The sequence below is a fragment of the Azolla caroliniana genome, unplaced genomic scaffold, assembly GCF_043228905.1.
Source record: "Azolla caroliniana isolate FFs.n. ecotype wild unplaced genomic scaffold, voAzoCaro1.0.p SCAF_10, whole genome shotgun sequence".
NCBI classification, from domain to species: domain Eukaryota; kingdom Viridiplantae; phylum Streptophyta; class Polypodiopsida; order Salviniales; family Salviniaceae; genus Azolla; species Azolla caroliniana.
In genome coordinates, this window is record NW_028230445.1 from 4,487,270 (window position 1) to 4,559,358 (window position 72,089).

Below are 72,089 nucleotides of genomic sequence, written 5' to 3' on the forward strand. Positions count from 1 at the left end.
TGAAGGAAAGAGCTATATAAATCGTGAAGTGGCGAAAACAGACAGAGACCTTTCTTAAGGGGATACAAAAGATATATCTACTTCGAGCTAGAGTGACTAAGCTTATAAATCTAGATCTGTATTGAGAGAGGGAGCGATATCGATTTACTCGGTTTGTACTACCAATGCATTATCTATTCAGTAATCAATTACGTATACTTTTTGGGTCCATCTTTGTGCATGTCTCGTTTCCAATTCCATTTCCAATTGTGCTATCTATTCTGTAAGTCGTGAGTACGAATCAGTTGTAGCCGATTCTTAGAGTGTCCAACCATAAAGGTGTAACGTTTAGCCCTACTCGGCCCTACCTTAGTCTCTTACGTGACCACGATTCCTTGACCCGATTACTCATGAGGAGTAATCGAAGGTGTTCCCCAAGAAAGGAGTAACACATGAGGGGCAACATTGTTGAAATTGTATACCTAACATAGAACTATCAAATTTCTTCTCTAAAGTACGAGATATAGCTAATGTAAATGCATCTATTTGCGATAGGATAAGAACACTACTATAAGTTTGTGGTTGTCTTGTGTTATTAATATTATGTTTATCTAATAAATGTTTGGAAATAGAACATGTAGATGTTGAGCTTGATAATAACATGCGACAATAACACATCAATGTTTAAATGCATTCTAATTGTACCTTGTTTATGCTTTCCCAAATCTGCATCTACCGGAGACATTGCAATTTTTTTTAAAGAAAACAACAAGAAGTAGTTTCTTCTACTAAAATATGCATATTCCATCTTATCTTTTTTAGCTTAACAAGTACATCTCTTGTTATGTCTTGTGGGAAGATTTCTTGCTTTAGGGACCAAACATTTCCATCTTTCTAAGCACTTATTGGTGCATTTATACCTACATAATAAGTGTGCATCTTCTTGTTAAATGCACCATCAAGAATACATTGAGTTGGTTGTGTATTCAAGCTTCTGGCCAATTTGGACTCACTCTTATTGTTAGTCTAATTTCTATCACATTGAAGCCAGCAATGAGCACATTTTCAACTAGTTGGTCATATTTTTTTGACACTTCAGGCACTTCTACAGCCCATAAAAAATGATGAAATATAGGTAGAATGATTCTATGTTTTTATGGTGGTGATGATGAATTTATGCAAATTCTTTTTATGGTATTTCACTATCTATTCCCTTGTATTTCCTTTGTTGTTTGTGACTTTGATGTGTTGCGACTCACAATGCTTGGTCTCTTTGAATAGTGTATTGTATACTTTCCTTCCTCACAATTATGTACACCCATCATGTTGTTGGTATTAACTCGATTATCACAAGGTTTTGCATGCATTTTCCAAAGTTTTTTTTTGTTTCAAGCATTCTCTCAACATTTTCTAAGATTTGGTATTGAAAGAGGCATTGTGTAATGGTTTCATCAATTGGCACCCCTTGATTCTTGTTCATTTGCTTATTTATCTAGAGCATGTACGAAGTTATCCTCATGGTTCCATACTCTTATTCATCAATTGTGTAATGGTTTCATTTTCTTATTTATCTAGAGCATGTATGAAGTTATCCTCATGGTTCCATACTCTTCTTTCTTATGGATTCAACTATGAACCATGACACAAAAGGATTTAGGAGTCAACAAAAGGAGGTGTACTTACTACTCAAGAGTTGACAACAAGTGCTAATGCTCCCAGCTCAAGAATTGACAAAAGGAGATGCTGAATCCTAATTGAGGAAGTGAACTAAGTAAGATGGGTGGATATGTCATTCTCTTGTTAGTGTTGGAATATTAATGTTATTCTACTCCAAATGCTGAGGTAAGAACTGAGTAAACTGTGTTGATCATGTGATAGAAGCTCAATTAAACCAACACCAACAATAATACTATATTGAAGATTTTACTTTGATAGGTAGGACAACCACTTGGGTGTGAATGATTGTACAATTGGCAATGACCTACTTGACCTAACCAATATTGTAGCTTCTTGCAATCCTCATTATCCACAAGAATGATATGGAAGGTAAAGTTGTAGATGTAGAGATTGTTGTCTTGGTGGCACTAGCAAAGACAAGGATTTATGTCATAGTGGGTGTTAACCGTTGATCGTATCGGTCCTCCCGATTGTCGTCATACCGATCGTACTCATCATTCGCTCTATATTGTTCATTGTGGTACTGTTCATGGTCGTCCGATCTTCTGCGATTGTCGTGGCAGTACCGGTCGTCGTGGCGACGGTAGTCGTTGTTGTGGCGGTAGTCGTCATCACGGCACTGGCGATCCGGGGTTCGTGGTTGCTCGTTTGCCCAATGTCGGTATGACTGTCGTTCATCCTGCCAGGAGTACGTATTGCGCAGCTCGATCTGGCGAACCGGAGCCGTCATTGTGCGGTTGAGCATGTTGTATTCACATTGTGCGATCATGTGAGCTCGGGACTGACATATGGGGCAGTGTGGCCGGTGAGGGCACTCAAGAGCCAGATGGCCTAAGCCTGAGCAAGTAGTGCATTGAAGGGCTTGTTGGAAACAAGTGTCCTCCTGAGGAAGGGAGTTTTGCAAAGAGCCCGTGGAGAAAACTGTGGTATGCTGTGTCCGATCGATTGCAAGGACGCGTGCGATGACTTCCTCGATAGTCTGGTTGGAGAAATCTGTAAGTGTGAGAATCGTTCGTAGAGGCTCCCGTAGGCTGGACAGGAAGGTATTCGGAATATGATGAGCGGAGACATCGTCGGTCAGTTGTCGGTAGAGATCCTGAAACCGGATCGTGAACTGGGCGACCGTCTCGTGATATTCTTGGCTCATGGAAAAGAATTGTCGGAGTAGTTCCCGCTTCGGAACTTGGTGGTGAAATAATTGTAGGAACTTTGTCCGAACGTCCTGGAACGTTGTGACCTCTCCCATGTCGAGGCGAGAGTACCATCGAGCAGTCGGGCCATCAAGGGAGAAAGCAAATTCTGCGAGTTTGGAGGCCTCGATTTCGGCAATCGATAACCGCTGTGTCGAGTGGTTGACCTGCCATGTGGACACGAACGCTCGAGTGTGTAATTCTACGTCCGGGCTGTCGGTATACCGTGGGTAAGGGTAAGGCATGGTATCGAGATTCGGGTCCTCGAGTAAAGCCAGAAAAGGGTTAGGGTCAGGTTGGGTGACCGCTAGAGGGCTCGGCGGGGAGGTTGGTGCGGAATCAACTCGTGACTCGGTATCGGGTGGCGAGGATTGCAACCGGTGAGCTGCCGATAGTTCTTGGAACGATTGGTCAGTAACCGCCGAGTCGAAAGTTCCTTCGACTAGCTCAGGGTGTCGGGTAGGTGGCCGAGACCGCGTGATGCGATTGGGCGCCGTAATGGCGCCTGGAGTTTGCTTCCAAACTAGTTCGCTGTGACCTTACAGCTATAATCGGGCGTGCCAAATTGTGTTAACCGTTTCTGGGAAAACACCTTCAATGAACCCACAGGCTATCGGTGTCAAGGGATTGTGTTACATGGAAGTCTCTTCTACACGGGGAGAAGAAAGGAGAACGAGGAGCATAAACGGCTACAACCCATTAGGCATACACGAAGCTTGATTTACGAGTACGGGGAGAATACACAGATAGAAGAATAAAAACGAAAATTATATTAAATGATGAAGCTCGCAGTGATTACAGTACTCGGCCTCAACCAGAAACAGTTCGTACAGAACTTGTTGTTGTGATATTACTCTTGCTAAGAACGATCTAGCTAATCCCCCCTTGAGGTATGCATAACTTGGGTTATATAGTTTTCCCCTTCAGACAGAGCCGAGCCATCGGTTGATTGTGAGGGCTAAAACACGGCTATTTTTAGTCTTACCTATTTCCTCAACTACTCTTCTACCTAACGACGAGTTTACATAATATATTTATATTTTTGGCCTATGGACAATAGTGGGTGAGAGTAAAGAGGAGGTCATAGAGCTCGGTGGCCAAGGAGGAATTGTCATTTAACTACCCAAACATGTCCACACTTAGCTACTCCCTCTTTCTCAATTTTAATCCCCCCTTCACATATGACCCCATAACTCACCTCACTTATTCCAACATCTTCAACGCACCTCACTATTTTCTACCATTTTGTTTCCCAACATTTCCAACCTTGTCTCAACCTGAAATTGGTTGGTCGTCTCAAGTAGACCTTGACCAAATGAGTGCAAGTATTGGTAATGCTCAAACCTACACTAAACGACCCACTCAAACATGTCTCCTCAAGCATTGGCACTCTTCTTAGGCCCCATGTTTTGATCGACACTTTCATCTTTGCCCAATTCAATGAGAACTCGAAGCTTGAGCCGACTTCTGAGCGTAACTATGGTCTCTTCAATCCTAATATGGCACCTATTTATGTCAGCATCTTTGTTAAGGACATTCAATAACAGGTTTTTGCTATTGGTAAGAGTTGCCCATATGCCTATCCAAACAACAGCCATAGTATGAATAACAAGAATGGATGTAGATACTAGACATCAAAATGGATTTTGAAATGTATTAACATTCTCAATGAGGGGTACCGTTAACAAACAAACCCGCGGGTACGACGACCATATCTTCTCTTCATTTTTCTTCCGTTGTTTCTCCTTCTCATAATTCATTCACCATTTAACATTCCCACACTTCCCTCCCAATTTTATTCATCCTCCTAAACACACACACACACATATATATGACTTTTATTTTGTTCCACTTCTTACATACTTTTACATGACTCATGGTTAGTTCTTTAAAGTATGTACATTTGGAATTTCTTCCTGCTCCTTCTCTTCTACTTCTTCTGAAGGATCCTCTGTTCCCAAGTAAGTCCTTTTTCTTTTTTCATTTCTGTTTGCCTCTCTGGAATGAAACCATTTCATCGTCTTTATGTCTGTAGGGTTTTTAGTTGTATATAATTTACACTGTAAGGACATGATTATGGTGTCACTGCTCTGTAGTTGTGGATGAGGGGCTTATATTTCATGTGTTACAGAGAGAAAAGACTTTGTATGTTTATTTTCTGTCATTAAGAAAACCCCTCTGGGTGTTAGGCTGGCACTCGGATCAAATAGTACATCAAATTAAATAGATGACAATAATATGATAATATAGGAGCGGAGAAATAAATGACACGAGTATTTGCGTGGTTCGGCCAAATTAGCCTATGTCCACGGACAGGAGAGTGATTCCACTATAAGAAAATATAACAGAGAGTTTACAACAATTAGAGAAAATATTCTCTAATTAAACCCAACACCCAAGAGAATAACCTCACAATTCTCTCACAAGAATTTTCTCTCAAATAGTGTTTCCCAAACTCTCTAATTCTCTCAAATCTCACAAGCCTACAACTCTTGGTAGTCTTCAATTTTCGGATGCCCCATCAAATGACTAAGGCTGCCTTTATTTATAGCCCTCACTTCACCGACTTTTACATTGTAATGATGCACGTGGCCTTCATATATTCACCAAGAGTGATGACTTTGCAATATAATCAACAAAGCATATAGCTTACTCATTAAGTCTTTCAATTAGTCATCATGCTTTGTGTAGATCATGCAGATGAGAGACGTGGCTTTCCATAATCCACAACAATTAATTCAAGTTAGTTTAACAAATCTCCACCTTGACTTGAATTTCATAGTAGTCTCGCTCCACCTTCGCCGGATAACTCAATTATCGGCAACACCAATCAAATTCAAGCAATGCTTGAACTTGATCCTTGGAAGAGGCTTCGTCAACATATTTGCGGGATTCTCATGAGTTGAAATCTTTTTCACTGAGATATCACCCCGCGAAATAATATCACGAACAAAGTGATACTTGAAATCGATGTGCTTAGTTCTTTCATGGAACATCTGATCTTTAGTCAAATGAATGACACTTTGACTATCACATAAAATGTTGATCTTGTCTGAACAAGAACTGAGCTCCCCAAGCAAGCCTCTTAACCAAATCCCTTCTTTAATCACCTCCTTCACTACAATGTACTCTGCCTCTGTAGTTGATAACGCAACCATGGGTTGCAACGAAGCTTTCCAGCTAACTGCACTTCCACCCAGAGTGAATACATACCCTGTCCGTGATCTTCTTTTATCAAGATCACCAGCATAGTCAGAGTCAACATAGCCAACTAGAGAACTGTGACTCCTGCCAAAATCTAAACAAGCGTCTGAAGTCCCACGCAAATATCTTAAAATCCATTTCACAGCATTCATGAGTTATTTTCCAAGACAAGCCATATATCTGTTGACCACACTCACAACATGTGAAATATCTGGACGTGTACAAACCATAACATACATCATGCTACCAATTGCACTGGAGTAGGGAACTCTTGCCATGTATCTCTTTTCATTATCCAACTTTGGTGATAAAGAAGCTGATAACTTAAAATGCGTTGCAAACGGAGTCGATACTGTTTTAGCATTTTTCATACCAAACCTTTCCAACACTTTCTCAATATAACTCTTTTGAGTTAAATACAACTTTCCACCATTACGATCTCTTTCAATTTCCATGCCAAGGAGCCTTTTTGCTGCACCAAGATCCTTCATCTCGAACACTCTGTTCAACTGCTTCTTTAATTCTTCAATATCCAACATATTTTTAGCTGCAATCAACATGTCATCAACATAAAGAAGCAAATAGATAAGTGAACTATCATGAGTCTTCCTGAAATAAACACAACTGTCATAACTGCTTCTTGAGTATCCACCAACCATAAAGGAATCAAATCACTTGTACCACTATCTCGAAGACTGTTTTAAATTGTACAACGATTTCTTCAACAGGCAAACATGATCTTCTTTTCCTTCAACAACAAACCCTTTTGGTTGTTGCATGTAAATATCTTCTTCAAGTTCACCATGCAAAAATGTGGTTTTTACATCAAGTTATTCAAACTCCAAATCATGCATAGCAACTAATGCAAGCAAGACACGAATAGAACTATGTTTCACAACAGGTGAGAAAATATCATTAAAATCAACACCTGGTACCTGACTATAACCTTTAGCTACTAACCGTGCCTTGTACCTTGCTTTCTCCACTCCAGGAATTCCTACCTTTATTTTGAAGATCCATTTACATCCAACAATCCTTTGTCTAGCTTGCGGCTTCACAAGTACCCAAGTTTCGTTTTTATAAAGAGATTCAATTTCTTCTTGCATAGAAATCAACCACTTGGTGGAATCAACAGAAGAAACGGCTTCAGAGTAAGAAGTTGGCTCGCCAATAGAATTTGTTTCTTCTCCAACTGATAAAGCATATGCAACAAAATCATCATATCTCTGTGGTGGTCTAATTTCTCTTCTTGTTCTATCTCTTGCAATACTTCGTTCTTCCTTAGGAGGTGCTTCTTCTACGACAACAGGTCCAGGAGCAGGTGTTTCAGTCATCATTGGTGGACTTGGAACTTCAAGCTCCACCTGCTTCGATGTACTTCCTGTCTCATATGTATCAGAAGAAACCTCAGGCTCCTTTCTAGGATTCAGTAGAGTAGATTCATCAAAAGTAACATCTCTACTAATTGCAAATTTAGGTGACTTAGGATCAAGACACCACAACCTATATCCTTTCACCCTAGAAGCATAACCAAGAAAAATACATTTCCTAGCTTGAGGCTCCAATTTTCCTTCACTAACATGCATATAAGCAGGACATCCAAATATTCTCAAATTTGAATAATCAGCAGGTTTACCGAACTATACCTCTTCAGGAGTTTTGAACTCAATCACTATTGACGATGAACAATTCACCAAGAAACATGTCGTGGAAACTGCTTCAGCCCAAAAGTCTTTGGACAACCCAACATTGGAAAGCATACAACGAGCCCTCTCCAAAAGAGTTATGTTCATGCGCTCAGCTACGCCATTCTACTGCGGTGATTTAACTACTGTGTGATGTCCATAAATTCCTTCAACCTCGCAAAACCTGTTAAAATCTCCTCCGTAGAATTCCAAACCATTATCAGTTCAAAATCTTCTAATCTACTTTCCTGTCTGCTTCTTGATCAGAATTTTCCACTTCTTGAAAGTATCAAACACGTCACATTTGTGTTTAAGAAAATAAACCCAGACTTTTCTTGAAAAGTCATCAATAAAAGTCAAAAGATATCAAGCTCCTCCTTTTGATAAAACTGGTGTTGGTCCCTGATGAAGAGATACAGAAAAATGATAGAGAAGAGAGGAGGAGGAAAAAAGAATCCTTCAATATACTAATAAGAAAAGAATACAATGCTCTTATACTCTAAGAGTAACAAAAACCAAATAACTACTTAAATATAATATTAGACAAAAAAGTATTTCCTTCTTCACCCTTTCTTCTACTAAGCTTCTTATAACCCTCTTATTCTTTCTCCCTTCTTCTTGTAGATAATATATCCTCCCTTGTATATATTCTATTCTTCCTCCATCCCCCATATTGCTAAGAATACCGCACATTTATAGGTTTTTAGTTGCGTTATTCTTGCTTTTTTCTTTTATTTTCTTTTACATATCCTCGAGTTTGTGTGGTGCGTTTTTCATATAATTATTTCTGGGTTTTCATACAATTTTTTCATACAAGAAATCTCTCTTTGTCAGCTTTCTTACAAATCTTTTCTTTTGAAATTTGGATAAGAGATGAAGAAGTTATGAGCTTTTTTCTCTACCCTGCTTTCTCTGCCTTATTATGCGTTTTTTTTCCTTCTATCTTTTCTCTTGCTCTTTCTACTTTTGGAAAACGCCTCTAACTTCATATCCCTTCAATTTTCTTTTTCACTTAATTCTTGAGCCTTTCACATTGTGCTTTATTCTTCTATACCTTCGCATCCAATGTATTTGTCACGGTCTTTTCCTATGAGCAAAAATTAACTTCACAGTCCCCACAAATCAGAGTGAATATAATCCAAAGAACCTCTAGTCTTATGGATTCCAGTGCCAAAGTTGAGTCTCTTCTGCTTTCCGAATACACAATGTTCACAAAAATCCATCTTTCCCGTACTTTAACCACAAAGTAGTCCTCATTTGCTGAACAAGGTTAAACCTTTCTCGCTCATATGCCCGAGCCTCATATGCCATAATTTCGTAACATCAGAGTCTGACATAGACGATGAAGAAATTGTTGCAGAACCTGTCACTGTCGAGCCATGTAATACGTATAGGCTTCCTACTTTTCTAGCCTTCATCACAACCAACGCACCTTTGCTAACTTTTAATACTCCACCTTCAACTGAGAACTTGCACCCGTTGGCGTCGAGGGTGCCCAATGAGATGAGATTCTTCTTCAAATCAGGAACATGCCTCACATCAGTCAATTTCTGACAATCCCATCAGCCATCCGGATCTGTACTGTTGCTATTCCAATAGTTTTGCAAGGAGCATTATTCCCCATCAAAACTACTCCTCCATCAATAGACTTGTATGATGAAAACCAATCCTGATTGGGACACATATGATAAGAACAACCAATATCCATAATCCATTCATCGTTCAGCTTGATTGGCTTTTCCGTCACAAGGAGCACATCAACATCGCCTCCTACTTTAGCAACAATAGACTTACCTGCATCCTCATTTCTATCTTGTGGAGTATTCTTTTTCCTTTGCAACTTATCACAATTCTTGCGAATGTGCACTGGTTCCTTACAGTGCCAACACACAACAGATCTACTTCTGGATTTAGATCTAGATTTAGGCCTGTCTCTATTGTTCCCTTTTTGTTTAGATCTACCCTTACATATAAACCCTGTACCTGACTATCACTTGTTTGTCCAGTGATATCATGATCAATCTTTTCTTTAGTTTCCAAAGAAAATTTGACATATTTTAGAGAAATAGTATCCTTCCCGTACAACATAGTTTCTCTAAAATGTCTATATGAATGGGGTAACGAACACAACAACAACAATGCCTTATCTTCATCATCAATGGTAACATCGAGATTTTGCAAATCCATGATAATAGATTCAAACTCATCAAGATGAGAACTGAGAGATGTACCTTCACTCATCCGTAGTGAACACAAGCATTGTTTCTTATAAAGCTTGTTCGTTAGAGTCTTTTTCAAATAGAGAGACTCCAATTTTTCCCATAGTGCCTTCGATGTCTTCTCAGAGATTACCTCCCGCAAAACTTCATTTGCCAAAGACAGTTGAATCGCTAAGCGGGCCTTCTCGTCCATCTCCTCCCACATGGTGTCCGTCATACCGTCGGGCCTTACATCTAAAGCCTTCTGAACTCCGTTCTGCACAAGGATCGCGCACATCCTTACTTGCCAAAGCGAGAAGTTGATTTTTCGATCGAACTTCTCGACATCAAATTTTGTCGTCGACATCTTGACTTAACAAGAAAATACCAAAACTAATGTACTAACAACCAGCGCTCTAATACCAGTTTGTTAGGCTGGCACTCAGATCAAATAGTACATTAGATTAAATAGACAACAATAATATGATAATATAGGAGCGGAGAAATAAATGACACGAGTATTTGCGTGGTTCGGCCAAATTAGAGAATGTCCACGGACAGGAAAGTGATTCCACTATAAGAAAATATAACAGAGAGTTTACAACAATTAGAGAAAATATTCTCTAATTAAACCCAACACCCAAGAGAATAACCTCACAATTCTCTCACAAGAATTTTCTCTCAAATAGTGTTTTTCCCAAACTCTCTAATTCTCTCAAATCTCACAAGCCTACAACTCTTGGTAGTCTTCAATTTTCGGATGCCCCATCAAATGACTAAGGCTGCCTTTATTTATAGCCCTCACTTCACCGACTTTTACGTAGTAATGATGCACGTGGGCTTCATATATTCACCAAGAGTGACAACTTTGCAATATAATTAACAAAGCATATAGCTTACTCATTAAGTCTTTCAATTAGTCATCATGCTTTGTGTAGATCATGCAGATGAGAGACGTGGCTTTCCATAAACCACAACAATTAATTCAAGTCATTTTAACACTGGGCAATGCATATACAATCTGTATCCTTTTCTATGTGTTTAAATCTGCTACATTTAGGGTTTCCTCTTGCAGAATTACCAAGGATTTGGTGCCAAGCTTTTGCTTTTAAGGGAGGAGGGTTAAACTTATGTGTTCAAGAGGAAAAAGCTTTATATGCATTTTGTTTGAAGAAATCTCTTTGGCAATGCATATGATTTGAATCTTTTTTTTGTTGCAATCTGTTACATTATGATTTCGATCATGATGCCAACCCTTTGCATCTAATAAAGAAGGGTTAAATCTTGTTATGTAAGAAAACTTCTTCCTTTTGGGGTTATCAATTTTGCCAATGATATTGCAGGTATATATTAGCATTCCTATTCTTCATCCCAAATCAACTAAAGTGCAATTGTAAATAAAGAAATAACCTTCTTTTAAAGTTGGGCATATGGTGGACTTACAACAAGAAGGTACAACAAACAAATGAACAAGAAGTAACATTTGAAGAACCACATCGCATATCAGCTGGGTTTAAGAATAATGGTGAGGTTAATAGTAATCATGGCATAAGTTCTAGAAAAACTCTCTCAACCTTGGGCTCAATTGTCATTCTACCGGGTTCTTCTAGCATTGCTACTTCCTCTATGATATCTATGCAGACTAATAAAGAAAGCAAGGGAAAAGAACAAAGACTCCACAATGAAGATGTTATCGACCTGACAATGGATAAGTCCTATACAAAATGTGACCCAAACGTTACCTTTCAATGGCTTCTTAAAGCGCGGTCAACAACTAAAACAAACCACATAGAGGTTCCAATCAGAGAACTCGATGCCAAATGCTTGATGATGAGACATCTTCACAAGTTATTATACACACACCTACCAAAAAAACTTCTACTAAACATATATTTACCCGATATATGCCAGGTGGCTTGAATACTGAGGTGGATTTTTCCATGGGATTGAGTGTACCGGTACGTAAATCCTGGGAACTAAAGAATCCCCAAGGGGAACAAAGAACTAATCTCTTGGGTAATGTTGAATGTAGTATAAAATCAACCGGAGTTTCTTTCTCTGAGAGAGATGATAAGCATATTAGGCTTGCATATTGCTCTAAAGAAGGTGAACAATCACAAACAACCACGTCATCAAAATCAGGGAAGGTTTTTTCCATGAGAAACCAGCGTTCTATGCATGCAGATCGAGCTAAATGTCGTCAAAAGTTCGAGCCACCAAGAATGCATCGTGGTCAAAATGGAAGTGGGTCTACATCAGGAATAATGTGAAGCCCCATTGTTGCAGATGATTTGCATCCTCCCACAATTGGACCGGCCCAAACTGATTCGGAATCAATAGATATGCAAAGCCAAATCATGTTTCTTCAAGAAGAATATAGTCGGTCAATGGTGTGTTTCTGCTGATGTCTTTCCTTTTTCTTTTATTTTTCCATACAAATCCATATATGTGCATTGGATCAAGCATATTGTATGATCTCAATAACCAACTTCTATTGATTTTTTATGATAACTAGGATGATGCTCAACTTGCAAGAATGTTGCACGAAGAAGAGAATGCAAAAAGGAGACAGAGAACTCAACCGTCTGCTCATGTTGTATATTAACTTCTATATTATGAAGAAACATGATCGATATGTTTAGGTACATGAAGTAATATACATATGTGAGGTATTTACTTAATTTTGGCAGCCAAGCATATCAGTTGTGCAAGTAACTCAGAGGGAACTGCCAAGATTTCTACCTTTGACTATACCTCTTTCACCCATGTGTTGTCGAGAAGATTGTGGTTGTGTGTCGCAACCGCCGGGGTTCTGTGACTCAGGGATGATCAGGGTGAAAACGCGTAATCACAAATGGTGCGATGACAAGAAGCCGAGAAGGCAAGATAAATGCAGCATTGTTGCGAAAAGAATTTTATTTGTAAAACAACCAGTCAAAACATTTATTTGCCAAAAGTTACTTGGCAAGACTTGAAATCACAAACTCTATTTGAGAAGAAGCATTTGAGATAGACCACTTCAATCTCTTTCACTTTATATATACTAAATTTATATTACAAAATTTGATTACCAAAAGAAGTTATTCTAAGAGGATTCAAACTCACAATCTTTTGTTTACAAAGAGGCGTTTGAAATATATCACTTCAACTTCTTCCTTTTGTTCTACTTCTTTTCTTTTCTTTAAATGTTGTCTTGATTTCTGTAGGCCACCATCTTCTTTGGCGAGCTCTGCATCTTACACCCACGCGAGTTTCTTCACTCACTTTTCCTTTCTCTTCTTCTCCTCTTTTCCCCCTTCTCTTTAGCCACCCATAGGCGTGACTTATATAGGGTGGTCAATCGCCCTACCACCCTCTTGAGGCGGTTGACAAACTGCCTCATGTAAGCGGTTGTATTTTTATTTTTATTTTTCTTTCTTTATTATTTATTTATTTATTGATGCTACAATTCAATTTTATAGTTCTATATTTGAGAAATTATAGAAATAGCCCTCATTTAATTTTGACTCCCCCTTTTGACATAATTACATTTTTGTCCCAAGTAACATTAATCCTTTCGAGGCTTGTATCTTGGGCTTCTGAACTCCGATTCACGAACCGAAAATTCCTTCATGCTCCTTGTCATAAGCTCCAGATGGGAAATGTACTTCTATAGATTTTTGACATTGTTTTCACATCGTGAAGTGTCAACTTCACGACAGCGTACAGAAACTTCTTCACGGATGAGAATTCTAAGAAACATCCACAATATGCATGTAAGAGGTGGTCGAGGTAGAGGTCATGTTCGTGGTCATGAACATGTTCACGGACAAGAAAGAGCAGAGAATACCACTGACAATTTGTATCATTCCCCAGAAGGTGTAGGTTTGAATGCAGTAAGATGTCTATCCACTTTGTTTCTTTGGTCTTTTGTGCTTGCCCACAAAGGAACCCTATCACATACATCTGGTTTAATTAAATGTGTCCTAAGCACATAGACATGCTTGATGTAAGGTATCTTCTTAACGACATATAATATTCTATATGTATGATGTGCACACATGTTGAGTATACATCCATGTACTTATGTATGTACAGATCCACATCTGAAATAGAGCTTCTTGTGCACACATGTATGCAGTTATGAATGTATGTATGATGTCCCAACCCACATGCTAATTGCACTCACAGACAAGTGCCATGGATTTATGTATGATTTGATATACATGCTTTTTATACATATACATCCTCCTATAGGGAAAGACATTGAATACTGGTAATTATATATGATGAGAAAGAAGATGTAATATGTGAGGTCTAAATGGTTTTGCAGAGTTTGGAGCTCTTAGCTGCCATGGAGGTGGTGTCACAAGGAGGCGTTCCATTACTTGCGCATGTTGATTGGGATTTCAGTGAGTGTGTTGTGTCTTTCACTTATTCCCATAAAAAGCTAATATCGTTGATAAGGGTTTGATGATTTGGTATAGGAATGACTATGAGATGTTGCTTGCTTTGGATGATACCATTGGTTCACATCATTCTGGTGCATCGAATAACCAGATTGAGCAGCTACCTATTTCTGTAATCCAGGTAAATATCTTGCTTCAAGAGTTTTTTTATTGCCTATATCAAAAGAAATGTACCAAGATTTGTCCACTGTACACGTCCTTATTATAGTTATAAGTTATAACACCTCTGTTGCAAAGTATTGTCAAGTAATGTTATGTAGCTAGTTTAATAGGATCATTGTCCATTAACCTATTCATTCTGAACAGCCCACAGATGTTTGTGAGGCATGCTTGATATGCCTCGAGATTCCGGCTGTGGGAGATGTAGTTCGGCGCTTGCCTTGTATGCATTGTTTTCACCAACAGGTCTTTATTTCAATCCCTGTTCTGATAAATTTCTCTAAAAGATGATTTATTTACTGATCATGAAAAAATGGTTGATTTTTCCAGTGCATTGATACATGGCTAGCTCAACAGGCGAAAATGCCCCATTTGTAAAGTGAGCTTGTGATGTGGAAATGCAATTCAAACAATGGACATTAATAGAAAATTTAGCAAGTCCCATAATTTGACTTTGTATATTTCAAGAATTCTACTGAATTTAATGTTGCTGATATGTATTTTTGATGTTTTTGCCAATGATTATTACCAAGAGAATCAAAATTATGATTATGAAATTATGATTCAAGCATTGTATTCATATTCAGCAGTGCATTCCCATGAAAGATGATTTATTTACCAATCATGAAAAAATGGTTGATTTTTCCAGTGCATTGATACATGGCTAGCTCAACAGGCGAAATGCCCTGTTTGTAAAATGAGGTTGTGAATCGTGATGTGGAAATGCAATTCAAACAATGGATATTAATGGGGTCCAACTTCTTAAAAATTCAGCAAGTCCCATAATTTGACTTTGTATATTTCAAGAATTCTACTGAATTTTCTGTTGCTGATTGTATTGTTGATGTTTTTGCCACTGCTTATTTACCAAGACAACCAAAATTTTGTTTATGAAATTATGCTACAAGCATTGTATTCATATTCAGCCTGCAAAATGTTTAGTCCACTGTACATGCGAAACTAGAAACATAAAGATTTTTACAATGTTTCCATCAAATCCATTGTTTGCGACTTTAAAGCCATGGTTGTAAGTTTCAAAGCCCAAGGTTTACCACAGATCAAGTTAGATTAGGAAGTTTTCATAAGGTAACTTTAGGGATCTATAATCAATTATTTTGTCAAAACAAATTGATTTGGAAGCCCAAGGTTTACCACAAATCAAGTTAGATTAGGAAGTTTTCATAAGGTAACTTTAGGGATCTATAATCAATTATTTTGTCAAAACAAATTGATTTGGAAGCATTTACAAGAATGCCATTTGAACCTAATAATGGTTCTTATGATTACAGATATCTTATAAGCATATAACAATTATAGCTTTGATTTATTTTTTCAACTTTTGAATATAATGCATGTGTTGATATAGAAACAATCTTTATTTGATAAGCATGTGTCTACTTTTTAGATGTAGTCTTGTTGAGGGATACTTGAAAGTTGCAAGGTCGTTACTAGTCCTTAAATTGAATGTTCATTGCCACAGTGAATTAATTTAAAATAGGTATCATTGCTCTGTTACACATGCACATAAATCGAACACATTGGTCCAAAGGTTTGTGTAATTAAGCAAAAAAGAAGCCTGACCTTTGAGGCTAACACAAATAGAATAGGCTACCTTTCATTCAAAGATTGTAAATTCCTACCATCCTACAATATTTGCGAGCAATCAATCATTTGCAAATTGACACATTTCAAATGAATTATATTTTTAGCACTTCAAAAGGGTGTAGTATACAAGCTTTATGTTATATCACATTGTAAAATATCCACCTGACTTATCGTAGATTAATTTAAATGTAATCTCAACAAGACCTCCATAAACGGTTGTTGGATGTTGCCCACTACAAATTGTTTCTAAGGCCAATGCTTGTTTTTACTTCACAATTGCATTTTCTATGGATTTTTCCATGTTTAACAATGTAAGGGTCTGACATATGTCATAAACTGAATTCTGCCCATGCCACATGTGACACCAACAAAAATATACATGCTTTTTTATTCAATGTCATGAGTCATATCAGGCATGTTTTGGGTTGATTTACCAATTATGTGTGTTATTTCTTCTAAGGTTCATTATTTTGCAACCCATTGGACACTCTTTAAAGATACAGAATACATGCACTATGATACATTTCATTTTACATAGAGACACGCTCTGAATCATGCTAGCTTAAGCTTATGTACATTAGCATCTGCATAGAGGCATGACAAAAGTTCATAATTTGTTGCATCTTCAGGGTCTATCTCCACACCACGATCAAAGCACATCTGTCCAAGATTAATGCTACCATGCGTTTTGCAGCTGGTCAATAGAGACTTCCAAGTGATCCCATCTGGGGGCAATGGCATAATTTCAAAAAATTGTCCGGCCTCTTTTAAGAGTCCTGATCGCCCAAAAAGATCAATCAAACAGCTATAATGTTGAATATTGGGCTTAATGCTGAATTGCTCGACCATTACATGGAAGTACTTTTGAGCCTCTTGTGTTGATCCAGCACGACTACAGGCTGCAAATATACTTGTGAAAATAACATCATTTGGTTTAAATCCTTTCTTATTCATGTCATTAAGGAAGTGCAATACAATATTGAATTTGCCGACCTGGGCATACCCAGCAACTAATGCCCCCCAAGACACTATATCTTTCTTAGGCAACCAAATAAACACTCGATTACCTTCATCAGGCATTCCACACTTTGCATATAAATCAACTAACGAGTTTCCAATCTCCAAATCTGATTGAAACCCATCTTGTATAATTTGATCATGTATGTACCATCCTTGAACTATGGCTAATAAATTGATGCATCCTTTGAGAACACACAGATATGTCACCTTGCTTGGCTTGATACCCTCCTCTTTCATTCTACAAAAGCTTTCGAAGACCACAGCATCGTATCCATGTTGTACATAGCCAGAGAGGAGTGCACTCCAAGATACTGCATCTCTTCTGGAGAATCTATGAAGCATTTTAAAAGCCTCGCCTAAGCTTCCACACTTTGCATACATGTCAATAAGAGTATTAGCAATTGTCAAGTCTTCCTCAAGTCTGTCTTTTATAATTTCAGTATGTATTAACCTTCCTAATTCTAAGATTTGTGTATGCCCACATGCTTTCATGATGCACAAGTATATGACTCGATCAGGTTTGACACCTTCAATCTTCATATCCTCGAAAAGGTTAAGAGCCATGAGATGAAATTCATGTTGGATATATCCAGTCATTAGGACAGCCCAAGAGACAACATCCTTAGGATGCAATCCTTTAAAAAGTTTCAATGCATCTCTCAAAGACCCACATTTGGCATTGATATCAACAAGGGCGCTAGCAAGGACAACATCAGATTCAAGCCCATGAAGCACAACCTGGTGGTGAACATACCTTCTTCTAGAAGCATTCAAACCACAACATTTTAGGAGGCTCAAAAGCATGACACGATCGGGACCAGAACAGCATTCTCTATTTATGTTTTTCATCTTGTCCATCACACTACATTCTCTCTTCGTATTTTCCATAATCGACTTCATCATCATAGTTTCGTACAAAGAGAAAACATTCTCGGGATCCCCTAGCTTCGCATGAGCAGAAATGATTGCATTCCATGTGTAAATTGAAGGTTGAGAAACTCGGGAAAACACTCGGCTTGATTCAACCAAACTCCGACATGAGGTGAAAAGGCGGATAAGGTGATCTGCCCAAAATGGGATGGAATCTAAACCGTGGTGTATCAATGTGGCATGCAAAGCTCTGCCCTCTGTTAGATCCTTCTTCAGAGTACATTTATGCAGAAGAGACAAAGTTTCAGATATCAGACTTGGCAGTGTGAATGATGATCGCATCAGAGAGACCCAATATATCTGTCTGTCTGTCTGTCTGTCTCGCTCTACAATCTACACATACATGATAGATATATACTAATCAGCCTACACAGAGCATATATTTTCCTGCTCTATGAAGAGTAAGCAAACTTATGTATGTATTATGTATAACAGTATAACCATAGTACGTAATATACTCGAATGCATTGGCAAACATTCTTAGTGCGAATGAAACGAATGCGTATGTTATCAAAACATTTACCTTACATCAAATAATGAATATAAAAGTATTTATGGTATTTACCATACTTCGAGGGTGTTTATCATACTCGAATGATCAAAACATTCTCGTATGCACGTATTGTACGTATGGTTCATACTATGTGCAGTAGTATATGTATGTGTATAATGTGTATTGTATATGTATATGTATTAGAAACAAGTTCATACATATGTATAACAGTATATGTATATGTATATGTATAACAGTGTGTGTATGTGTATAATGTGTATTGTATATGTATATGCATTAGAAACAAGTTTTAGTCTCACATCATCTCACTTAGAATTCCGAGTCAATTTCTTTTCTACCCTCTCTTGGTAAAACACTAGTCGGATACTTAATCACTCAACATCCTTCACCAAAGATCGTGGTTGGAGGTATGGAAATTTACAACAAGAGATTGATAATCACATAAGTTATTCACTAACTCTACCTGATCGGCTTATGTCCGATCAGCTCTCTGTAATTCACTATACATCAACTAACTGGGTCAACTACAAGTAATCAGCTCTACACTATGTATTTTACTTACGAACTCAAAACTCTAAATAAAATAACACAGATACAACAAACACAGTATACTCCAAAGATATTTCTACATTAAAACTAATCACACCTTGTACAATACACATGCCCCCTTGATATAGGAAAGCATAAAATCAACTATCTTGCCAAGAAGTTACATTGTTGTTCGGTACCTGTTCCTAACTAACATTTATAACTTCCTACTATTTTACATTTTCTACTTCATACATTTTTTTGGTAATAATATTTTCAGCTATTCGGCTTCAGCTTTGGTCAGCTTTCACACTTACTCCGGTTCCACACTTGTTTCAGCCTTTTGGCCACCAAAACTTCCTTTTATACTTCTTTCAGCCTTTTGGCCCTTTCACACTCTAACTTGACCTCTATAGGTAACAACTTCCGGAACTTCTCTTATGAATGAGTGTTCCACTATGCCTAGTAAGTACCGAACATGTGAAGTGTGCTAGTGTAAGTAGACCTACTAGAAATTGCAAGTATCTGAGTGAATATTTTGATTGAGAATTGGAGGTTTGGATGTTGTCATGAGACTCCTCATTGGTGAGGTAAAGAAACATTATTAGTAAACATAAAAAATATTCCATGAAACACGTGCATGAGTTTGCAATGAGGTTTTTCTAAAGCTTATTTCCCATGAAGGGTTAGTATCTTGAGTTCAATTTCCCCCTTCCTTTCCTTCCTCGTCCCAGTGGCAGTTATTAGATACTTTGGACATAAAGACACTAGGTACATATATCTTAGAGCTAAATTTGCATACAAAGTGTAAGCTACAAAATGTTAATCATAACCTTTCTAATATTCACCAACATGTAAGAATTGAATTTTTCCAGGGATAGGGGGGACGATGAATGTGGACACACCTACACCACTCGGCCTCTCCCTTGTTGGAGCAAAAAACCATAGAGCACCCAAACGCCCACAAATATTGAGCTTTGAAGTCACTCATTTTTGTGTAGAATCAATTAAGAAGATAAGAAAACAGGAGTTACCCTGCCTAGAAGCTATGATGGGGATGCCATTTACATCAAGACCATGGGCCACACACCCACCGTTCCTCTTCAAGAGAAACTTGGATGGAAATGAAACTAGTCTTAGCGCATATCATTTTCCTTTATAGAACATGCTTCACCCCATAACATTTTGGTACCCCACTAAAACTCTTTTATTTATGTTTTATTTTCGATGATTGGGTACACATCCCATAATTGTAATCAATTGTTTCATGGGCCCATTTTGGTCTTAGAATACATTAATATATATTTATTTCGTCTTTCTCTTTTTCTAAGTGAAAACAAACAATTATATTAATAAATGTGTGTGAAAACACTACTTACAATGGGTGTCACGATGGATGGAGTATGGTCAATGACTAACTACACGAGCAAGACAACATGTTGAATTGCCAATAGGCAAGACGACCACTCCACTGAGGAAAGAATTTTAACTTGCTCCAATAAAGAAAATTGTTAAAATTGATATTCCCTTCAACTTTCGTAGATAAGCTTTGACACCATGCATACCATCATAATACAAAAGCATTGTGCAGATCTCAATTATGGTGCCATCCCCAATACCTCGGATAATAGGAAAATGATCTCCATTTCTAATTTTGGGTCAACTCGTGTGAATTGTGCAAACACCTACTCTCTTGGTGTCAAATAACATTAGACAAAACTTGCTCTCTCTCCCTCTCATACACACACACACACACAATCACAATGTGCACTCTTGATTGCAACATTCATTGGTAAAGTTATTGAACATCGAGAATCACTACTCACTTTCACATGTATCATGTGAAATGTAATATTTTTGGTCTCATACGTCATATTTGACCTCCCAAGACAATAATAGAATCTATCTTTAGATCGGCCATGATGTGAGTACAAGGGGATCTATTGGTATATTCTTTTATCCAACACAACTTTTGTATTTCTTATGATATTATAATACCAAGACGTATCTATTTGTGAAAAAAGAAAAAAGAAAGAGGTATGAGACACAAAACCATGGTTTTGTAAAGGCAAGAGTTTTTGATGTCATATTGAGATGCTATATATGCTTTGTGTTGTGTATGCATGTGGGTGGATTGGTTTTATCATGTTCCTAGTCTTGGTGCCAAAAATAACGATGGAAGGTAACTTGTTAGCATCATAGAGGGGAACCAGGTGTGCTGTGTTCAGCAGGTAGAAAAACGTACCCACGGCAAGTGGATGCTAGGATTGAAAGGAGGCCGAAAAGTCGAGCAAAAGAACATAGCCATGACAAAGTGGCTGCCAGGACCGAAAGGAGGCCGAGAAGTCGAGCAGAAAAACATACCCACGACAAAGTGGCTGCCAGGACCGAAAGGAGGCCGAGAAGTCGAGCAGAAAAACGTACCCACGACAAAGTGGATGCCAGGACCGAAAGGAGGCCGAGAAGTCGAGCAGAAAAACGTACCCACGACAAAGTGGATGCCAGGACCGAAAGGAGGCCGAGAAGTCGAGCAGAAAAACACACCCATGACAAAGTGGATGCCAAGACTGAAAGGAGGCTGAAAAGTCGAGCAGAAAAACACACCCACGACAAAGTGGATGCCAAGACTGAAAGGAGGCTGAAAAGTCGAGCAGGGTAATGTATGAAAGAGAGAGTCCGTGACAACTACGCTTTTTTTTTTATTATAAAGAAGAGGGGGTCTTTTCTTTTATCCATGAAAAGAATCAAATAAGTTTATATACATATATGATATATCATGTATTATGTACATAGAAGAAAGAAAGGAGTTGAAAAACAGAGTATCCATTGTTGGAGGGTGGGGCATGTGGCCACGTTCATAATTCATTCATACATATTGATATCAATCTCACACACACATCTCTGTTTTGTGGGTGTTTCTCTCTCTCTCTCTCTCTCCACACACACAGGACAATGCACAAAGAAACAGAGCAACACACAAAAAAAGAAGAAGAGGGGGGAAGAGTGATGATTATGATGATGATATAGTGGAGAGGATTTAGGTATTATATACATTTGCTGCTCTATATGTGATCAATATGCCTTCAACCATGGTGCTATGTCGGGGTGGAGCTAACCTCGCCTGCTGCAGCCATGGTGATAAGCAACCACACCCTGTCCCTCTGGTCCACACCTCCAACATCAAGCTTAGGATCAATCCATTCAGGACTACACTCGCACTACGACCACGACGGACTCCCCTGCATCTTGTTCTTCGCACCCCCGACCATCTCTTCACGAAATGTAACCGGCTATGGTAAACATCTGTCTATGCACTTGTAAATACTCCCCTTCCCCTTTACATGAGAATTCAGAGGAGAGAGACAGCAAGGTGTATAAACATCTCTAAAGATGGAATTATGGCGAATGAGACTGAAAACAGAATATGCATCATTTGCTTCTTGTTACTTGTTCAAGAAATGAAAATTAACACGCGAAATCGAGATAAAAAATAGAATTAGTCATGTTGACCCATCCCAAATCTCCTTGAGATGCCGCAGCTTGATTGTATTATTGTGGTTGAGGAGTTTCGATTGAAGTCCATGATGCTCCTCAATTTATTGCTCTCAATTGTTTGTGGACAGGGTACCCTATTCTTTCCCCAGGGTGTCTGGGGCATCTCCTAGTGTCGATTGGCTCCGCTCACTCCAAGAGAATCCCCTTAGATGCTCGCATTTGCCTCTTGTATAGGTATGTGGGCATGGCAAGTTAAGGTCAATGGACCTGTATTCTTCCCATTGGCGTGGATTGTCTGGGGCATCTCCTAGTGCCGATTGCCTCCGCTCACTCCAAGAGAATCCCTTTAGATAATCACATTTTCCTCTTGTATAGGTATGTGGGCATGGCAAGTTAAGGTCAATGGACCTGTATTCTTCCCATGGGCGTGGAATTGCCCTATCTTTAAATATGGCATCTAGTAATGTGGAGCATAACATATGGCCTAGCGAAAAATATAGACAAACTGGTATTGTGGCATGTGGATATGGAAGAGTAGGATGCCCTTTTATAATTGTATTTCATACAACTTCTTTGCATAAATGTTAAACCTCTGGCGAAGCAATTCCTGTGGCAGGTTGTTTGTCATGAAGCATCTTCCTATCCGTCTTCCTACATTCATTCAAGATGATATGATAAATGCCTGCTTCCACATTGGTAAAGAATGCTACCATTTTTCTCTGCAAAAGATTGAACTTTCTTGTTTATGAGTACACACATCATTGTAATTTCATGTTGTAGGTGTTTTCATATTTCTCTACATTCAACATTGTACCAACTATTATTTGGGGTCCTACAATGTATAGATGGTGATTATAGCTGATACTCCTGTGAGGAAAGCCATAGCTGACTGATATGAAAGAACTTTCATGGTTACTTCAAGTTGGAAAGAGAGATCCATTATGAATTAATCAGCATTCATGGTTGAACTATATAGCTGAGCTATCTCTGATATAAAGTGGTATTTAGGATCTCTTGCCATGTACATAATATCCATTTTTTTAGGCCCCCCACCTTTCACAATGAATTTCAAATATGCAGGGTCAGCATCCATATCAATTTGTAATTTTTCTCCCAGAGATTACATATTCTTTGACATATGCTATTAGTGATGGGAATCCCATCAAGCAGTGTACCATGCTTCCTCCACCTTTGCGATTCCAGCATGTCAATTCATCTGGATCTGCATATCACGAGAGGCTATTGGAAATTATTCATCTCTTGTTACCTATGGCCGTGTAGAAACCTTTGGGATTCCAGCATGTTAAGGCATGTGAAATAAAATTTAAGGTGGCATAAAAGGAAACAAAGTATAGAACTTAACTGATACGCAAATTCAAATAGACAGGTTCAAGACATGGCCAAAGACTTATCAGTGAGCTACTTTAGCATACAAAAATGTAGACTACTTACTGAGATAGACCAAATCAAGCACTTGTTTAGAATGTGGTTTTTCTGTTGAATGAAAAGGTTAAGCCCTAAGATAATTATCAGTGATTGATTAACCTGTGTGTTTAAGCGTTAGAATGAGAAGGTAAGTCCTAAGATATCTTTCAGTGATTGGCTTATCTTTGTTCTTCTCTTTCCTCACGAAAAAGATGGGATAATATTTACTGTCCAAATCACTTGTTTATAAATTGCACTTGTTTTTTATAGCAATTTTGCTGTTTCTGATTAAAATTGAATAGATCATTTACACCTTGTTAATATTTCATGCGTGTTATTGAATATAGAATAGGAACTTCCATTTCAATTAGCAAGTCCACAACTTTTGACCATATTGAGAAGCAAAATCTAGATGGGGGAGAATACTATATTTGAACTACTATAAAAATATCCATGTATATGCAGGGGTACGCAAGCTTATCCTTTTCTGAGATTAAAGCAGTCCAAAGTATTAGCTCAAGGAGCATCATTTGACAACCTAGCATCTGCGGAAACATTCCTTTCAGAGGACCTCCAAAAAGCTCCAAAAGAAACTGGTCATATAGCTGAAAAGAATTGGCTGTTGAAATTATTAACTGTGGTTGTATCAATGGCTGCACTTTATACAGTTGTATCAATTATAAAACTTCAAGGAGTCAATACAGTGGTTAAAGAAGGAGGGGTTCATTACCAGCTCAGGTTATTTGGCAAAGTTTTTCAGATACAAGAAGCTTTTCCAGGGTAAGCTAGGATGTTATGAGCAACTCTATGATTTCAATATCTTGTTTTTAATTGCAATTTGATATTCAGATCATAGTTCTTTAAAAACGTGTATTCTATGTTTAGAATAGGTTTTGGAATACTCTGAAGTATTCTACATGTATTCAACGTTTTAGAACTGCCATTTTTCAAATTTTCATGTATTCCAAAAATTTGACATACTTTACAAATTCTACGTATTTAACATTTCAAAAAAGTTCAAAAAATTTTAAATTTAAAAAAGAAAAAATTAATTTCAGAAGTATTTAACGTATTTTACAAGTATTCTACACATATTCCAAGTATCTAATGTATTTTACGTATTTTATCTATAAAATACGCATTCTAAATATTTTTAAAAAAAAGTTAGAATACTTAACATATGTATTCTATGCGTATTATATGCTAAGTATTCTACAACAATGATTCAAATCTAAAAAACCAGCTTACTGGCTATAGCAGGAGCGTTTTTTGTTATGCAAATTTCTTAGAGAACTTATTGTGTAGTTTTTACTCTAACACTTCTTGTCCTTTGAAATTTAGACTTTGAAGCTCTCTTTGAAATTAGAATGCTAAGCCATCCACTCTCTTTCTATTTCAATAATGAAACTTTACTAAACATTTATTGATTGACATGCAATTATTTAAAAATAACATTTTCAGATGGGGTTACTTTTGGCTTCTCATGGCAGCAGGATTCGGGCTTTTTGTGAGTGAAGAAGCTATGAATGTTTGGGTCAGTCTCATTACCTTGGAATATTGTTTTAATCTTGAAGTTACTAAGAAACAATGTGCATTAACAATTAGATATAGATTGTAGTCAGTCATACATATTTGAAAGTAATAATGCCTTATGACATGCCTCTGTAAGAGGGTCGTTTACGATATATGATTTATGTGATTTAACATCAGGTCATAACGTAGCTTCTTGATAATCTCACGAGATGTGATTTATGATCTCTATTCACCATCATGCCATGCATGATGCTAGGTTGTTTTTGCTGTCCATCTCGGTCTTGTGACATTGATCAGCCATAAAGCAGCTTGCAAAATGCAGTAATCTGCAGGGTCAGTCACAATTGTTCAGACCTACCCATGGTTAGAAGATAAACAAAGTGTAACCAGGAATATCTTTAAATTGGTTGCAACAGAGATACTAGTTAATTCCTAAACTTAATGCTAGTGATAAGGAATGTGAAAATTTATAATGAACAGCAATACAAATGAGAATTACATAAAGAGGCAAGAGGTCAATATATAAAAGTCTAAAACATGTCTATATTGCGAACAGCATAGCTGACTCTCTATCTGTAATTTTTGAAATGTCTTATATACACATGCTTGCTTAGACTTCATTTTGTAAATATGTGACAATGTGTCGTATCTTCTGATAGTAAGGAGAAAAATAAACGAGATTTTTATAGGATTGACACGTTTGATGCTCCAAATATTAATGACAATTTGTGAGTATAGCTGTGAGTTTTTCTCCTACAGTATCGATGATTGCAACTGAAGTTGTTGACTTTTGGGATATTGAACAAGATGGGCGGAATAACAAATCAGGAAGTCCTCTTAATTATGTATTGCTAAATAGAATAAAACAAGTGCTCCTCATAAGGAACCTCAATATGATTGCATATTGCTTCCAGTCCCAATCGGAGCATTAGGTTACCAGAATTCAAACTTGAATGTATTTGTGGTTATTCATGTATTTTGATGGCTGTCTTAACACTCAACAGGAAAATATATCGTGTTATCATCAAGGAAGTAGGGTATCCATATTTCCATGCCTGTTAAATCAACTTTCACCCAGAACTCTGGCGAATATGCCTTTATCTACAGAACCAAACTCTATTTTTTATTGTCTTTTAGGTTGGAGCTACTATTGCACGAACATTGACTTTTAATGGCACATGGACTGATTTCTTCAGCTCAATTGCTGTGAACTCTGGCAATATTTCGTCCACCCTTTTCTGGGTCTACTGGTTAGATGTACATTCTTATCCCCACCATTTTGTAATAATATTTATATTCATCTCATGCTTGTTTGATATTGGCTTATTTCAGGGGAGTGTGCATTAGTGATATGATACCATTCTATGCAGGTCGTTTTGCTGTCCGGACCAAAGCAGGTGCTGCATTGAGAAAAATGGTAAAGCATATACAGAAAATTAATTAAAACTAATGAGAAGCTAATAGAACATCTATGTATGTGATGGAGCACTAATGCCATTTATGATTCAGTGAATAGCAAAGACTGTTCAGCATGTTGCTCATAGTTTCTTATCCAAAGAAAAGCTTAATTACCTTAATTAAAAACTCTGCAAATCTGTTGGCAGAACGTCCTACATTTGACATGCCTAATTTTCGAATGATAATTATTAAATGTAAAGCTTAGGAAAAAGCTGAACTTTTTTACTATTACCATAGGTGGGAGTGGGTGATAAAAGATTAACAAGCATCATACAAACTGTGCAGCGATATGGAAGCCTTACTGGGTTTGGTCAGTCTTTGCCCTATTTTATATGCATGGATTTTTTCATCATGTTATGTGCAATGGTAATGTGAGAAAAAACCCTAATTGACAAGGTGATGAATGTCAGTGGAGCGATTCTCTCTCGGTGTTAGGAACCCAACTTCATTTCTTGCTGGGGCTCTTGTAAGATTCGCACCAAATATTTTCCTTAGCTCGTTGAAACCTTATTTTTGCATCTACTCAGTTTTCCTACTTTCATGACTAATACAGGGGGTTCCTCCAGAACAGTTTTTTACTGGTGTATGTTTCGGTGCTCTAATTACATTACCACTTCAGGTAAGTAGATATGTCAGTTTCCTTTAATAGGATTATTTGTTTATTTTGACATTATACCATACAAGGGAGTAAAAGTAGTTTGAAGTAAAACGTGGTGCAGATTGAAACTTATTCAACAACTTGTAATTTACAGGTGGGATTGGGGTTTCTATTTCGTGAACGTCCTATCGCAGCTTTGGCTGGAGTTGCAGCCATTGTGGTATAACTCTCATTGATACATAAAAAATGCACAAATCATCATTTACTAGCTTTGATAATGAATATAGGGTTTAATACTACTTCTTTTATAGGGCATCTGGAGTGTAGTTCCTTATGCATCAGCAGGAATAGCATCCATTATTTTTATCATTCGCAAAAAAATGAGTCATGTACACTCAGCTGAGACAATATCAGAAAATTAGGTGGAGGCATCCATCAATCTTCATCATCCACAAGAAAATGATTTATGATCTACAAACCAATGACAGTACCAGAAAGTTCGCCAAAACATGGAACAATTCAGATCAACAGCATGCAGAGTCAGGGAAAATGAATCTTCATGTCCACACCGACAGAAGAGTTTTGCTGAATTCTTTTGTTATTTCCTGATAGAAATTTCTATCGTCAATCTGCTGTAACATTATGATAAATGCATGAAATTGATGACTATAGTGGGGACCATTTATGCTTTTATGGAGTAATTCATTGATTGTTGTTGTGCCATGTGTAACAATTCTTGGTACTACAAGCATATACAGAACCATAAATCACATCTTTTACCCAGAATCATGTAGTTGTTTGGCTTTAGAAAGAACTACCGGATTCACAGAGTACCTGGAAAAAGTTAAGAAACTACTCTTTCAAAGGAATATTAAAAAAACATTCAATCAGAACACATTATTACTCTACATTGCCGTCCACAGTGTAATTCTGGTAAAAGATGTGAACCAAAAATCTAATATTCTTGGTTCACATCTTTTACCAGAATCATGTAGTTGTTTGTCTATGAAGAGAACTATCAGATCACAGAGTAGTAGAGTAAGGAAATTATTCTTTTACAGGAATATAAAAAAAAAACATTTAATAAGAACACCACTGTACATTACCAAGTAACAACAACTGTTCATGTATAATTCTTTCTTGAGGTGACAACGAGCATGCTAAATATTATCGCTACGACCCATGCCAACTGCTTGATCCATATGCACATTTACTTAATCAACTTTCACAATCATGAAGGAAAGTGCACCAGATGTCATATAGCATCAGCATTATTGAAAAACCTTTTGCCCCCATATTTATGGATGTCTATACAAATGTAAGAGTAAACATAATATGTGATGAGAAAATCAGGTCACCCACATCCATATACTACACCATCTAGAACTGTATTTTATCCAAAGTCAAGCAACTACGTATTATAATTGTCTTCATAGAAGTTATTCATTAGGATATCCTAATTGAAGGATAGGCGAATCTTGTTACTTGTGAAGAACTTTACAAGGTAATGAAGACTTATTAATAGTGATTTCTTCAGAATTTATCCGTCCTCATTGTTCATCTGGTGAAAATCTTGCTGCTTTAAGACCGGAAAATCCAGCAAACTTTGAAGCAAAACATAAATTAGGCCATTAATAATCTTACCATAAAAAATGGTGAACAAAGGTGTATGGAAGAGGTCTATGTAATAATCCCACTTTTATCGATCATCAGTCTAAAACTGATGTTTTAAGAAAGAAGCAATCGAGCAAACAAGAAGGACGAAAAAAAGAATTGGATTTAGATGAAGTGATGGATGAGATGCTCGTAAAACTCTCTCCTGTCCTTCGAGATTTGCATAATTTCGTGATGGAATCAATCATGGAGAAGAACAAATCTATCTATCCTGCTCGAAATGCTAGATTAACGACCGGTAGGGTTCGAGAAATTTGATGAGAAATCAAGTGTGAGTAATTTCTTTGGTCTCGTAGGTCAGTTGGGCCTTCAGAAGAAGCTGCTAATCTGTCTTGTCTCTGTCTCTGTCTCTGTCTCTGTCTCTGTCTCTGTCTAAGAAGAAGAAGAAGAAGAAGAATCAAAGAGAGGGGGAGATCAAAATGTATGTACGATGGATGCCACGTGTCGTTCCTCTCCGAGCCCAATGCCTTTGGTTGATGTTCTGGATTAGGGTTTTCGCTTTTTAGAGTTTTTAGGGTTTTGGGTTGTTAGGGTTTTCTGGGTTTAGGGCTTAGGGCGGTTAGGGTTTAGGGTACGTCGGCTTAACGGTTAAAACGGTTTGGTTTGGTTTCAATAGTTAGAAATCGTGGTTTAAACGGTTTAACGGTTATTTATTTATTAATTTTTTTTTTAAATTAAAAAAAATTGTTTTTAAACAATCTTTCCATTTTCATGCCTTATTCCCATCGGCTTAACAGTTTGGTTTCAACCGTTAGAAACCGTGGTTTTATTTTTTTATTTTTTTATTTTTAAACAATCTTTTCAAACGGTTTAACGGTTTTATTTTTTTATCTTTTTATTTTTAAACAATCTTTTCATTTTTATGCCTTATTCTCATATTTTAGGAAACTCTTAAAAATTTTGAAAATTTAAATAATGAAATGTTTTAAAATTTTAAAATTTGACCTAAGCTGAAAACCGAAAACGAACAACGAAACCGCGGTTTTACTTGTTTAATGGCTTAACGTTTTGAAATTTTTTTAATGGTTCGGTTATACAGTTTTGTGGTTCGGTTCAGGTTTCTAAAAATTTAAACGGTTCGGTTTTGACCCTCTCGAACCGAACCAAACCATTGTCGATTGTTAAGGGTACACCGACATTACCAATCCCTTGATGCATGGAATCGAGTCGTTCAGTCTCCAAAGTTAAGGCATTAATCGTGATTCACTCCATGCTCCCTCCCCCCCATGGGATGATGTAGAGGTAAAATTTCGACTTGGTAATTAGTATAGAAGTACCCTTAATCCACTTAGTTAATCGAGTTTAATTCAAAATGAATGAATAACTTATTATTAATTCGGACTTCCTCAATTCAATGAGCATGGTCAGGCATATCCATGAAAAGCTTTCCCTCGGAAAAAAGACTATAAAATATATTTAGGAAATTGGTAAATTCACAGTTTTTTCCGTATTTTCACAGTTTTTTTGGGGGGATAGAATCTGGCTATCATTTGTAATCTGATCTGACCCGACCCGATTCGATCCAATCCATTATGATGTGATGCAATCCAATCCAATCTAATCCAATCCGATCCAAACTGATCCAATGCGATCCAATTGTCTGCCCATCCACGTTCCTCTCTTTGGGTGGACGACCAACCCTCTCTCTATCTCTCTCTCTCTCTCACTCATATAGGCGTTAATATGTATGTATGTGGTATACATATATTTATATTTTGTATATGTCTTTCATTCTCACAATATCATAAACGTAATATACTCGAATGCTTTAGCAAACATGCTATTTTCATACGAATGAAAACGAATGCGTATGTTTAAAAAACATTCTTATGTTTTTTTTTTCCCACTTACAATACGAATGCTTTACCTTAACTTTCTTACCTTATAATAAATAATGAATACAGAAGTATGGGTATTTTTACCATACGTTGAGGGTGTTTACCATCCTCGAAAGGATTGAAACATTCTCGAATGCGAAAAGACACGTACGATGCGTATGGTACGTATGGTTCATACTATTAACTTTCCATTCATCACTTCATTTTTCTTGTGTGAAGAGCTTTCTCTGTTTTCTGTTTGTTTTTTGGTTGGGCGATTGGAAAAGAAACGCGACCTTTCGGCGGGTCCCGGTCCGATCCGATCCGATTCCATGCCATACCTCCAATTCCAATCGACTTCATCTTCTTCTCCGGGACCAAAGAATCCATCCATCCATCCATCCATGGATTCTTCTTCTTCTGCTTCTGCTTCTGCTGCTGCTGGATGAACTCCTTGACATCTCGTCCATTGTTCCCCCCGCCATAATTCCTTCCCTTCTGCAGAAATCTGCCTATTTCAGGTACTCGTCTCCAAACGAAATTAGCTGAACCAATCCCTGAATCTTGTGAGTACATCAGGATTCCCCCACCCCACCCCACCCCACCCCACTCCACTTGCTAAAGAAATCCCTATGTCTTTTGAGTAAATCAGGGTTCCGCCCGCCCTCAGGGGAGTGATTTAAGGCATTCCGGAGCAAAAATTAGAGCCTTTTTGTTTCCATTCATTCGCCAGAGGAATTTTCTTTCCTTGTGGATGCCCGATATGCTATTACATGTTTCTGCTTTCTCTGCACATTCTTTTGTATCTTCTAAGCTTTCCATGTCTCTAAGGGGAATCAAACAAGGCATGGATTGCAAATCACAATGTCAAGAACTGTGGGACCTTTAACTGAACATGTCACAGTAGAATGCCTTCTCAGATAGATACTTTCAAGGAAAATCTCCTTGGAATTTTGTATGTTGGTATTGTTGTTGCGAAGATGTATCTTGAAGCTGGGAGAGAATTATGTAAAATGTCATTCTAAACTGAAAATGCTTAATATTTTGGAACCATTATCAATCAGGAGATCATTGGGATGAATGAGAAATGCCGCCCAAGAAAGGACCAAGCGGAAAGAAGGAAAAGGATGGAAAGAATGACAAAATCAACATTGAACAAGTGTTACTTGACAAGGACTTGGAGATTGAAACATTGCTTGATAAAGTCTCTAGACTCGAGAAACGATCAGAGACACTCGTGTCTCTCACAGAGCAGCAGCAAGTAGTTACAAAGGATATGGTAGACAAGCTCCAAGATATTATTTCTTTTCTCACAAGGTATAGCATATTGTATTCATTAGACAATGAACCATGAACAGTGCATTATTATATCCAGTGACCTTAACATCATGCTATTTCTTTCCTCCTCATAAGTAGTAGATTTACCTGCTGAACTGGTGTTTATTATTGTATATTTTCTTCTTGTTGATATTTTGGTCATTGCTTTTTTTTTTCTTGTATTGTTTCTCTCAACTTCACCTACAAAATTTTTGGACTTTTTATGAGAGATTGACCATGTTTGTGCCATTGTATGTTTTTGTATTTTTCATCAGAGGCCTCTTCTGCTAATCAATCTCTCTTTATCTCCATTTGTAACCTTTGAATGAAATGCTATTCTTAAGTCATATCGTATACTTGGTAATGTATCTGTGATGGTCCTTTATCAGTGACGTAAAAAAAAAGGAAGTGAAGATTCAAGAATTGGAGCTTACATTGAAAAGCTTGAGAGAAGAAAGCACAAAGACCATTGATGGTCTTGCAAGGGATTTTAATGAGCTCAAAAGCACTCATAAATTTGTCACTGATGACCTTCGACTTCAATTGGCTAATGCACAAGTGCAGTTGCGTGATATTGACGATTTTAGAGCCAAGAAGACTGCCATAGAGCAAGAGATTGCAGGGTAAGATGTATTCCTTCAAAACGCTTGGAGCTATGGTGGGTTTTTGCTGATCTTTCTCCTCCGCAATTAGACTGAAAGAGACAATAGAAAAACAGAAAAAGGATCATCAAGATGCCATGAGTGATATTGAAAGGGCAGCTTTACAAGCAAAGGAAAGGCTTAAGAAGGAAATGGCAATGCGAATAGAGGAAACTAAAACACAAATGCTTAAGCAGATGGACGACCAACTCCATGCTGTATATTATCATCTTTATAAGTGACTACTGAGTAGATGCCATTCTATCTGTCATTAAGTTTTTGGGAAAAAATTGACTGTCAGCATTCTTATTAATAATTATACTCGGCAGAAAACAAAGAGAACCATGGTTGAGAACGAGAAGCTAGGCAAAGAACTTGGTTACCACATCAGACAAACAGAGCTGATTTATCAAAAGCATGAGAAACTTGTGCAGGAAAACATTGAATTGCACCGACAAGTGTTGCTAGCAAAGGAGGTACCTTAGAAGTTGTCGCTATGTGATTGAGACTTGAGAAAATTTAAACTTTAGATGGTTCTCTATTTTTATTCAACAGCAATAGGAGTTATTAAGCTAGCCTATGCTTATTCTCAAGGATTTCTAATAGTTGATGCATGATTTTGAAACAATGTCAACCTTGCATGCATCTACTATGTTCTTTGCTATGATACAGTGGGCATGAAGTAGATGAAGGAGGGTTTTTGATTTTTTACTGCTGCTACTTTAAGATTTTAAATGCATGTGTTGATTTGAACCTACTAATACATGATAAGGTTGTTTGCAGGTGCATGACGATTTGGTACATAGAAATCGGATGAACCAGAAAACTATAAGAATTCTCCTTTACAAGTTACGTGGTACGTACAACAATTAGTTAATTAGCTTTGCACTTGTAATGTTCTATGGCATTCTTTTGAGTGAGAGGTGTTATATTTATTTCTAATGATGGAAGGCAATTGCACATGGGAACCAAAGGGGGGAGGAAGTTGAACTTCCAACTAGGGCTTACAAGGCAAGGGCCTGAACCTGTATAACAACCCTCCTACCTAGGTGTTGCCATTGCGTACATGGGACTTGCAAATGGGCTAGATCATCTCCATTTTGATCTAGAACACCTGAAAAGGATCTCAATTGTCTTTTCGTTTTGATTGCAGAAACATTTGTGTATATGTGTATGATAGGCATTGAATGCTCTTAAGATATTTCTTATGTTCTCTGTAGCTCACATGACAGCTGATTTAATCTCATATATATAATTTCTACCTATCTATCCATATATATAATATAGATAGATGGATTTGTGGGGTTCATGTACATTGCGCTTACCATCGCTTTATATTTATGTGAACATATGAACTTGACCTATTAATGACCATCTATGAAATGCGTAGGATGCCAATATAGTCCATACTATCCACTAGCGGGTTGACAAAATATTCTTATCGAGATGTATATGTTTGGTAATGTAAAAGTGTGTTTGTGTTTATGCTTCTCTCACACACATTCACATGCGCTTAATTCGTAGGTCAAACTGATATAGGTCTTAGATAGATAGATGAATTTGTGTGTAATTGCACGAGTAGGATGTAGCAACCGATTTTTTTTAGTACTATACATGTATATATAATATGTATTGTTGTCCTTACTACACACAATCACCAATGGCTTTCTTAATTTTCCAAATTTAGGAACCATGTTTTCTAGCAAGACATTTTCCTGCAAATTTCAGGGCCACATACAGAAGAATGTCTGTTTGTCTGTTTCCTTAATAAATTGTGTCTTTTGTGAAATAGTAAGAAACATATAATCTTAATAGGAAATGGAGATTATATTTGTGTCCTTTCAATCATAGTATGAACCATACGCACCAACGTGCATTCGCATTCGTGAACCAGGTAAATGCTTCTGCATGAATGGTCCATGCTCAAATTTTACTCCAACTAGGAACAAAGTTAAGGAACTTTACTAATGCGATTAAAAATGAGGACATTAACATTCTAACAATTTGGGGAATTTTTTAAATTGTAAAATTTGAAAGAGAGGTACAAAGCAAAAGCTAACAAGAGTGAAAAGGAGCAAAAACAGCCACATAATTGTGTTGCTAATGTGGTATACACGGAATTTATTGTTATTTTATAATTTCATAGAATGAATATGCATTTATGTTGCGTGCTTCCCAAATAAATAGGAAATAAATCAAGATCGCAGTCCTGAAACAAGTTTTCCAACAACCAGCACAGAGGAGGTGATGAAGTTCCTTTATGCTTGTTTGGAAGAGGTTAAAGCTGAAAATATTTCGGGGTAAAAGTCTTCAAGAGATTCTCTTACTATTTATTCTGCCCATACTTTCATGGTGGTAGAACTGAGTCTTTTTAACTGATGAAGCTCTCATTTACATAACTATAACTTGCAGATTTGAGAAAGGCTCCACTTCTGAGAATATACGAGGTTTTCCAAGCTCATTCAATAGCGATGAGGAGCGGCAGAATTTCCTAGTGTTAGTAGACAAATATTTTCATGGTTGCACATCATAAGAACTAAAATTTGAAGGGTCAGGAACTCAATTCCTGCCCCACCCTTGATTGATGCAAGTGGCAATTGATTCCCATTAAAAGAGAAAAATCAAAAATCAAAATCACACTCATATATCTGGCATAGATTTTCAGGAACCTTCTCCAAGCAGCTATTTCTCATCGAGCTCTTCCTGTTGTGGATGAAGTTCCGGGTCAATCAAATGAACTTTGCCCTACAGCCAGCGATGTTTTATCATCCAAACAAGGTTTTGTTGCTGAGATTATGTCTCCTAGATCTTAGTTATTCTTTGATGGTTGGCTTCAACCTCATGTAATTTTGGTTCTACAGCTGTCTCATTCGATGATATCCTAAAGCTACCCGTACTAGACTTGCATGCAAATAACATTTTGGTTGACAATATTCAGAGTGATGTAGTATCCATTTCAAGCAGTGCTCAAACAGAGGGCATGGTATTGCTATTTTCATTTGATATTGATGATTCATTTTGAGTTGTGTTTATTTATTTATTGCATTGCACCCTGCATAATTGAGAAACATGGTTTTCTCTGTGGTTGAAAGGATCTGGAGGAAAGGCTAGTATCGCAGATAAGAGAACGCTTGCATGCATGCTCTGCAGTTGATGGTGGAACTTTTTATTGAGATTGTATGCAACGCCGCCATGCAAATTCGGTGATGTTGCCGTATTATGTTTGTTTGTGTACAGCCAGACCAATGGAAAGTTGCTCAACCTTGACTCATTATACTCAATAGGTGAGTTTCTATGAAGGTGCAATGGGTATAAATTGAGGATCCTTCAATTGGTTACTTTGATTTAATTTCAAATTTAATCAAAATTAAGGGCCAATCAAACCTCCATATTCTACTTTAATGGATACAATTTCCATGAAATTCAAGCTTTCAATAATGTGAGTGATAAAGCTCTTTGAATGAAATGTTTTGTATCTAGGGACAATTTTCATGAAGTTGAAGCTTTTCATGACATGAGTGATAAAAGTTTTTTGAACAAAATATTCACTTCATTAGAATTTAGCCCCACAAGTTTTGCACAAGTTTTGTATTGATATCAGTTTTCAAAGCATAGTTCCTTGTGGAAATGTGCAAGGTTTTGTACTTTGTTGACTGGTTTCTGTTACATAAGATATTAAGGCACTAGTTTGTGCCCTATGTTTATTTGTGGAAGCCATTTCTGATAAAGATGTATGATGTAAGATCAGTTGCTCAGCTAAAATTGTCAGGTAGCCAGCCAACCAACCTTACATGTATGTATCCTTTCAATGTAATGGTGGGATATTGAATGTGGTAGGATGCAAAACACACATAAGTTACATTCATGAACTTCCATCCCACCTCGGAATCTCCTCGAGTAGTATCTTGTGCAGTTTTTGCACAACACCTCATTTAGCTTAAATAATCCACCAATGGAGTGATTACAAAATGTGTTTGCCAAAAAAATAAACTGTGCTCTTCACTTGTTCATGTATTAGTTTGCCCATCTCGAAGGATCGTATACTTGTCCACACGTTCAAGCTAGTTGTCCGATTCTTGTGAAAAATGAGTATTTTTGTAGTAACATTAACAGGCAACTCCATGAAGGTTGCATTCTATTCTATATGAAGGTTTGATTCTGCTCTATGCATTCTCATTTGGTTCTGATAATGGCTATTATTGCTAGGTGCATAATTAAAGCTTGGAGTATGAGGTATTGCAGTAGGGGATCCACTTGACAAAATTGTGAAACATGATTCTATTATATATACATGACAAAATTGTCATATTGGCATATGATGATGATGATAATGATGAATTGGTAGTCTGTACAACTTCCTAAAGCTACAACCCAAGATTTATGTAATATGAGACAACAATGAAAACTGTATCCCAACAAATTCAACAAACAAAATTATGTTGCATTGGTACTTGGCTTTCCTCCTAAACTATGGCCATATTGGTTTTCCCCTAAAACTTTTAAAAAATGAGGGTTTGTTGGGGTTGGTTAGTCATGGAAAAATGGGTAGAAAATATACGTTATTAAATAGGGAAAAGTACCAGGATACCCTTGGAAGTTCGTCTATTTACTAGAATGCCCTTGGAAGTTCCAAATTTATCAAATTACCCCTATGTCCAAAAATATACACTTTATAAAGTAATTATAGACTCAAATCTACAAGCCCTATTTACCAAAGATGGAAGAAATGGACCCGAACTAGCTCTATTTACCAAAGATTTGAGTGTATAATTACTTCATAAAGTGTAATGTTTTGGACATAGGGGTAGTTTGGTAAATTTGGAACTTTCAAGGGCATTCTGGTAAATAGACGAACTTCCAGGGGTACCTTGGTACTTTTCCCTATTAAATATCTGGTTGTTAAAGCGGCATTGCATTCCGGTTTAATTAAATACAAAAACATTTAATTGAATATCAACAAACCCTTGGATTTAGTAAAGGTTGAAATTTTAGGTACAAAAATGAACTTACGGAAGAACATAAAGTTGGAAAGGTGTCATATGACTGAAAGGAAGGTGGGATAGAGAAACAATATTCAAGCATTAAAAGAATGAAGTTGAGACATTCTAAACTAATAAATTCTGGGTAGAAAACATACATAAATAAATGAATAACATGAAAAATGTTATAAAAAACCACGAGATGTTCTCAAGAAGAAAGGATCGACATTATATAGAGTGGGTCAAATGAAGCGACAAAGGTCTGATGAATAGTATTTGCCAGATTCCCTTTTGCATGTACGAAAGTCTAAAAAGCTATTGCAAACTTATGTTGGTACAGTGCAATAAGAAGGCTTGAGACTTTTAGTTTTCGGTGGACAATTCGGGTGCATAATAATGGGCTATGTTGATACACACATATACATACATAGACGACCAGCACAAAACCACAATATACATATTGTGTGTATATATGTACAATATATATCGACAACCAATGAATCAATGAAAACAAATATTTGCTACAATGATAATTATATTAGTAAGAATGTTTTATAGAAGGATCACAACAAAATTTGCTAGGAGTCAGAAAAACAATTGACAAAGAGATCAAAAAATGTTTTGTGGAACATTGATGGAAGAGGTAGGGAGGGATGATGCTTTTTCCACACTCGGAAAACTTTGCCGATTAAATAAAAGCCCGAATCATCATCGACATGTGCAATGAATCAATCATCGACATGTGCAATGAATCAATCATCAACATGTGCAATGAAGCACCAAGCACAAGAATGCTAGGGTGAAATCTTCCTCATGGAGAAGGTAGGGATGCTGCTGAAAGGTGGAGGAGCTCCAAAACTTGCGGGTGGAGGCGCAAAGCCAGTTCTGGCGGCATCACATTTTCCCGCGAGCGAATGCCCGGCTATACACGTGTGGACAGCATGGTGGATCCATCCTTTCCCCAAGACTATCACCAATATCACCACTAGCAACACAAGGCAACACCCAAATTTGCACAAACTGCTGGGTAAACACATCTTCCTTCCTTCCTTCCTTTTTTGATCCCCTCTTTCTCTTTATATGTTGTTAGTTGGATTTTCCTGATGGAATAGTGAACCAAATTCATCAGCACACCATTTCCTTCTTCTTAAAGGTGAAGAAACATGTGTGGTATGCAGGGACAGACAAGAGTGTCCACATGCTGAAGCAAGCAACATACACATTCATGGTACAGCATTACACATATGCAATCACATACCATAAGAAGAAACACATAAACACATAAACACATACACATACACATACACATACACATACACATACACATACACATACACATACACATACACATACACATACACATACACATACACATACACATACACATACACATACACATACACATGCATGGATATAGACACATACACATACACATACACATACACATACACATACACATACATGCATATAGACACACACATTACATGATATGCATATACACGTATACATATGCAAACACACGCATACACAAGTGCATGGTTAAATATACTGAACAAGGACTTGAGAAGAACGTTGGGTTTCCATACCTTGCTGGAGGAGGGGTTTTGCAAGAACTATTGTCTGAATCCAAAGCAGATGACGACTATTCTCCCACAGTACCTATCCATGCATCATCCAAAAGCTTAGAAGACAAAGACAGAAGAGCAAGAAAAAAGCGTGACAAGACGGTTTTTGTTATTCGTTTGTTTCTTTAGACCAGTGAGCAGAGAGAGAGAGAGAGAGAGAGAAAGAAACAGAGGAAGGATTTGATTTATAGGCAAATACCCAAGTGCAGGGAAAACGCAAAACGCAAAACGCAAAAACCAAAAGAAGAAGAAGATGTACATATTTTCTTCTTCTTTTTTTCAACGGATTTTTTTGGGGGCTGTTGTTACTGAGAAACAAAACGGTATTTAAATACATAATGATACAATTTCCTATTTGCTTAATAATAATATTTTTATTGATTGATTGATTGATTATTATTATTATTATTCCAAAAATTTATTATTATTATTAAGAAGAAGAAGGAGGAGGAGGATAGTAGTATGTAGTAGTAGTAATAATAATAATAATACATCGGAAAGGAAGGCAGGCGGCGGAATGGGCTTCGGAAGTAGTGTCTGGACTCTGAAGGTCTCCAAATGAACTCTTCTTCAGTTGCCCCCCCCCCCCCCTCTCAAAATCCTGAGAATTCCTCCACTACATTATTTGGATTTATGTTCACGTGTAGTTAAAACACTAACATACATTATTATTAGTTGTGATGTGTTGTTATCGAGTCATCGAAAACTTGTGCTTATTGGGCTCGGACAAGAAGGGTGGGTTGGGAATCATGGTGCTTACAGTACACCATTTCAAACTTGTAGTTTGGGCATGCATAACACTATGCTTTGGGCTCGCACCATGTACATGTACGTGGATTGGGTGGAAAAGGAATGCTTGTTTATAATTGCCTAACCCTAAATCATTGCTTGATATTTGTTTCCCCCCCATTATGGAAAGGAAATGCTCGTTTATGGTAGTTACTTTAGCAATTAAAAGGGTAGAAATTTTAACATTTCCTGTTAAAAAACGGAACAATTGGTCAAATTTACTTTTGACTTAAGACTTTTTTAGGTGATTGATAATAATAATAATGGTCTAGGTAAAAGTTTAGCATCTCGTTATTAGATTTTTCAATACAAACATATATGTATAATTAACGTTCTGGTCAAAATTCTCCAACACCAACACATGATTCATTTACTGGGGTATAGGGGGTTAGAATTTTGTATTTTCCATTCTTAGCTACTATCACAAAATATAAATGACGCAGATTCCAACTCGAAAGCGGAGAATACAACTTGTGTGGGTAAGACCATGAAAGTAATGTTGTTTCCTTATAGCCCCCCTACCTATCTTGGCTCATGATCAGGATCATTTGAAGGGGTTCCAATTTTACGTGCGCAACTTTTTATGCATCAACGATGAATAGAAAAGGGTAAGTGATAGAAAGAACACCTCATTTTCACGATGAATGGGTAATATAGCCCTCGTATTTTCAATTCCCATAATACCCTTTACTTTTTCCAAAATATCTCTCTTTGTCTCTCTCTCTTTGGAAAATGTATTGTACACTACTAGATGCCAACATCACACTCTTTGGCCCTAGATAGAACTTGTTGCTTATTGTAGAACCACTTCCCAAGAGAAAACGAATGAATGTCGTGATTTATGGAGAAACCTAAAGACGAAGCTTGTAGAGAGTTACGATAACATGGCTCTCACGAGCTTACACATTGGATCGTAGAAACTTTTCTCGTAGATCGAATGCGGGGAAGATGATGCGGTACCTATGCTTCTCTTTCACATGTGCCTCCCTTCTTCTTTAGTGTTGAGGATGCATGCATACTCGGGCATGCCCAGCTGAGTTAACTTGATTCTATTAAGATGGCCTAGCTGAGGAGTTGTGCCTCGTCCGAAGGGCTCAAATCCTACAATGCCTCAACCCAACACTAGTTGTCGGACAGTTACCTCGAGAATTAGGGATCGAGTCTGGCATAGACCTTGCTTGCCTCAACCCAACACTAGTTGCTTGCATACATTATGGAGAATTAGCTGGGGCCCTTGGGCATCTCCATTAGTTGTGACCCTTAATTCTAGGCGCGAGACCCCGTGGGTCGTGCTCTCCATGTCGATCCTATTACTACTATCATCATTTCCTTGCACTATCAATAATATTCCCCCTTTGAGTAGAATTTTTTGATATGGATTGTCCTCGTGCAGCCGGAGGAGTTCTATTTTGTCCCAAATTGGGCACCTTCTTCCCCACATGGCTTCATTCGATGGCCATTTATCTCTAGGCGGGTTGGATGTCTCATTCGTAATGTGGTTGTTTGTAGGGTCCTGGTACAATTTGTTCTGGGATTATGCACTATATTCCATTGCATTTCTAGTAATTTGATGGAGTCCTTCCCGCTCCAAGAATTGAAGCCTAATGCACTATATTGTCAGAACTTGCTGGGCATTTTATGTTGTGCTTAATGATATACTCTGTTCCTGATGTGATTCACATTGAACTATGGACTAATTAAAGGTATTAGGTGCATTCATTGGGTATATTATTATTATATATTGAATGGGAGGAGAAGGTCTTTGTTCCAATGGTATCGTCGAGACTTAAATTTATATTTCGATGATCTTTGGATCAGATCAACACATGTGATTTCACTTATCATTATTCCTCTTTTTTCTAACATGGTCTAGTAAGAAGTAGAAGGAATTCGATTCATCAAAATGTAGAAATTCGGTGGCCAATATTGGTAAAGGTTCATCGAAATGTAGAAATTAAGCTCACAATATCAAAACTAATGATCCATGGCATTCTTTGTATAATGAATGCGCTAGTCTATTTGCACGCGAAGTTACAAATGATCGTCTAGCTAGTATATTCTTGCAGGGGCCCTTACACACGAATAGCGACTGAATGCAACCTAAGAATTTTGGTAGCGAATATTGGTAAAGGTTCATCGAAATGTAGAAATTCAGCTCACAATATCAAAACTAATGACCCATGGCATTCTTTGTATAATGAATGCGCTAGTCTATTTGCAAGCGAAGTTACAAATGATCATCTAACTAGTATATTCTTGGAGGGGCCCTTACACACGAATAGCGACTTAATGCATGCTAAGTGAGATGGCGGGGGCAAAACTCTTTTCGAACCAAATGGGCCACGTTTTAAAAGGAAGGTTGTAGAAGCGATGTGATGAAGTGAATGAAGGAAGCCAAGGGATGATGACCATGAGGCAATATGTCGGCAAGTGGGGTAGAATTACTACGAGAGGTGAAGATTGTGACACAATGGTGGGACTAGCTAGGCTAGACAAGTTGTACACACAACACACACAATATTATTATTGCATGTGGGGAATTAGATGAAGTGAATGAAGGAAGCCAAGGGATGATGACCATGAGGTAATATGTTGGCAAGTGGGGTAGAATTACTACGAGAGGTGAAGATTGTGACACAATGGTGGGACTAGCTAGGCTAGACAAGTTGTACACACAACACACACAATATTATTATTGCATGTGGGGAATTAGATGAAGTGAATGAAGGAAGCCAAGGGATGATGACCATGAGGTAATATGTCGGCAAGTGGGGTAGAATTACTACGAGAGGTGAAGATTGTGACACAATGGTGGGACTAGCTAGGCTAGACAAATTGTACACACAACACACACAATATTATTATTGCATGTGGGGAATTATGTAGAGTAGCTGATGTGTGTGTGTGTATTTTTCATTGGTGAAACATTGACACACATTTATTGAACATATGTAGATGTAAAAGAAGAAAGAAGAAAGAAGAGATGACATTCATGACACATGGTCCATGCAAGCCCAAGGCGCATGATGCACGGGCTCCAAGAAGCAAAAGGGAAGGGGGGGGGGGGGCTTTGTTGGTCCCCTTTTTGGCCTTTCCTTTTGTCCGTTTATAGTAATAGGCCCAAAAACAAGCCATTCCAAACAAACCTCAATAAATATGTATGTATCCACTATATATATGTACATATCCATGGCTAAGAGATGATGTCTACGGTGCTTGTTTTTGCCTGGTAGAAGAAGTGCTACTTCTATCTCATTACCCCAAAAATATCAATTCCATCCAATATGGTCTCCACCAAGTGCACACCCACCACCATATCTAACCTTGCCTCTACTTGGTTCCTAAGCAACCCCTTGGCCGCGGTTTGCACGTTCCTCATCGCCATATTCACATTCCTCCTCGGCCGGCTCCGGCTCCGGCTCCGGCTCGGCTCTCTCCCTCGACAATGGCGGCACTCCTCAGCCCTCCCCGCGCCTTTGCCTCGCCCCCCCGGCCCCCCCGGATGGCCCCTCCTCGGTAGCTTGCCACTCCTCGCCGGCACTAACCCCCACCAGAAGCTCGCGGAGATGGCCCAATCCTACGCCACTCCCGTGCTCGGCCTCTCCCTCGGCTCCAAGGATGCCGTCATCGTGTGCACGGCCGGCATGGCACGCGAGTTCCTCCAGAAGCACGACTCGGCCTTCTCCGACCGCCCCCGCCTCGGCATGGTCGATCACCTCCTCTATGGGCCCGAAAACATTGTCGGCTTCCAGAGCACGGGCCCCCGATGGCGACACCTCCGGCAGCTGTGGACCACACGCCTCCTCAGCCAATCCCAGCTGGCCAAGAACCGGCACGTGCGCCAGGAGGAGGTGGCCCACATGTTGGCCGCCATCTCCGCGACCACCTTGTCCGCGAAAGACATGTGTGGAACCAATGCCAATTTCGATGCCAATGCCGAGAGACATGTGTCCGGGGCCCTCAATGTCCTCACGTGCGCGGGCCATGTGACCGGGAACATCATGGGCCGGCTCCTCCTCTCTCAACGGCTCTTCGACTCCGTCAGCCGGCCCCACCCAATCTTGTCCCTCATCGAGGACACACTGAAATTCATGTTCACCCCGCTCTTGGGCGACTTCTTGCCCTCCCTCTCGTGGCTCGACTGGTCCACCAAGCGCCGCATGTCCGCCCACCGCGACCGTGTCACTGCCTTCTTCGGCCAGATCGTGGCCGATCGTTTGAAGAAGAAGGAGAAGAAGACATCCCCTTGCTCCGTGGGCGCGCCCGAACAACCTACTACTTGTGGTGATCATGGTGACATTCTCGACATCCTACTCCAAGAATTGAGTGGCTCCCATGACTCCTTTGGATTCATCAATGGGACCTTATTGGTAATACAATCTTTAAGCTCCTTCTAAGACACTCCATTGATGATATTGAATGTCTTATATATTGCTCTCACATGTTTGCTATACTACTTACTTAACTAACTGATTTTGGTTATATAGTTTCCACATATCACACACAATGTTTTGTTAAAAAGTCTTAAATATATGTGGCTTTAATGTTTTTTTTGTAGGAAATGTTCATCGCAGGTGTGGACACTTCCGCAAACACGGTAACTTGGGCAATGGCCGAGTTGTTACACAATCCCGATACCATGAAGAAAGTGCAAAAGGAGTTGGAGGAGGTTGTAGGGTTAGATCGAATAGTATTGGAGTCGGATCTTCCGAAGCTTCAATATTTGAAAGCAGTGATAAAGGAGACCTTTAGGCTTCATCCTATAGCAGTGATGATGATACCCCATGTCTCAAAAGAAGATTGCAGTGTGGCAAATAAGTATTTTATTCGAGCGGATACGAGGGTTTTTGTGAACTTGTGGGCTATCGGGCGAGATCCACTTGTGTGGGGTCCTAATGCCCGTCAATTTTCACCTGAACGTTTCGAGGGTAGCCTCGTCGATGTGAAAGGACAACACTTTCAACTTCTCCCCTTTGGATCAGGTCGTCGCATGTGTCCTGGCATGGGTCAAGGACTTTTAGTAGTGGAGCTAACACTCGCCAACCTTCTACACTCTTTTAATTGGTCCCCAATGGACACAAGCCAACCCATAGACTTGTCCGAGTCCAAGAGTTCGGCAGGATCTCTTACCCTTGCAACTCCTCTCATGGCAATTCCCTCTCTTAGATTACGAATGCCTAGCTTCCCATTCATCAAATTGGAAAAAGATGTGCATGAGTACTAGCGAACCATTGTGAATATCCCATGCTTTTCTTTCTCGTAGGGTTTATAGCCATGCTTTACTCAAGTAGCCCCTACACTTCGATTACTAACCTCTATTTTATGGTTGTATGTTTATATCCTTTTCGGATTCACTACATGCATTCCCACTTATATACCACCAATGTTCAATGCCTATTCAAAAACTCTTTTTTTTTTTTAATAAAGATTCACCTTGGTATTAATGGAAAGATGCCCAAAGGTTACAAAGAACTCATACACTCATACCCACATCAACCAACATGTCGAGTAGCAAAAGCCCTCATGCATGGTCCTTCCAAGATGGGGGCCCAGAAAAACTCTTTTTATTTGTTGAACTTATTTCTTAGAATAGTGATGAAATGACTAACTCATCAAAATAAAAGGTTCACTAAACAAACTTGCCCATACAAGGAGAGGAGTTATTAAATTAATCTAGGTTTACAAATTGGGGGACACTTAGAGGCATAATTAAGTTAATTTTTCGCGCTCGATGGTTATTTTACAAGAATTTTGAAAACATTTGGCCATTTTTATGATTGGTTTCATAAGGATGAATTGAGTAAGTAGAATCAATATTGGCCACAAATAAACCAAATAGTGAGGGAGTTTAATGAAAAAATTCACTCTAGTTTATATCCTTTTGAGAGTTTATCCTCTAAATTTCCCAAGCCATAAAGTTTGATAAGTTGAAGAGGCTTGTTATTTGCCTCCTTTGAAACTTATAAGTTATGGACCAAGTTCACAAGAGTTTTAGAGGGAGGATGATGGATCAAACTTTGGCAATCCCCTTCAAGCCCTTTTGATCCTAAATTAGACATTTTTTTAATTTCTAACAAGGATTGTTAAATATTCTGTGAATATATGAAACTCTTTCTATGGGAAACCATTATTCTTGTCATCAATAAGTATATGCGCATATAGTATACATAACTATCTCATTATCTAAAATATCTATGTTTCTCATACATTCACACATCCAATCACAAATATTTATTAGGTCATAGACAAAAATAAGGATGCTTACTTGGAATAGACATTGGCACAAGGTGAACAAAATGATGATAAAATATAATTTACCATATATGCTAGCAAGCTCAAAAATCTTCCAAATGCAAAGGATAGATTGCAAGCTCGATGCAATCTCATAATATTTTGTCATATGTCTAGGTACAAAATTTGTACCCTATATTATATTTACATGATCGATAGTTGTTGGTTGGCTAGTACTGTAAGCCACATAACCCTTTTCTTGAAACCATGGTAGTAATGAAACATATAACAATATTGCCAAGAAAAAATATTTGGCATTATCAGATTTACAAGAATTTCCTATTTATATGCTCAACCACAACTCCACATCAACGTATCACACATGTGACTAATTTGTATCAGTTTTGCAAGTAGGTCATGAAAGGAGGAGATGATCTTCACAATTACATAGTGAGGAGACTATTAGCTTCTACTCCTCTCGTTGGTTCAATATTTCATTCATGACTACACTTTAAGTTCATGGTGATGTGTTTATATGAACAAATATGTTACGAGCATGACCATATAATATCCCGTGGTGAGAATTTACTATAGTATTCTATACAAAATAAGTGTGAGGGTTAAACGAGAATGTAAAGAAGGGGAGGATTACTTTTAATCCTCGGGATTGAGACAACCCATTAGGCCAAGTGTGAACTTGCATGGGGGCCTTGGGTCTCACTATAAATATGAGGCCTAACTACCCTCATTTCATCATCTCTAGACTACGTCGAGTTGTACCTGGTGCTGGCGCACTCGCTACAAGAGTTGACCCACCACGAAACACTCACGAGCCCCGATTGATGTTAATATACATCATGATGAGTTGCGAAGTATGCAAAACTTTCTTTGGGATATGCAAGATATGTTGGATATTGCACGAGATAATATAAAAACAGCTCAAGATAGAGCGCGTTTTTACGCCGATCATAATAGGCAACCTCGTGTATTCAACCCTGGACAAAAGGTATTTTTACGTGTACCTCACAATTCTAAGTCATTGTCTACAGGTAAGTGTGTTAAGTTAGCCCCACGGTTTTGTGAACCTTTTCAAGTCCTCAAACGCATTGGTTCATCAGCCTATTGTCTTGCTCTTCCCGATGGCGTTGAAATTCATCCAGTTTTTCATGTAAGTCGTCTAAAAGAACTTCTAGGTTCTGGCGACAATACAGTTACAACTGAAACTCTGGTTACTTCTGAAGAATTATCTTCTAAACCACATGTACCAGAAAGAATTCTCGATATTAAAACAAAAAGTCTGCGTACTAAAATAATCCGAGAATTGAAAATTAAATGGATGGATAAATCTATCAAAGATGCCACATGGGAACGCGAAAATACTCTTAGAACTAACTTCCCTAACTTTGCATTGCAAGAGTGAAATGTTTTAAAGAAGGGGAAGTATATTAGGGGCATGACCATATAATATCCCGTGGTGAGAATTTACCGTAGTATTCTATACACGTGGATAAGTGTGAGGGTCAAACGAGAGTGTAAAGAAGGGGAGGATTACTTCTAATCATCGGGATTGAGACAACCCATTAGGCCAAGTGTGAACTTGCCTGGGGGCCTTGGGTCTCGCTATAAATAGGAGGCCTAACTATCCTCAATTGACACATTATTGACTACGTCGAGACTCTAAAATTGTGGTGCGTCAACTCTTGTAGCGAGCGCGCCAGCACCAGGTACGACTTGACGCAACAATGGTGGTATGGGACGTCGATCGAGGCTCGAGTCCGTCTTGATCCTTGCGGTCGGGGGTGGTCGGGTGGATCGACACCCTTCTTTCTCTCTCACCTTTCTTACAATCTATCTCTATTATCCTTATCATATGCTTACATTAGATCATAGCTCTAACAAGATGTGTGGAAGAATATGTATGAGGACCTTCAAGAGATGTACAACAAACAACACAAATGTAAAACAAGAAGAGACTCGACAGAGGCTGACACAGTTCTGAGCTTCAATGGAAGTTCTTATTCTATTTGTTTGCAACTCTTACTCTCCTAGTATATCTTTACAATGTTATGGTTGGGCTTATATACTCAAGCCCTAACTCAAAGACGTGTTCACACTTAAGATACAAAGTGGAAGGAGTTGCCCTTTTATGCCAACGAACTCCCTTGTAAAAGGGCTACTCTTTCCTATGTATACAAGTACTTGGGGTTATCTCCCCATGAACCTAGATTACCGAACTAATCTATTGTTACAAGTATACATGTAAGGCTGTTGGCATTTAACTGAATCTGCAAAAGGTAAAGTCGGGTTCTAGCCTTATTTGGCTAGTTATCCGGATCAGCTTGTTTGAGTTGGTTGGATCGACTAGTTTGAGTCAGGTTGTGTCTGAATCGACTTGCTCTCTTGCCTCCCACTTGCGCTTGCTCTTGTGATCCTCACTGGCTCCTCAATCTGTTTGTAGGTACATTCGTTCCCCCATCGTTTCCTCTCTAGTCGGTATCGCTTAGTGATGCTTCTTTAGCCTCATGGCATTCCGATTCTTTTGTCTAATTAGGCCAGTCTTTGACTTACCTTCTTCTCCTCGTTCGGCTTTCTTTTGCTTGATTGATTGTAGTAGTCCCATCATTGTCCTTAGTGCTCCGAAGCGTTGTTCTGGGAGTGGCTTCGTCAGGAAATCAACGATGTTCACCTCGGTGTTGATCTTCTAGATTTCAAGCTTCTTGTCTGTTACAAGATCCTGGATATGATGAAACCGTACCTCAATGTGTTTCTTCTTGAGGTGCATTGTGCTCTAAGAGTTGCAATAGATGTTCGGCGGTGGATGATCTATTCGTCTTGCCGCCGAAAAGTCGGCTGACAGTCGGTGTAGCTAGATGGCTTCCTTCGCTGCCTCTGATAATGCTATGTACTCAACGTTTGTGGTGGAAAGGGTCGTGCAATCTTGAATCTTTGATCTCCATGATAGGCACCACTACCATAGGTGAAAAGGTAGCCTGATGTCAACTTCCGATTATACGTGTTTCCGGCATAGTCGGAGTCAGTATAGCCTTTGTCTTCAGTCAGCTTGTGTGCTCTAAAAGTCAATTGTGCATCCCCCGTTTCTTTCAGATACCTAAAGATGTGCTTGATAGCCTCCCAATGCTTTTCTCCTAGGTTTGACATGTACCCATTGACAACCCCTACGACATATGGAAGGTCGGGTTGGGTCGCCACCATAGCGTAAATGATACTTCTTATGGCCGATGCATAGGGTATCTTCCTATTGAGCTCTCTCTCCTCATTCGTCGAAGGAGAGTCTCTGTTCGACAGTAGGATTTGCGTTCTCCATGTTGAAGTGTTTCAACACCTTTCGAATGCAGTCAGACTGGGAGAGCCAGAGAGTCTTTGTCTTCCGATTTTACTCGATCCTCATGCCCACTATGTGTCAAGCTTGTCCTAGTCCCTTCATTGCGAACTTGTTGTGAAGGCTCTGCTTTATCTTTTCGATCTCTTCTCGATTGCTCCCTGCAATGAGCATGTCATCGACGTATAGGATCAGATCGATCCGGGACTTACGGCTAGTTGCCGAATATACATGCATGGGTCAGAGTCGGACTGGTGGTAGCCAAGCTGCCGGATGTAGGAGTTGAACTTCTGGTACCACATTCTTGGCCTTTGTTTTAAGCCATAACGGCTTTTCTTCAAATAACATACGAGGTGACCTTCCTCCCCCATCGTCGTGAAGCTTTTCGGTTGCGACATGTAGATGTCTTCTTCCAAATCTCCGTGTAGGAATGTCGTCTTGACGTCCAACTGCTCGAGCTCTAGGTCTTCAGTTGCCACGATTCCAAGTAGGAGCCGAAGGACCGTGGTCATCTTGACTGCTCGTGAGAATATCTCGTCGTAGTCGACCCCATGTTCTTGTTTGAAACCCTTTGCTACGATCTGAGCTTTGTATTTGGGTTTCTTTGAGACAGATACATATTTGTATTTGAAGACTCATTTGCAGGGCAACGACTTCCTTCTAACTAGTAGTTTAACCAACTCCCATCATTGTCTGATTTTGATGAATAGAGTCCATCTCCGATTTCATGGCTTGTCGCCATGTGTCGGAGTCTAGCGCGGGTATAACTTCTTCGTAAGAGCTTGATTCGCCTGCGTCCGTGTAGTTGACAAAGTCGAGGCCTACTTGATAGAACTCTGTCGGCCTTCGGACTTGTCTAGATCTCTTGGGTGTTGATTTTGTTGGTTCAATTTCTTCAATCAGCCCGGTCGACCGATCGGTATTAATTGAGGAGTCTTGAGAAGTCTTGTTGGATGACTTGCCCCTACAATAGGATTTCGGCGATGTCGAGTCGTTCTCCCCTGCTTCGGGATTGATTGACAAATTGGTTGGTGCCTTGGTCAGTTTTGTGCGACCTTTTGGTGCCTTGGCCTAGTTGGGTGATTTGGTCATTTTGACTCTATCTCTTTCACCTCTTGTCAATCCCTAAGTCGAATCTATTTCGATTAGTGGACCTTTTGTCGATGCGGATTTGGCAGAGTAATCGTTGGCTTGGTTTCTTTCGACTGTTTGTCGAATCGCCAGTTCGGCCCAATGGGTTGGTCCTTCTACGACATCTCTGTCAATTTCGAAGGAAACCTTTTTGTTGACAAATTTTTGCTGCTTCCACAAAGAGACAATCAAGTCTTCATTGAAGACTACGTTACTACTCAAGATCAGTTTCTGGTTTCTAGGTCCCACACTTGTAGCCGAATTCCCCATTGGTTCCATAACCGAGAAATATGCATTTTGTTGCATGGGGTGCCAACTTGGTCCTTTTCTCCCTGGGGGATGAATGCATAGGCTTCACATCTCAACATACGAAGGCTATCATAGGTCGGTTGTTTGCTTGACCATACTGCTTGTGGCACTTTGAGCCGCATTACTGTAAAGTTTTGACGCTATCAAATCTTTCGCCTCTCGGCCACAACCGAGACAACACGGATCAATGCAGCAGAAAAATAAAAACAAAGACACAGAGAGATGAATACACAGGGTATAACGTGGAAAACCCTAAACGGGAAAAACCATGGGAGTGCACGACTCCAACTACCACTATACACTGGAATATACAATGGCGAGCTGCAAGGCGACGACCTTGAGCTCGCTGTCCTCGCCACAGGCGGCGGTATTACACAGAGGCGTCGACCTCTTCGTTTCTCTCTCTCTCTCTCTCGGCTGCTCTCACTTCGCTCCCTCTAAGTGGAAAAACAGACAATGAGCAACAACATAAAACTGTTTGCCCTAAGTCATATTTATACACATATGACTTTCGGGCTATTTACAAATATAGCCTCAAGGGCTCTTGGCAAACATATTCACAAATATGTCTCCGCATCCGGATCTCTCTCCGGGTACATTCATCATCCGGTTCCGTAACCGGGGTCTTCATCATCCGGCTCCGTAACCGGGGTCTTCATCATCCGGTTCCGTAACCGGGGTCTTCATCATCCGGTTCCGTAACCGCAACCGGGCTTGCCGTCATTCATCTCCGGACATCCCATCCGGAGGGACCGTAATCCCAACAAACTCCCCCTTCACTTCGGCATGGGATGTCTCTCCAATCCGATCCTCTTCCGGCATGCTTCCAGCTTGTCGGGTGTGAGCACCTTGGTCAGCATATCCGACCCGTTCTCGTCCGTGTGGACCTTCGTCAGCACGAACTCCTTGTCTTCTATCCTTTCCCGGATCCAGTGATATCTTCGCTGGATGTGCTTCGTCCGGGAGTGATAGGCCGCGTTCTTCGCAAGGTGGATTGCACTCTGACTGTCGCAGTAGAGTCGGTACTCCTCCTGCCGGATACCGAGCTCTCTAATGAAGTCCTTCATCCATATTACTTCCTTGCCGGCTTCAACAGCTGCCATGTACTCCGCCTCCGTGGTTGACAACGCAACCGTCTTCTGCAGCCTCGATTGCCACGAAACGGCTCCCCCTGCATACGTCATCACATACCCTGATGTGGACCGGCTGGTATCTGCATCAGCCGACATATCCGAATCGGTGAAGCCGTCGAGTTCGGGCTTACCGGAGCCGAATCGGAGGCACACATTCGCTGTGCCCTTCAGGTATCGGAGTATCCACTTGACCGCGTTCCAGTGCTCTTTGCCGGGATTGCTCATGTACCGGCTCACCACTCCGACTGCGTATCCTATATCCGGTCTCGTACACACCATGGCGTACATCAAGCTCCCGACGGCTGAGGCATACGGCACTTTCATCATATCCTCCTTTTCAGCTTTTGTCTTGGGACATTGCTTGCTGGACAGCTTGCAGTTTGCCGGGAGGGTCGATCCGACCGGTCTTGCTTCCGACATGTTGAACCGGTGAAGCACCTTCGTCACGTACTTCTCCTGTGACAGCCACAACTGCTTCTTCTTCTGGTCCCGGATGATGTGCATCCCTAGTATTTGCCTCGCCGGACCCAGGTCCTTCATTGAGAAGGTTCGGTGAAGAGCCTTCTTCAGCATCCGTATCTTGACCTGGTCCCGTCCGACGATCAACATGTCGTCCACGTACAGGAGGAGTATTAGAAAGTCTCCTCCTTCGAACTTCTTCACAAACACGCAGTGGTCGGACTGCGTTTTGAGGTACCCTTCGTCGGTCATGAAGGAGTCGAACTTCCGGTACCATTGCCGGGGAGCCTGCTTCAGTCCGTAAAGGCTCTTCTTCAACCGGCATACCAGGTGCTCCTTCCCTTTCTTCTCGAATCCTTCCGGTTGCTGCATGTAGATCTCTTCTTCGAGGTCACCATGAAGGAATGCCGTCTTCACGTCCATCTGTTCTACCTCGAGGTCCATGCTTGCCGCTATGCTCAGCACCGTCCGGATGGAGGTCATCTTCACTACCGGGGCAAATATCTCGTCGAAGTCGACGCCCTTCTTCTGCTGGAACCCCTTCACCACGATCCTGGCTTTGTATCTCTGGGGGTTTCCGGTATCTCCCGGTTTCAGCTTGAACACCCACTTGTTTCGAAGTGCCCGCTTTCCTTTCGGCAACTCCACAAGTTCATATGTGTGGTTCTCATGCAGGGAATCCATCTCCTCCTGCATGGCACTTAACCACCTGCGGCTCTGGGTGTCGTGCTTTGCTTCTTCAAAGCTCTCCGGCTCCCCCTCGTCGGTTAGCAGCACGTGCTCTGGTTCCGGAAATCTCCGGGGGGCCCTTCTCTCTCTTAGAGGATATCTCCGTTCGGGAGCTTCGGTAACCGGTTCTTCCGATTCTTCTTCTTCATCCGAATCCATTTCGGGATCGGGGCCGGTTCCGGTATCATTTTCATCTTCTTCAGCCGGTTCTGTTTCTTCACCGTCTTCGGCCGGGTCTTCGAGTGTTAACCGGTCCCTTGCCGGTCGGGACTGCTCCTCGTAGAGTTTATCCTCACCGGTCGACTTGGAGCTCTTCATCTTCTTCTCCGACTCCCAGTCGGCGAGCGTCTTGTCCTCCATGAAAATGATATCTCGACTCCTGAATATCTTCTTGTCGACCGGGTCCCATACTCGGTAGCCGAACTCGTCGTCGCCGTAACCGAGGAATATGCATGGCCGGGTCTTTGGATCTAACTTTCCTCTCCGGTCCTTTGCCACATGCACGTATGTGAGACACCCGAACACCTTCAGATGCCGGTAGGACACTTCCTTACCGGTCCACACTTTCTGCGGCGTGTCTCCGTCCAAAGGTACTGAGGGTGATCTATTTATCACATACGTCGCCGTCGACATTGCCTCAGCCCAAAATCCCTTGGGTAGTTTCGCATGCGCTAGCATACTCCGGACCCTCTCCATTATGGTCCGATTCATCCTCTCGGCCAGCCCGTTCAGTTCCGGCGTCTTCGGCACAGTAAACTCGAGCCGGATTCCCTTCGAGCGGCAGTACTCCTGGAACTGCCCCCGGTATTCCCCTCCGTTATCCGCTCGTATCGCTTTCAGCTTCTTGCCGGATTCTCTTTCCACTCTCGCGTGGAGTTCTCTGAAGACGGACAACACTTGGTCCTTTGTCTTCAACGGTGCCGTCCACAGCTTCCGGCTGTGATCATCAATGAATGTCACGAAGTACTGGGCTCCGCCATGTGACTTCGTTTCTACCTGACACACATCAGTGTGCACCAGCTCCAAGGGTGCGCTACGTCTCGTCGGTGGCCTTGAGTGGAAGGAGGTCCGGTTTTGCTTACCGGCCAGGCAGTCGGTGCACTTCTCCAGGTGCACATGCTTCACTGGAATAAGGTTGTCTTCTGCAAGCCTCTTCATCCCCTTCTCACTCATGTGGCACAGTCTTTTGTGCCACAGCTCACCGGCAGTGTCGGCTGCTACATTCAGCTCTTCCGGACATAACCGGGCATTCATCAGGTACAGAGTGTTGACCTTCCGGGCCCGAGCCACTATCAGGCTCCCCTTGCTGAACTTCATTACGCCGTTCCGGATGCTACCCGTGTAGCCTTCATCATCTAGCCTCCCGGCCGAGATCAGGTTCAATCGGACCTCCGGAACGTGTCGCACATCCTTCAACAGCATCTTGCATCCGGTTGATGTCATCAGCCACACGTCTCCTATACCGGCAATTCGGCATGTACCTTCATTTCCCATCCGGACAAAACCGTGCTCACCGGCTGTGTAGGATGAGAAGCATTTCTTCTCCGGGGTCAGGTGGAACGACGCTCCGGAATCGACCACCCAGGTCATCTCTACGCCGGCAAGGTTCAGCTCCCTCTCTTCGGTAATGAGCATTATCTCTTCTTCACTTGCCGCGAGTGCCGTCGTTCCTTTCCGGTCCTGCCCTCGCCGATCCGGACCTCTCCGGTCCGTGGCTCCCCGGTATGCACCGTTTCTCTCCGGTGACTTCTTCGAATCGGTGTCGTCGGCTCCGTTGTCCTTTCGGTAATGCCGACAATTTTTCCGGAAGTGCCCCGGCTTCCCACAGTGGAAGCAAATGGGTCTTCCTCTTGACTGCGACCGGGTCCCCGACTTCTCCCGTCTTTGCGGACTCCGGTTCCAGTGTCTTCCCCGTTCCGATTCGGTAAGCAGCGCCTTCGAGTCGGAGGCCGGTTCTTTATCTCTCCGACGCGCTTCTTCATTTAGAATACTTGTCTTTACCGTTTGTAGGGACAAGTTGTCTTCCGTGCAGGAGGTGCTGAGAGTCACCACCAAGTTCTCCCAGCTGTCCGGCAATGTACACATCAGGATGATGGCTTGCATTGCATCCTCCAACGGGAACTTGATCGCCGCAAGCTGGTTCACGAATCCCATGAACGTGCTTACGTGTTCCACCATACTCTCGCCGTCCCGGTACTTGAGGTTCACTATCTTTCTCATCAGGGAGGTCCGGTTCAACGCATTCTTCCTCTCATAGAGGCCCGACAGCTTCTTCCACATCTCATAGGCGTTCGTATCGTTCGCCACATGTTGCAGGACACTTACATCGACATATTGCCGGATCGTCGCTACTGCTTTCCGGTTCAGGAGCTTCCACTCCGACTCAAGTACTCCCTTCGGTATTTCCGACCTGTCAATCGGTTCGTACAGGTCCCGAACAATCAGAAGATCCTCCATCTTGATCTTCCAGTCGGCGTAATTCTGCGCATTCAGCACCATCATTCCCGGCTGCCCGCTACCGCCGCCTTCCATCTTCTGTGTTATCGTCGCTCTGATACCACTTTGTAAAGTTTTGACGCTATCAAATCTTTCGCCTCTCGGCCACAACCGAGACAACACGGATCAATGCAGCAGAAAAATAAAAACAAAGACACAGAGAGATGAATACACAGGGTATAACGTGGAAAACCCTAAACGGGAAAAACCATGGGAGTGCACGACTCCAACTACCACTATACACTGGAATATACAATGGCGAGCTGCAAGGCGACGACCTTGAGCTCGCTGTCCTCGCCACAGGCGGCGGTATTACACAGAGGCGTCGACCTCTTCGTTTCTCTCTCTCTCTCTCTCGGCTGCTCTCACTTCGCTCCCTCTAAGTGGAAAAACAGACAATGAGCAACAACATAAAACTGTTTGCCCTAAGTCATATTTATACACATATGACTTTCGGGCTATTTACAAATATAGCCTCAAGGGCTCTTGGCAAACATATTCACAAATATGTCTCCGCATCCGGATCTCTCTCCGGGTACATTCATCATCCGGTTCCGTAACCGGGGTCTTCATCATCCGGCTCCGTAACCGGGGTCTTCATCATCCGGTTCCGTAACCGGGGTCTTCATCATCCGGTTCCGTAACCGCAACCGGGCTTGCCGTCATTCATCTCCGGACATCCCATCCGGAGGGACCGTAATCCCAACAATTACCTCGACGGTGATAGATTGATAAGATAGATTGCCATTTGTAGTGCCTCGGTCTAGAATTCTAGCTTTAGTCTGGGGTGTTGGAGCATTGCCGTCACCCTTTCCTGAATCGTCCAGTTGATCCGTTCCGCCAATCCATGTTGCATGGGTGTGTAGGGGACGATCTTTTGGTGTCGGATCCCTTTGTCAGACAGGTACTGTTTGAAGGCTCGGGAGGTGTATTCATCTCCATTGTCGGATCAGAGTGTCTTCACTCTGTATCCTGACCGGTTCTCCACTTTAGTTATTCACTGAGTGAAGACCTCGAGCGCTTCGTCTTTCGACCTAATCGAGTAGGCCCAAACCTTCCGTGTATAGTCATCTACGAATGTGATGAAGTACCGAGAGCCTCCTAGTGATCGCTCGGGCATTAGTCCACATATATCTGTGTGGAGCAGTGTTAGAGTCGATGTATCGTCTCATAGTGGAGAGACTGGCAACTTCGGGTTTGTTTCTCGTAACAACAATGTTAACAGAAGTCCATCTTTGTGTGGAGTTTTGGGATGTGACCGATTTCCATCAGTCAGTCTAGTCTAGCTTGAGACATATGGTCGAGTTGGCCATGCCATAAATTGGAGTCCCGCGATTTGGCTATGTTCATTGCCCCTTCTGGATTGATTGCCATCAATGGGTACAAGTTATTGTACTTCTATCCGTTCTCGATTTTTAGATTTCCTCAGCTGATCATCCATGTCAACTCACTGAGAGTCGTTCTGTACCCAGCTTCGGCTAGTATACCAATGGAGACCAGACTCCTTTTCAGTGTGGGTACATGCTGGACTTGGTGCAGGGTGATAATATTGCCATTTGGCAATTGGATGGAACCTCTCCGATCCCTATGATTACGCACTCCTACCCGTTGCCGAGTCAGACTGTGTCGCTAGCTTCGGTCACGTGAAATGTGGCACTGGAGTTCAATAGCCACATTTGTGTGTCCTGCGCACTGTATAAGACTTCTTTGATCAACGAGTCCTCTAGAAAGAGAATTTCTCCTGTTCGGGAGTCGACAACATTGATTTGGTTGCAGTCTCAGAAGTAAGCACTGGGCTTCTTGTTAAAGAAAGAGGAGAAACGAAATTAGCTTGTATTGATAGCTGAAGATGATCACAAAATATTTCTTATAGAATAATATAACTTGTGCCTCCTATTACAATAATATTCCTCGTCTCATGTTATCTCCCTTCACTCTTTTCCCTTTCCCTCTTTAAATAGGTGCCCCATGCATATGATGCATGTGAGGGTACAAGACATGCATGTAGTGCATGAAATGCATGTGATGCATGATAGACATCCCACTCATTTGAGCTTTCATGTATGAAAATATACATGGCATAAGTACAAACATTAAAATAGAGCTTTAAAAGAACAAATGACCTAGCCTAATGGTATGTGCCTTGTATTTGGTATGTGAGGTTGTGGGTTCAAGTCTCTCAAATGTTATTCAATATAATATTTTAGTTTATTTTTCTATCGTGAAGCAAATCCTTCACGGCACCTAAACCCCCCACATGCTCCTACTCATCGAGGCCTCACACTCTAGAGTCTATATAACCTTTTACAAAGATTTGAATAAGCTCATATTAATTGGAAGAGGTTATTTTCTCATCGTGGCATGGAAACGTCATGACAACGGTTTGAGTCGGATCGGCTTGAGTTCCGCTTGAATCGCTAACCACTCTCCTTCCTCTTGATCGACCAATAGTTGGAAATGTTATAACCAGTTTTTTTGCAATGAGATTAGAAGTTACTCAATGATCGACTATTCCTCGACTTCAACCGCTATCAGTCCCCTCTTTCTTGGTCGACTATTGTTCCGACCGGTTCTTCTGACTTGTTCTCTCAATCAGTAGGATCGCTCAATCGACTCTGGTCGAGTGGTGGGCTTCGACCGACTCATCGATGGTGAGTCCCAACGGTTTTCGCCTAATATCCTGAATGAGGACTTGTCTGATCGTCTCATCTAGATTTAGATTCAGACAACTATTGGCAAAGGTCGTGCAGAATACCTCCCAACTCGCCAGCAAGCTCGAAGAGAGGGCAAGGGCTTTGACTTCTTCATCGAAGTTAATCCCTTGAGAGGACAATTCAGATAACACTCGACTGAAGGTGTTAATGTGGGAGGTTGTTGAATTCGTCTCTCTCATCTTCATGTTGAATAACTGTCAAATCAGTATCCCTCGACAAAGCATAGTGTAACAAGAAAGCTATATTGATTTTTAAATCTCCTTACTGATGATAAGACCCATACTCCTTTTGCGTTGAAAGAAGGAAACATTGAGACACACATAGAACATGCATAACCTTGCCTTGATCCTGTCATAGTGCAATATGTAAGGAGGCTTTAGTAATCAAATGTGTAGCAAGATAAATCTTCGCAATTGTCTTAATATGCAAAACCTTTCTCACACTTATTTATGCACATTAAGGTCAAAGGTCCTACACCAAATGAATCCCTATAGACTACTAACCACATTTATGGACAAACAATGGTTGGTGGTGTTGGTTAAGTTTTATTGCAATGAACTCATCGCAAACATGAATGGCAACAATGCATGGGTTGATAATGATACAACACCAAGAATGAATATATTAACTGAAACATTTCAAATTTGTACGCAAATGTGTTCCATATACATCACGTTGATATGGGTCGACATGAACACTCTCATATATATCATGTATGATCTATTTTCTCCTCTATACAACGTTCTCAACACAATATCATGCTTAATCTTGATATACAAATCATGGTTATACGTTGTCGCGAAGATGCTCGCGTGCGTGTGCTACTTGAGCGGGACCACCGAGGCCATGGACTAGGGAGGACGTTCACGAATTTGTCGAAAAGACGACGATGTGGATGTTACAAACGAGGAAACCAATGTCACATTTGAAAAAAAAACAACGATTTTTAGACTCAAGAAGAAGACAGATTTCAAGAAGAATATTAAGAACAAGATTATATTGATGGTGAGGATAATGATATCACATATTGAGCCCCTCCTTTACACAACCCGTACTAGGGGTTTTATAGGTTTGTCCATGCACAAAACCATGTGCTTGGAGCCATGGTTTCTATGCACATAGTTTTGCTTCGTGACATGCAGAAAACCATGGGCATGGTTTTGTGTACACAGGTTTGTACGTTTGTTTCCTACGGAATACTGAATATGAGAAAGAAATATAGAAAATCTAAATCACTTAGTAGTAGCTTCAGTGGTAAGGTAATTGTCTCTTATCTTAGAGGTGCAAGGTCTCAAATCCTACTTGCAACCCTCTACATGCACTCAATGCCATTGTGACCTAGGTTTATTTATTTATAATTTATTTTCATTTTTACAAGTATTCGTGAAATGTGTGTGGATCCTCAATTTTTTACTTTTTCTCGCACTAGACATGCCACATCACGACAACGTTGAAGGTCACATTTGCCCTTCGTGAGATTATTTTTTTGTGACGGTTTCCAACTTCAAATGCCCTTTATTTTATATTTAAGTATAAACATTTGCCATGCAGTTTGACATTCCTATATTGAAGGCATCCTTCATTGGAAAAAGGTAAACTTACGTATAAAAATTTGCCATATGAAGAAAATGTGTTCTGTGGGATCAACTAATGAGAAGATCAATTTTTGGTTTAGTTCTCACAAATGATCTAAATGAATTAAAGTATTTAAAAACAAATAAATTATATATTGTATTATTTACCCTAGTGGTTGTCTAACTATATTCAACGGTCAAGAACCTACCATTTTGAGGCAGAAAACACAAAAATGTTAGTCAATTTACAACCCTACATGTAATTATAGAAAGGAAGTAAATATCAATTTTGCATTGAATTATAGTTATGCAGTCACTCTTTTATTTTTAGTAAACAAGGTGCAATATATACTTGCAACCTCATTTTTATGGTTAATCATGGCAATGAGGGGCCATGTTCTCACTATTGTTATAGTGGATAATCATATTCAAACTTCATATAAGGAAGACATTCAGAGACATACTTTAACCAAATTTGAGCTTCAAGACCTTATAAAATGAGTGTTGTAAAGACTCAAGAGCGTGAACTAAGAAAAATGAAGGTCAAAGGTATGTTAAGTATTTGTGGAGGACATCACACCTCCTATGTTGTGGAGATGTAGGACAATAGAGAGAAAGAGTTCAATATTGTAATAGGGTACAAAAACAATGCCTATGCACCTTATGAATTTCCAAAGTGCAAAAAGGACATCATTGTTTTTTTTACATAAAAATAGATACTACATTAGTATTAAGAAAATGCCCTAAGGCGATACATACAAGATGTACATTTCAATAATGAGTCCCTTTTTTCTAAAATCTAACTGTCCACTTAAATAAATACTTTGGTGTAGAGTGGAACCACTCCACCTTATTAAAAACCCGTCTATAAAATATGCCTCTATCCCAAGTGGCATGAAACTCTGATTGCTTGAGCTCCGCCTGTTGTGTATTACCTTTTATATTATCCAAAGCACCACTGAGATTATGTAAAATCTTTGTCCAAAACTCAAAAATGATTTGGCAGGTCTTTCAGTCACATTCTGAAATATCTTCAAACACCGAGCCTTCCAAATATGCCAAAAAGGACATCATTGTTATAATGTTAAATAAGGAATGACTATATAGGTGAAACTATTAACCTTTGATAAGGGTTATTGTGACAATATTTGCATTTGGTTACGTCTATAATTTTTGAATGAACATTAGTATGATGGCTTAGGTTGTATCCATTCATATAGAACTTTAATTTAAGTTAGAGTATATTATAAGAAATCTAGTTTTTCTTCGCTAGTAGAATCCAATGCACAAAATCTCAAATGCTTGGGAGTATCCTTTCATTATCTAATTCAATAAAGCCAATCTACAATTCATTATATGTTGCTAAAAGAAATTCTATTGAGTTTCAAGCTAAAGTCTTGAACTACTTCAAACCATTTAAAGTAAGTGTAAAAAGCTTTATGATTTAGGCTAGATTGTGTGTTATCTTTGTCATATTCTTATGCTTATTAAAGAGTTCGTTAATAGACGTTTTGCTACTATAATAGTGACAGTATTTGTGATAGAATATTATTGATAAGAATTCATTAGTGGAGAAGTTTTCATAGATGCATGAGATGGGTATGGAAATGAGTGGAATGCTTACAGCATGCTTCAAGAGGTGATTTCGTAACCCAACAATGAGTTTTTTATTTTATTTATCGATCTTGAAACCTCTACTAAGCTCATTTTAGTGTATTCCGATGTAATAGCATGCTTAACTCACCATGAATTTGATTTTTTATAAGTGGAATTTTCCTATCTTTGAGAACATGCTCTTTCTATGAAGGCGATTTTTTGAGCAAAGACGGCATATATGTTGGTGTACTAGGCGAAGCCCTAGCATGCTAGTTAACTCTTGAGTTGTTAACTAGAGACTTAAGAGGTGAACTTGAAGCTTGTTTTATGTATGTGTTTGCCTTTTTTCACGTGTTGACTTTGTATTTTCTTTTTGGATATTTTTTCTCTTTTACTTCTCTTTTCTATTTATGTATGTGTTTCTCTTTAATCATTGATGAACGAGTCAAGTTTAACACTAATCTCTAGCATATTCTTTTAACCTTGTTGTTCTTGTTAATATAATTAAATTCTCCTCTTCTTTTCTATCATTGGATCTTTTTCTTGGTTATGGCCTTGACAATTACTATTGGACAAGCTTCATCAAAGGACTCATACATTAATGAACCTACTCATTGATTTGTTGTCTAACATTTTGTCTTAGGTTCACATTTGGTTGTCAAAGCTTTTGGTACATTAGATGTAGTCTCATACCATTTCTTTATCTCTTGCATGAGTGAGAATAATTGATCAATCGGATTCCACTTACTACCTTGACTAGTGAAGTTATTTAAGAACTCCTATTGATATACAAAAAATCATTTAATGTCTCTTGGGCGAAGGTGCATAATCAAAATTTTGGGCTTGGTCATCAAGGGTGAACACGAAGGCAATCATCATTGTCATATTTGTAATGGGTTCGTAAGCCCATATGATTTGTTCCACTACAAATATTGTTATTTCAACGTTCCACTACAAATATTGTTATTTCACCAATCATGGTGGTCAAACCCCATCCCTTGAAATATTGGCTAAACAAAACTTCTATCTCTTTCTCGACAATCTCGAGTTCTTCAAGGATGTCTAATGATCTTTGCTTCACGGTGTGGGCATCGTGTGTCGAATTATTATGTAATGGTATGTGTGTGAACATGGTGTTTGAGTGTTGGATTTTGTTTAGGTCCATTTATGATTCAACTACAATTGTTAACTAACCTCCATAAGCCTTATTTTTCTCATTTTTCGTTTCACCAAATTGATTATAGTGTAGGTTTAAATTTGAGCATGCTAGTCCATGGTGCTTTCCCCAGTGACATCATGGTAGATTATCCAAAGGTAGAAATTACAAGGAAAGGTCAACTTGAAAGGATTTTGCAAAATGCCCTCACAAAATGTGTTTCACTTATGGAAAAAGGTGCCCCGATTTACAATGGTAGCTCAAGAGCCTCAATGGCAATATCGACTTCCATGGACTCTTTGAATATCAACAAATGTAAACATCCTCGTATTTTATATCATTGTATAAAGAAAGTTGTAACCTTCTTGGTAGCTAGGTTCAAGTTGTAGCCTTCAGGCGTTTTCTTCTTAATACTATTGAAGAAAATCTTTAATAAATAAAAAAAATGTGTTCCACAAATATATTTCCATAAATGGTTTGCAAAACGTTTTCTTGTAAAGCCCCCCATGCAATTCTTTTGGAACAAAACATTTGTGTAAACCATTCACGCATTTTGTTTACATATGTTTCCTCGGGATCGAAGTGATCCGTACCCCCGAAGGCATATTGATCAGCCAACGCCATTATGTGTTGAGTATGCTCTTCAAATTCGGGATGGCCGACTGTAAGTCCGTCTCGACTCCTCTGGATAGAACTGTCAAGCTTCGCACCAATTCCGGAAAGGTATGTGACCCGACGATGTTCCGAAAAATTGTCAAAAGCCTTATCTACTTGACAATCACCCGACCCGATCTCAGTTACCTAGTCGGGGTGATCAGTCAGTTCATGGCGCGACCTACCGAGGAGCACCTTCAGTGTGCGCAACGTGTACTGCGATACGTTGTCGTGAAGAAAACCGTCCCTTAGCGCAATCGGTGCATAGCGCGCGTGAACCGGCTCTTCACGCGTGCGCGCCCTTAATGTATATAATAGGGGATTAGGTACATAGGTATATCCTGGGTAGCTAGATTCGGTAGGTAGGAAGTAAATGAGGGAGACGGCTCCCTTCTGGATGCTATAAAGAAAAGGGAGACGCAGAGGAGAAGGGGATCGCGCGTTAAGGAGGACGAAGTGTTGTCGGACTGTAACCGAACGCTTCTCCTCTGTTTGTTCTCTATCACTCTTCTCTGCAGGTTTTCGGGAGGCTCGCGCTGCTTCGAGGAACGCTCGTGTGCTTCCGGCAGCACCTCCATCCTATCCCTTTTCGTGCACAGACGAACAGGCATCAACATCTGTTCGCCGGCCTAGTCGGTTGTAACCGCTCGCGCGCTCTGTTGTGTATTTGTTATTCGTTAATATACAAACTTTCGTGTCTCTCTGTCTCTGTGTCCATTCGCGTTCTCTGCGTTGACGGGCCGTGTCCCTGTGTTTCTTTGCTCATACGTAACCGGTCGTCTCTCTCTCTTTCTCTTTCCCCTCCTATCACCTGCTCTTCGGTTTAAGACCCCGGTGGTCCCGCCTCGTTTTCTCCATGCACGCGCGTAGCAACGCGACAACGTAAGCGGCACTAAGGATCGGGGACTGCTATATCAGACCGGTACAGCCTCGCAGTTGGTCGGCTACACCGATGTTGATTGGGCCGGCAACGCCGCCGATCGCCGATCCACGTCCGGATACACGTTCTCTCTTGGGAGTGCCGCGGTAGCGTGGTGCAATAAGAAGCAGCCAACAGTTGCACTGTCGAGCACCGAAGCCGAGTACCGAGGAGCGGCTGTCGCGACTTAAGGATCTGCAGGTAGAGGTGTTCGATCCAACAACGATCTATTGCGACAACCTCAACAACATCTAGCTCGCGAAGAACCCCGTTTTCCACGCACGGACCAAGCACATTAAGGTGCACTACCATTTCGTCCGTGAGCATGTCCTTTCTAGTGAAGTCGAACTTCAGCATGTTCCGACGGATCGGCAGACCGCCGACATCTTCACCAAACCTCTTGGACGGAACAAGTTGTGGCAATTCTCGGGTGCGCTTGGGTTGCGTCACCTTGACGTGCCGAACTTGAGGGTGAGAGATGTCCCGAATGACCACGAAAGGGGGAGAGAAGACCGTGACGCCGAGTCCGATGTCGAATTCGATTTCGGATCGGCTAAAGAAGCCGAGGGCGGACCCGCGGAAGAGCCGAAGCCAACCAAGTGTGGGCGAGACGAAGCCATTAAGGGAGAGAAGACCGAAGACGAGTTGGAGACAGCCAACTCGGACGAGAGCGAAAACCGATCGGAGGGAGCCGAGTCGGTTCGGATGTTTGATTCGGATACGTTGAATCAACCAAGGGCCAAGCGGAAAAGAAGGTAACAGGAGAAACGCCAACACCGCGACAACAAGGGAGCTGTGAAGGGTCGTGGGAGCAGACAAGTCGACCAGAAGGGTCAAAGCGCGCGGAGTCGAACAGGCCGAGGAGCGTAAGCGAGGCATGGAGCCAGGAGAAGCCGGAACGTAGATTCGGTGGAGCAAGCGGAACCTCAAGTTGAGCTTGAGGGGGAGTGTTGAGAGACAAGCTCAACATTTGTGCGTAATATGATGCGTAACCAGTGCGTAGATTGGGTGCGTAAAATCGGTACGCATAACATGGTCGTAGCGGTGCGTAAACCGCGAGGCCATTTGAAAGTTATTCCTCGTAAGGAATAGTTTTGGGAGTAAGTGTCGAGGCTCATTTATGAGCAGTCAAGCACTGCCAGCACTTGTGTCAGCCCATTGTTAGGGCTTGTATAAAAGGTGCTCACTAAGCACGATGTATGTACAGAGTTAGCATTTTTTAATTGAGTTCTCTGTGTTCTCTCTCTATCTCTCCCGCGTACTGTGTATACTCAAGCTCTCCATTAAACCTGCGTATTTTCTCTATGTTCGTTTTTCTATTGCCTTTGCACATAATCTTTCACAATCCTATCGCAACCAGGCGAGGATGGGCAGTCCCATCCAGTCGCGTATCACTCGAGAAAATTTAATGTTGCGGAGATAAACTATGAGGTGCATGACAAGGAGTTACTAGACGTGGTTGACTCTTTCGAGCAATGGTGACATTTCTTAGAAAGATCGCCTCATCAGATCATCATTTATAGCGATCACAAAAATCTTACATATTTTTGAACAGCTCAAGTGTTAGATAGGCGACAAGCTCGGTGGGCCCAATTTCTAACTAATTTCGATTTCAAGATCATTTTTCGCCCTGGAAAACAATAAGGGAAAGCAAATGCTTTGTCTCGTCGTTCATATTTGGCACTTCGACCTAGAGATCCGGCCTTAGACTATCAAAAGTAGATTCTCCTCGGACCATCAAAGCTACAGACAACAACAGTTTATGCCACGCCACTTGATTCAAGCCTTCTTGATACTATTTGGCAACAATTTCACTCTGACGATTTAACTGAGGATGTCTTAGCCCACATTGGTTCAAGCCATGCATCTTGCTCCACATTGCAAGGGTCATCTAAACACTATCAGGATTGCACGTGCCAAGATGACCTACTCTTCTACAAGAATCTCCTTTATGTCCTTGACGGATCACCTCGAGTTCAAGTGTTAGAACATTGTCATGATGCCCTATGGCTGGACATTTTGGTATTGCCAAGACCGTTGAGTTAGTCAAGTGTTCGTTTTCGTGGCCTCACTTACAAAAATTTGTCGAAGATTACGTTCACACATGTGACATTGTTGTCGCGCCAAAATACCCAGGCATCATCCTTATGGCTTGCTACAACCATTACCGCCTCCTAACAAGCCATGGCAATCTATTTCTATGGATTTCATTACGGATTTGCCACCTTCCAGAGGCTTTGATACTATTTTAACAATAGTGGATCGATTTACCAAGATGGCGCATTTTTTGCCATATGTAAAGAGCACCAATAGTCAAGAAACCGCAAATTTCATTATGTGTGAAGTGTTTGCCATTATGGTCTTCCAAACGATATAATTAGCAATCGTGGTTCTCAATTTATCTCTCACTTTTGGAAGCACATATGGGCAGGCCTCAAAATCTCTGCAAACTCTCTTCGGGTTATCATCCACAAATTGACAGACAAACAGAGTGCACAAATACGCTCGAACAGTATCTTCGATGCTTCATCAGTTATTAACAAGATGATTAAAGTTTTCATACAACAACACGGTGTCGAGGTTTTCCTCGCGGATGAGTGGAATGAGGCGGGACCTCGGGGGTCTTGTACCAAAGAGCAAGAGAGAAAGGAGAAGATGCCCACTACGTGCGAGAGTAGATCCACAGGGACACGACCCTTCGACGCAAAGACGCAAGTGGGACAGCGACACAGAAAGACACGAATGTATGTATGTATTAACGAAGACAAACAACAAGAACACGAAGACAACAAAACACGAAGTCGGTTACAACCGAATAGGCCGGCGAACAGATGCCGATACCTGCTCGTAAACGCACAGAGAGGAAGGAGTAGGTTGGAGGTGCTGCCGGAAGCACTCGGGCATTCCTCAGAGCAGCGCGAGCCTCCCGAAACCTGCACAGAAGGAAGCTATGGCGTTCGCGAACCAGTGAGAGAGAGAGAGAGAAGCCTTCGCCCGCAAACCGACAACACTTCGTCCTCGACTCTCCGCGATCCTTCGCCCCTCCTCGTCGCCCTCCTTTTATAGGTAAGGAAGGAGCCGTTTCCCTACCTACCGAATCTACCTGCCTAGGATCTTCTATGTACAACAAGAGGCGCATGTGCACGAAGAGCCGGTTCCTATGCTCCGGTGCACCGATTCCGCTTGTGGACGGTTTTCTTCACGACATCCGCCCCCACCTAACCGCGGATCCACCGGCATGCGCCAAATTGTGTTGGGACGGAGAAAACCGGTTGCCCACGAGGAGATCGTACGTTCCATCGGCATGATCGGCATGTGCCCAAACATGAGCTTTGCCGGCATGAATTCGGTTACCGAACTGTGCGTAGTTCGGTCAGCCCACAACACGTAAGGCAGCAGTCGCGGCCAGTTTCCGACTTGACCTCCGCATGCCCGAACTAACGCCTTGACGATCGGTCCGTGTCCGCGCTCCACCTTTCCATTCGCCTCCGGATTGTACGCAGTGGTAAGCGAGAGCTTGACTCCTACCCGGTCGAACAGCTCCTCGGCCTCTTCGGCGTCCAACTCCCCGCGATCAGCCACGATCTTCCCGACGCACCCGTACCGGCATATCACGTCCTCAATCAGGAACCGACATACGGCCGCAGTCGTTTTGTTCTGAAGGGCTCAGCCTTCCACCTAGTTCCTCAGATCTTCCCGAGCCAGGACCAGATACCGCATCTGTCCTACTCCCATCGGCATCGTCACCAGATCTACCATCCATTTGAAGTGGATGGTCGGAGGGTACGTAGGGTGAAGCTCGTCCCGATGTCGGACTACGGAGTGCATCTGGCAGCTCTCGCAAGTTGTCACGAACCGATGCACGTCCCGGTACAGTCCCGGCCACCAGTACTTCCCCTTTATCTTCTCGAACGTGGCCCACGTTCCACGGTGTCCAGCCCAAGGGCTGTCGTAGTAGGCCGTCAACAGCTCCTCCTGTTCTCCCTTCATCGCCACCACCCGGAGCGGGACGCCGTTCCTCTTCTTCGGGTGCTTCCATAAGTATCCGTCCCGGAGAAAGCATCGGTAAGCTTTCTTCCGGATCCGGTTGGCCTCGTCCTTCGTCCATGACGCATCCGGCGTCATTGTCCTCAGAAACCCACCGATCTGCAGCCACTCGCCGTCTTACTTGCTCTCGTCGAAGCCGTTAAGTGCCGGAGTGCTTGCCCCATCGGTCGTCACGTACGCCGCCTCGAAGAAGTCCACGCCGACTTCTTCGTCCTCCGAAACCATGCCGCCCTCGTCATCAAACCTCGCCCTCGAAAGCATGTCGGCCATGGCGTTGTCTTTTCCGGAAATGTGTCGTATTTCCAGGTCCAGGGACTTGATGTACGCTATCCACCTGAGCATAGCCAGGTCCGGTGTCGCGCATCCGGAAACCATGCCGAGAATCGGCAGGCAATCCGTCTTGATAACCACTTCTGTCCCGATCAGGTAGTCTTTGTCGGCCTTTACTGCCGAAACGATACCCCAGAGTTCGCGTTTAACCTGGGCGTACCCTCGCTGTCGTTCACTGAGGACCTTAGCGCCGAATCGGATCGGGAACCGGGTGCCGTCCCCGTCTTCTTGGTTGACGACCCATCCGATCCCGGTCGGACTCGTATCCACCATTATGTATACCGGGGTACCCTTCTCGTAGACAGCCTTCCGGAGCGCCGAGGCTGCCGCAAGAGCTTCCTTCAGCTTCCGGACCGACTCCGTGTGCTCGTCTCGCCACTCGAATTTTCGCCCTTTCTTCAGCAACCCGTATAGCGGCTCCGCAACGTGGGCGTAATGAGGGATCCATATGTGGTAGAACGCACATGCCCCCAGGAACCTCCGAACTTACGTAACCGAGCTACAATCGGTCTTCATCGCGGAGATGGCTTCTACCTTTGCCGGAGACGGCTTCCGGCCATAAGGTCCACATAGGTGTCCGACCACCAGGATTTCTGATTGCCCGAAGGCCGATTTCTCCCCGGAGAAGGTGAGCCTCGCATCCTCTAGCCTTTGTAGCACCTTCTCGCAGTCGTCGATGTGTGTCGCCACGAATCGCCGGCATCCGTCCGGCCCGACTGTCTCGTCCTTCTCCTCCATCGGGCACCCCTTGATCGGGATGTCGTCTACAAACGGCATGGTGATGTCTGGGATGCAATCCCTTAGTACCTTGTTCATTGCATTCACCATGTGGGCCACCGTGTTGGTCCCTCCTTGTGGCAGGGTACACATTCGCACTAGGCTGAGGGGAGTTCGCATCGTCGTAATATCTCTGCTCTCCACGGCTAGCTGGAACTGGTCGTACCCCGAGTACAGATCACCGACCGAGTAAATTGACCTTCCGGCGAAGGCCTCCGCGAACTCGTCTATGGTCGGTCCGATTCCTGTGTTCCGAATGGTCACTCTGTTGACCGGCTGCAGGTCTTGAATGAAGCGCATCGTTCCGTTTTTCTTTGGTACGGTAAACCATCGGTTCGAGTATGGGGCACTCGACGGTTCGAGAATGCCCATATCTACTTTCTGCCTCAATAGCTCCATCAACTTCGGGATGTGAGCTCTTGGTACCGGAATCGGCTTGAGATTCCACGGTTCATGCGGTACCGTGAATATCACCATCGGCTCCACGATCGTCGGGTCTACGCACCTGATCTCTTCCGGTGAGAATGCGAAGGCTTTCCCGTGCCTTCCGAGCATTCTCTGAAACCGGTCTTCCTCCGCCGGCAGTAGGAACCCGCCCCCACCGATCTTGAGCTCCCGGAGCGTCCTATCGGTGAAGGTGTGTCCTATGCAGGCCGGATCTCGTAAACTGGGGTCCGACGCCACCCCTCTGATTCGGGACTCGCTGCCCTCCGGTAAGGGTGCCGCGACCGGCCTTACCTTCCGGTCCACAGTCTTGTACTTCGTGCTAACTCGGGCCATCCGATCCGACTCGAGCCCTTGACTGAAGTCCGCGATGACTTCGTACATCTCTTCGGAACATACCGGTATCGTCCGGTCTTCGTTAAGGTCTTCTCCGACTACCTTCCTCAGCATTCCCAAGGTGTCGTCGAAGGAGACCGCCTCCACGGCTCCGCTGATTTCCTCGTCCGGGCCGAGAACTCCGCACGCTCGAAGTCCCTCCTCCGCCCTTGCCCTTTCTCGGCCAACGATGCCGACTATCATACATCCTCCGTCGTCCGAGAAGCAAAATTTCCTGCCTATTGTACAAGGTTTCTTCGGTTTCGGTTCTATTGTACAACATGGGGTCTTTCCCGAGTGTCCAGACTGTCTCGGCCCCACGCCTTGGCAGCCCTCTCTAAAAATCCTCTCGGTTCTCGCCACCGAGGGATTTGCGGTTCCGCTCGTGGTTCGGCCGCACCGTCAGAAATTGGACCGAATGGCACCCGTCTTGGCTTTTGACCCTCGCGTAGGCCGACCCGTTGTCCAACACTTTGGTCTCCATCCGCGCCGCCGTGATGTATGGTTCACCTAATATGACCGGGTGCGAGGACGTCTCCTGTACGAAGAAGTGTTGGTCAATCTCGACGTCGCCGATCTTGACTCGCACGTTCGGGCAGGCCCCATGCAGTTCCTCGGTGGCACGCGTCGCCGCCCGTATCTTCCACCCGTGCTTGGTGTTGATCGGCCACTTCCCCTTCTTATAGAAGTCCATGGACATCAGCTTTATTTTCGAATCGTGGTCCACCAGTGCCACCACCGGTTCCTGAACCTCTCCGATCTTTACCGGGGTCTCCGTGGTCGCTCGGGCCCAGTGTGGCCTCCAATAGTGGCTCTCCGCCCACTCATCTGCCAGCGCCGAGTCGTCGATGTGTGTCGTCCGCACCTCTACCGGTCTTTCCGGATCTGTCTCCGTCGACAGCCTCTTCCGTTTCACCAAGTCTACAATGGAGTCGTGGAACTCCTTCTTGGCGATCCCTAACACCTCTCGCAATGATAGCTCCACTTTGCTGTCGAGGATCCGTTTTTCTAGGACCTTTCGTAGGTCCGTAGTCCTTTCTATCTCCGTCCCCAGTCGGTATCCGCCCTGCCTGGGGTTATCTTGCGAGCTGGACCCGTCGGCATCGTTCCGTCGTTGCCCGAATCGGGTCTCGTATCGTTGTGAGGGCCCGGCCGCTCCGGCTTTCCCCACTCGCTTGTCTTCTACC

The 72,089-nt window shown here is 41.2% G+C and overlaps 5 protein-coding genes and 1 long non-coding RNA gene across 6 annotated transcripts; 4 read left to right on the forward strand and 2 right to left on the reverse strand.

Moving 5' to 3' along the window:
- Positions 1-13,682: 13,682 nt before the first annotated feature.
- Positions 13,683-15,271, forward strand: LOC147858777 (E3 ubiquitin-protein ligase SDIR1-like). Its single transcript, XM_087325681.1, has 5 exons — positions 13,683-13,808; positions 14,246-14,328; positions 14,400-14,502; positions 14,688-14,786; positions 15,190-15,271. Exons 1-5 carry the CDS (start codon positions 13,683-13,685, stop codon positions 15,247-15,249), a joined length of 471 nt encoding a protein of 156 aa, XP_087181807.1. The 3' UTR covers positions 15,250-15,271.
- Positions 15,272-16,339: 1,068 nt separating this feature from the next.
- Positions 16,340-18,472, reverse strand: LOC147858778 (pentatricopeptide repeat-containing protein At2g13600-like). Its single transcript, XM_087325276.1, has one exon. The coding sequence runs from the start codon at positions 18,375-18,377 to the stop codon at positions 16,698-16,700; it is 1,680 nt and encodes a 559-aa protein (XP_087181402.1). The 5' UTR covers positions 18,378-18,472; the 3' UTR covers positions 16,340-16,697.
- Positions 18,473-22,117: 3,645 nt separating this feature from the next.
- On the forward strand, positions 22,118-28,380 carry LOC147858779 (uncharacterized). The gene is made up of 10 exons (XM_087326327.1): positions 22,118-22,432; positions 24,523-24,837; positions 25,519-25,591; positions 26,728-26,840; positions 26,923-27,007; positions 27,286-27,358; positions 27,459-27,514; positions 27,602-27,667; positions 27,801-27,866; positions 27,958-28,380. Exons 1-10 carry the CDS (start codon positions 22,215-22,217, stop codon positions 28,066-28,068), a joined length of 1,176 nt encoding a protein of 391 aa, XP_087182453.1. The 5' UTR covers positions 22,118-22,214; the 3' UTR covers positions 28,069-28,380.
- A 3,382-nt stretch (positions 28,381-31,762) lies between these two features.
- On the forward strand, positions 31,763-36,637 carry LOC147858780 (uncharacterized). The gene is made up of 11 exons (XM_087325682.1): positions 31,763-32,454; positions 32,844-33,077; positions 33,148-33,197; positions 33,372-33,571; positions 33,879-33,951; positions 35,133-35,203; positions 35,283-35,395; positions 35,508-35,591; positions 35,761-35,873; positions 35,957-36,078; positions 36,188-36,637. Exons 1-11 carry the CDS (start codon positions 32,225-32,227, stop codon positions 36,266-36,268), a joined length of 1,371 nt encoding a protein of 456 aa, XP_087181808.1. The 5' UTR covers positions 31,763-32,224; the 3' UTR covers positions 36,269-36,637.
- A 1,782-nt stretch (positions 36,638-38,419) lies between these two features.
- LOC147858781 (uncharacterized) lies at positions 38,420-39,827 on the reverse strand. Its single transcript, XR_015530378.1, has 2 exons — positions 39,661-39,827; positions 38,420-39,174 (listed from the first exon to the last, which is right to left on the reverse strand). It is a non-coding gene; the product is annotated as an uncharacterized LOC147858781 (long non-coding RNA).
- Positions 39,828-43,723: 3,896 nt separating this feature from the next.
- Positions 43,724-45,955, forward strand: LOC147858782 (cytochrome P450 71AU50-like). Its single transcript, XM_087326573.1, has 2 exons — positions 43,724-44,858; positions 45,047-45,955. Exons 1-2 carry the CDS (start codon positions 43,773-43,775, stop codon positions 45,710-45,712), a joined length of 1,752 nt encoding a protein of 583 aa, XP_087182699.1. The 5' UTR covers positions 43,724-43,772; the 3' UTR covers positions 45,713-45,955.
- Positions 45,956-72,089: the final 26,134 nt, after the last annotated feature.

Bases quoted from the DNA above. Each gene is read 5' to 3' on its own strand.
- LOC147858777 (XM_087325681.1), top strand. From the start codon at position 13,683: ATGCATGTAAGAGGTGGTCGAGGTAGAGGTCATGTTCGTGGTCATGAA. The intron at 13,809-14,245 runs GTAAGATGTCTA...ATGGTTTTGCAG, and splicing joins AAGGTGTAGGTTTGAATGCA to AGTTTGGAGCTCTTAGCTGC. The intron at 14,503-14,687 runs GTAAATATCTTG...CATTCTGAACAG, and splicing joins TACCTATTTCTGTAATCCAG to CCCACAGATGTTTGTGAGGC.
- LOC147858778 (XM_087325276.1), bottom strand. From the start codon at position 18,377: ATGCGATCATCATTCACACTGCCAAGTCTGATATCTGAAACTTTGTCT.
- LOC147858779 (XM_087326327.1), top strand. From the start codon at position 22,215: ATGCCTTCAACCATGGTGCTATGTCGGGGTGGAGCTAACCTCGCCTGC. The intron at 25,592-26,727 runs GTCAGTCTCATT...ATTGTCTTTTAG, and splicing joins AAGAAGCTATGAATGTTTGG to GTTGGAGCTACTATTGCACG. The intron at 27,867-27,957 runs GTATAACTCTCA...CTTCTTTTATAG, and splicing joins CTGGAGTTGCAGCCATTGTG to GGCATCTGGAGTGTAGTTCC.
- LOC147858780 (XM_087325682.1), top strand. From the start codon at position 32,225: ATGCCGCCCAAGAAAGGACCAAGCGGAAAGAAGGAAAAGGATGGAAAG. The intron at 33,078-33,147 runs GTAAGATGTATT...CTCCGCAATTAG, and splicing joins ATAGAGCAAGAGATTGCAGG to ACTGAAAGAGACAATAGAAA. The intron at 35,204-35,282 runs GTATACACGGAA...CCAAATAAATAG, and splicing joins ATAATTGTGTTGCTAATGTG to GAAATAAATCAAGATCGCAG.
- LOC147858782 (XM_087326573.1), top strand. From the start codon at position 43,773: ATGGTCTCCACCAAGTGCACACCCACCACCATATCTAACCTTGCCTCT. The intron at 44,859-45,046 runs GTAATACAATCT...TTTTTTTTGTAG, and splicing joins TCATCAATGGGACCTTATTG to GAAATGTTCATCGCAGGTGT.